Source organism: Thermobia domestica, chromosome 7 (genome assembly GCF_964235325.1).
Source record: "Thermobia domestica chromosome 7, izTheDome1.hap1.1, whole genome shotgun sequence".
Lineage (NCBI taxonomy): Eukaryota > Metazoa > Arthropoda > Insecta > Zygentoma > Lepismatidae > Thermobia > Thermobia domestica.
Genome location: NC_137460.1, coordinates 284,968,191 through 285,040,279, shown reverse-complemented (window position 1 = coordinate 285,040,279; position 72,089 = coordinate 284,968,191). Strand labels below are relative to the sequence as shown.

The following is a 72,089-nucleotide window of genomic DNA, read 5'->3' as shown; positions in this document are numbered from 1 at the left end:
ATTATTGTCGCATGTCTATAAATATGTTGTTCTAGGAATAAAATTTGATAACAAATCCGCCCAGTATTTCTTACAATGTTAGTATGTGTATATGTGGCAAATTTCAAATGACATGTGGCAAATTTCATGTCAAAAGAGCAGTAAATAGGAACAGTGAAACGAAAATAAAATTGCCTTGACCATTTAGTAACATTTTATTTTACTCATAATTCTCGTATTTATAATTCTTTTCCTATGAAATTTACCACAAACATACATTTCCCGATTATACACATAGTATCAGTATTTAAAGCAACCTGCAAAATCATTATAAAATTATATTCTTACAAGAAGACAATTATAGATATATGCGACAATAATTTTGGACATGATGTACATAGACCCCCTTTGCTTGGCACAAGAATATAAAGCAGTTCTAGAGATGTTAATTTGATACTATTCAAGGTAACAGTCTACTAGAGATTAATTTGATTTTAAGGTCTTCTACTTGGTCTAGTATCTAGCACACTTGCTTTCGGAGCTCGCTATCCAAGGTTCAATTCCGGTAAGAGATAGGATACAGTAGAACAAAAAAATGTTCAGATACCACTAAAGGCAGTAGATCTCCTGCAGCCACCATGGAATAAGAGTAAAGCGTTAAAATAAAAAAAAATACTGATTTTCTTGATTTTTAATTTAAAAAAGATTATCCCAACTGGTCTTGTAGAATCTTATGCCTTAGCCACTAAGCTTATTTCTGAGCACGAGCGCACCACGGGTTACTCCGCTTACACCAGACCCTTAAAAACAATAACTCAAACGATTCCGTACACTTCCGTAATAAAACCACACTTCCTTTGCACATAAATTTCATCTGTACTATAAATCCTATTTTTTAAGTAATCTAATTCTATCATAGGGAAGTTTGATAAAATTTTAAATGTGTATAGTTTTTTTCAAGTGCAGAATCGTTTCAATATTACATACAAGCACTGTCTTGTAGTACTGGACACCTCTCAATACAAAAAAATTCTGGCTGCGCGTCTGTGTCCGAGTAAGTCTGAAGGTAAATATTTTTTAGATGTATAAAGTATTATTTATAAATGAATTCAGGGAAAGGGTTGTTCTCCTCCCCCTTTCCTACCACACAACAGTGTACCTAAGTAGCAATTTGTACGAACTACAGATCACCAGTGGAATATTTTACCGCCACAAACCCGACTGTTCCCCTCTCGCCCCTCCCGTTAAAGTCCGTCCTGGATTCACCCCGGCCCTATTTTACAGGATGTTTTAAAACAATACGGACAACGTTTCAGAGATGACCAAAATAAAAGTTATATACCAACCGACGGTCAAAAGTGCACAGTTTTGGAGTTACAAGCTGCCCAAAACTTGAAATAAAAATAAATTTAAAGGTCAATATCAATCCCTCCACTGCTTTGGGACCGATTGGAGTCGGGCCAAAACATCACTTAGAAAGTAGCACGTGTTTTATACAAATATCCATTTTCAGAATATCCCGGAATTTGCACAAGAATTTTTGGAGAAGCAGCTGAACAGTACTCAAAAGGTTTGAAGTACTTTCCAACTACCTCTGTAAAAACTGTTGCGCAAGTACCGGGGAATTCTACCCAACTCCGATCAGTCTCATAGCAGTTTAGCAATGGACCTTTTAAGTTAATTTTATCACGTTTTCAGCAGCCTGTAACTCCCAAACTATGCACTTTTGACCATAGGCTGGTCAATACTTTTTGTCTTATTTTGGTGTTAGGAATCACCTCTCAAACGTTGCCGGTCTTGTTCTAAAACACCCTGTATAACACAGTTACTCCTTACCAAAGCATTTGGTAAAATCTGAAAATTGGTTTATTTCTTCATGATCTTTCGCAAAAATTTTAGAGTGGGAGAAATATCCATTTCATTCCGCACACAAATTTGTACATTGGTAGGACTAACATAAGTTAAATATAAAGTGCAAATAATTAGGCAAAATGACTATAAAGTGGAAATAATTAGGCAAATATAAAGTGCAAAATGACTATTTGGTAAGTACCAACAACTAGTCATTTTCCGGTTCTCATTAAAAGATAAATAAATAAATACATTCTGATTTTACTATGTCTGAATAGACTTCCTTTCAGGAAAAAAATATTTGTTCATGAATATATATATATATATATATATATATATATATATATATATATATATATATATATATATATATATATACAGGGCCGGATTTAGCATTTTGGCGCCCCTAGGCCCAATACTTTTTTCCGCCCTCTAGTCTAGTTAAAGTTATTTTCCTAAAAATCTTTATTAACAAATTATATCAGGCCTATATGTTAATTGCTTAAACACCACTCCAGGATGCAATTTTATCATTGCAAGTTTTTTGAGGAATTTACTTGGTTCTGGGCTTAACAAAATACCGTTAATGTATTAACAAAAGATTGGTGAACTTTACCAAACATTATTTGTTCTAATGAACTTCAAAATCAGAATGCTTTATTAGTCTAATTTTTAAAATCAATTCAAAAAAATATGTTAAGTTATGGCTAATTATTTTTATTTATAGATATTTTTTAATTTTTTCTCTCGGCCGTGCGCCCCCTGGGAGCTTGCGCCCATAGGCCCGGGCCTATTGGGAAATCCGGCCCTGTATATATATATATATATATATATATATATATATATATATATATGAAACTCGATTTTCTCTCTCTCTCTTGTGTGTGTGTATGTGTGTGTGTGTGTGTATGTGTGCGAAGGGAACATGTGTAGCATTGTTCTTTCCTGTACCTCTGCACAAGTGTAGTACTGTATGTTGTGACTGCTAGGAGTAAGATTGTAATTCCTGGAATAAACTAGACGATGGAACATGACAGCTATTGTCACGGTCGAGGTGTAAGAATATAAAAATAGTTCGTGCCGGCAGGGTCAGAAACAAGATAATGTCATTTCCCCACCCCCCACCAATCCCAGTTGGGAAGGAGACTGAGGTGTTTGGAATCTTGGCTAAGATAATTGCCGCTAGTCTAAATTGTGAATCAGCTAGTACAAAAAATGTACTGGAAAAGGTATTGTGGTTATAAAATTTCATCCCTTCACTTCAGCTATTGCTTTTGGCAATGAGATAATATCGAGTTCGCAGAAGGAAGTCTGCACATGTGAACAGCTCTTCAATCTTCTCTTCCGTGGTCAATAAACCCCCACCCCCATTTGCAGTGACCTTCACAAAAGACTATTTCTGCTTCAGAAGAAAAATAATATTGGTTGCTTTGTCCATTCATCTGTGAAAGCTTTCAGGAGCTCATTTGGGTGTCTCATATGAACATATTTCGCGAAAAATTCACACAGCCAGGAGTGGAAGCGGAAACTATTGAAAGCCCTGTTGTTGGCGGGAAGTGTTCCCAATCTCCACAGAATGTATACTAACAAAAATTATATTACTTGTGCTCATAAAAGAATGCCAAGTTGAACTTTTGATTTTATGTTTAGCGTCCCTTTGAGCAGCGAGGCTACATGAGACGTTATCGTTCACTGCACTCCCACCCTGAATCGAACACGGGATCCCGTTCACGTCGCGCATAATAGCCATTAGACCAGCAGGGAGGGTCACCCCAAATAGAACGTGGATAGCAAACAAAACGATTCATTTCCCATCTTTACAATGATTAGTAGGGTGAAATAACAACTTACAAACATTATTTTAAAAAGAATGTGGTTAGTTGAATATATAGATAAAGTATTCGTCGGCTTCACCCCTAGATCTCTCAGTTTGCTCGGTTTACGGCCTCTCAGTTCATGAACCTAGAACCATATTAATTTCATTTGGGGCTTTCCTTTGGGGCTTCGCCCTCGGGCGGCGGTAATTTTGTAACCGGAAACTTCGTCACCGGAAAGTTTATCACAGTAATTTCGTCAACAAAATATTACCATATAGGTAATTTCGTCACCCAAAATTTTGTCATGATAATTTTACCACCAGTGTCTTTTAGAACATAATAAAAGTACAATGAATGAATCGAAAAAGTTTTTGAAATTGCTTTCTTTAAACTTCAACTGAAGCAAATCAAAATATAATAATAATAATAATAATATTAATAATAATAATAATAATAATAATAATAATAATAATAATAATAATAATAAGTTTCCAGTAATTCTGTCAGAAATAATATCGTATAGGAAATTTTGTTATACGTTGTTGTTGCATGTTTGTTATATGTTTTGCAATTTTGTTTTATATGTTTGAAATTTTGTTATATGTTTGTTGCACAATTCCTCACTGCAGCTCCGGAGTAGAGAAAGGATTTTTACATAAGCCAGACATAGATCACACACTTCTGGTAGGTCAGGTTTTTGGCTGGATCCCAGCTCACGCCAAGTGAGCTTTGTGGTGAGCAAACCATGAGTGGAGTTTCTTCCGGGTCCCTCCCTTTCTTTCATTCAACCATTTCATTCGTTGTCATCATCACCTTCTATCTTTCCTTCGAAGCACAATGATAGGACGTTACAGAAAAAAACATTCATGTCTCTCGGTTATGCCATATAGGTTAAACGAGACTGTGATGATAAGAATGAATTAAATGGTAGAATGAGACAGTAGGAGCACAAAGAGAAACTCTGAGAAAATCCACACACACACATGGTGTGTGTCTACCAAAAAGCTCACCTGGCTAAGCTGGGGTCGAACCAGTGACCCCGCATACAAAATGGCAATGCTCTACCATAGTCACTGCAGCTCCGAAGTAGAAAAAGTATTTCTACATGAGTGATTACGTTTCTCAAGTGAATCTATAGGGTCTGAATACTTTCTTTCCATTATAGAAAAAAATTCAAGCTTTACGGTTTTATGAATTTTTAAGTACTAACTAGAGAAGGTCGCGGGATATTACTCTGACTTCGTTTCGATATTATGCTCAGTCGACGCCTTTTTACATATGAAACAGTTAGGCAACCGGAGAAATCCTCGATCGCAAGCGTGTTCGAATTGTGAGCGTTAAAAGTACAAAATTGAACAGATTTTGCAGAATGTTTGAAGAACCATTTCTTGAGATAAACGCTTCAGTTTTCGTAGCAGGGGATTTTCTTGGGCGTCCAACACAGTAGTAAGTTCAAAACGTATGTATTTTGCAAGGTAAGGGCAATTATTTGGAATGGTGTGAAGGGTAATGGCGTCTTACACCATGCAAATTGCCTCCCATTTGATATACTGGGCCAACCAGTGGTAAAAGTGAATCTGAAAGGATGGGAGGACGGTAGGTAATGGCATGACGACACGCCGTTCCCCTGCCTATCTATAACCATTATAGTTTTTTTCGGAACTGGGGACGCCTTAACTTTTTTTCCAGGTGGGGTTACAGCGTCCGCGCATTCTCATTCACTTTTACCTCTGTGGCTAATAGGCTAATAAAATATATATGATACTCCTATTCGACTATGTTGTTATTCAAATATCACTATCCTGTATGGCCACCTTCAAATTGAACAATCACATTTGTCTTGGGAACGGTTTACCAGGCGTGCAAAATTCAATGAAGAAAGACGTGGTATTCATAATAAATCTTGTGATGATCTATATTGTTGTTCTTCCCAGGCCCGTATCCCTGGGGGTATAGGGGGCCGGGCTCCCCTAAATTTTTACTTCTCCCCTAAAATTTTCACGATAAGCTTGCAAATGAACAAAAATATAATATGCTGATGAACTATAATATGGTGATGAACTATAATGTGGTGATGAACTATAATATGGTTGGATCGGCCCCCCTAACTTCTACCGCTCCCTCACATTTTTGGACTGACTACTGGTCTGGTTCTTTCCCTTCTGTAGCTAGGTCCAAACAGCTCGAGCAGCGCCAGACAGGCTTGCCCTGTCGCGGTACTCCGAATCCTGTCGGCCTATGCTTATGCATCGCAGAATACGGTGTTCTAATACATCATCGCTAGCCATGTGCTTAGTTTTCAGCAATTGGAATGTCGATTATGGGGAAATATTGGTCACACTCCAGGAAATATTTTAAGATATTCAACGAGAAAATAGACCAAAAAATTTAAATAAGAAGAAATGATTAGCGGGAATGTGCGCTCAAAGTTGTGAACTAGATGACTTTTATTCTCGAGTAAACCGCTGTTTCAATACAGCGCCTCTAGCCGATTGTTTATTTTTCTGTCACATTTCTCACGAAATACCGTAAAATATTGTCTGAAGTTTGGCCACTATTTTCAAACAATCGCCATTGAAATCCGTTGAAATTTTTAAAAAATAGCTAACGATGAAATATTGAAACACCGTCTTCCACAATGGATACCATCATGTCCATGGGTTTTCTCGGGGTGCTCCTGTTTCCTCCCTTCTTCTCATTCCATCAATTCTTCCATCATCATTCACTTGCCTTAATCATCGTCCTCCTTAGCCTAAGGGGTATAATCATCGGATGTTAAACTGAAATATTTCATTTTTTCCACAATGCACAGAGGCCGTATGGGTTGAGTGTCGCGTTGAAGTTAGTCCCGCGGCAAAGCGTTTCGGAGACACATGCTATTGTTTAATGTTTAGATGGCCACAGAGAATGTGACATTTGAATGACAATACAGTTGGTTTCAAATAAATTTTATTAGCCTATTTATCCGGTGTACCAAATAGGATGCAATTTGTAAGTTGTAAGATGCCATTACCCATCATCCCTTCCCCAATAACTTCAATTATCTTGCACAATGCGTACGTTTTGACCTCACCATTCCGTCGAGTACCCAAGAAAACACCCCAGTACCAAAAATGAAGCTTGTATCTTAAAAAATGGTTTCTTCAAACTTTTTTCAAAATCTCTTCAATTTTGAAATTTTAACGTCCATAATTCGAACAAGCTCACGATCGAGGATTTCTCCGGTTGTCTAATTGTTCCATATGTAAAAAGGGGTCGAATGAGCATAGTATCAAAATGAAGTCAGAGTAACACCCCACGACCTTCCTTAGTAAGTGGAATTAATTACTATTTTCCACTAACGGGTTCAGACACTACGGGTATGTATGAAAACTCAAAAACATATATAAGTTATTTTCAAGAAGATATAATATTTTACCTAAGCAAAATGAGTTTCGGAAAAAATAAAAAAAGAAAAGAAAAGAAGAAAAAGAAAGAACACATATTACATATTTAACGTTCAAAATGATCGTCGAAATAAACTATCTTCGCATTACACGTGTGTATAATATTTACGTGGAAACAAACAGTTAAAAATTGAAAAGCGCTTAGCTGTTTCTTCGAATTATTCTCCCTTTCTCTTTGCTTCCCTTGGCTCTTCGATCTTTTACTTTGAGTTGGATTCTTCTTTTTTGTGTATGATTCCTTCCGTTTCCCCATTTTCCTCTTTTATTATTTGTAACAGTTTTGTCACAGTTCACAGGATCCGCCTCTGGACTTGAAACGCTAACAAGGAATTGCCCTACTACTGTGACTGCAATAGTACACATGTAAGTTTGGGAACGAAGCATTATGGCGTCCTGCGTAAGCATGAGATTCAGCCGCTAAAACTATTTCCGTAAACACAAAATAATATTTGGATAAAATTTAAAACATAACACGAGAAACGGTAATTTAATATCCAAATTCCGTAATGAGACAACTACTTCTAAAATAATTTATGCTTGTAAGTAAAAATTTCATAAAACTGAGCACAGGAGTAGCAAAATCTAACAGCAAGCGCCATCTTGCGTACTCATCTTAAAACTGATCAAGTTTTCCTCTTATATTTTACTTTTTTAGCTAACAGAATACATAAGCACAGAAAATAGTATCTCATGTTGTAGCTGACGCATAACTCTATTTTATAGTGAAATACTTATGATATGTACCGTTTCTTTACGCGTTGGTTAAGGCAGTAAACTAATGCTTATACTGACTTCCGGGTGATGATCCACCTTAAAAATAGTTCATAATACTATTTGGTTGTAATTCCCTGCTATTTGCACTATATACATGTTATAAATTATTTAGTGAAAAGGTATGGAGCACTGACGTAAGCTGTATGTTTCACGCATGTAATTGTTGCTCTGAGTCCGGGGTTCAATTACCTTTAAAGTATACTATAGGATTACCTATAGTATTGCACATTCTACAGGAGTAGTCGATGGTTTTATGAATGTCTGTATGATACCTCGCACAATTTCAGCAATAAGTTGGACGAAATACGAAAAGTAAATAGACCTAATGACTGTAATGACTTACATGTTAAAAAAAATCTTCGATCAGCTGTGGTTAGTTAGATATTAGTTTACTAACTAACCACAGGGTACCATTAGCGGCGTTGTACCGTACTATTGGTTCGCGTACCTGAGTACGAATGGCAAGCGCCAGAATGGTTAAGTATTGTCAACTGGGAACATCAGAAATAACTGTGGCACAACTGTTAAAATCTTGTTCGTGAAACCTGGTCGTACTTTCGACTCTACGTCTTCTCTAAGAGATATATAGAAATGGAAAGTTAAATATCTATATATGGAATGAGTGAAAAAGTTAAGTGTAATTGTTATTTCGATTATGTTGCCCCCTTCTAAAAGATGAAACTGTCTTATTTTATATATAAATAAAACCTATCCCAGAGTTTGGCGCTCTTAAAAATAGCTCAAAGTAGCGTCCGTCCTGGATCTGCCCCTCACTCCCCATATGATAGGTTTGAAAAAAAATTTTCAGTCATCGAGGATCGAAAAGATGTCCATGTTATAATGTTATCTAACATATCCGTTCAATAATCCGAAGGGGGAAATGATAATCAAAAAAGGCGTTGCGATAGCTGTTTGTATTTCAAACATCAACACAAGTCATTGGAACATGCTTAATGTTCAGTACGCCTTCCCCACTGGTGACCTCATTGTAGACATTTCACTTTTGGCGCGTATTTACAGTCTACTAACGAGGAAGACGCAAGCATAATCTTGCATGCATAAAATAAATATATTTTTGTTTCTTGGTTATGGCTACACTGTGTAATTTTCCCTCTCTATGTCCCTTTGTCCGTTCTTAAACGTTGCCAAGTTTCGGATGCTGGGTTGTCAGTAAACCTGTTCGGGTAAAATTGCAATATACACTGAAAAGTATACACGAGCGACACTAGAGCACCTAGCGTGAAAATCTTGAGCTACGTATTTGAATTGTTTTTCACATTTCCACACTTCTAGCCTCCAGTCGTTTTTTTTTGAACGTGCTCTAAAATTTTACACATAACATTAGTCGTTGTTTTCTATTTTGTTCTCATCTAGGAGTATTAAATGAACCGCAATCAGGAAAAAAAATATATATTTGCAAAGATTTTATAAGGCTTTGGCATCCGATATGCGTTAGTTGAAAGCTGTTGGAGGTCCAATGTAATAATGCTGGATTGTAGCAAATATATATTGTGGCAGAGCCCATATTTCATGGTCATTTTTAAGTATATTTAATTAAGTTCATTTTTATTAAAGATTTTTATTTTTGGTTAAGGTTTGTAGAATAATAAAAGAATACGGAAACGATTATTATCAGCATAGCATATTACATAAATGTAACAGTCATTAATTTCATAATTTTATGTAACCAGTTATTTAGATCACCATTTTAGCAAATTGTTTCTTGTCTGGGAATTAAGGAATAGAATCTCATAAATGTTTGAATGAGAAGAATTAATAAAATCTAATGTAAGTGCATTTGTAAAACGATTGTCAATATCAGACACATTCACGGGTATGTTGGAATTGCCAAGAATCGTGAGACGAATCATTCCAAGGATTGCCAGTTGTTGATCACAATGAGGAAACATCCTCGTTTCCGGGAGAAAAGAGAACACACACCTCTGACGTCGTGCAGCAGCGGCGAATTCCGACCAAGAGGAAATTGAACAAAACGTGACGGACGAGAGGTCTCGGGGGTGAATGAGAGTTGGAGAAGTCGAGAAATAGAGAGTTGGAGAGAGAATTCCAAAGAGTGTTTGGAGAGAGTTCTCGGAAGGAGGAGTTCGATGGTCATCATTGGTTTAGTGTGACTAGTCTTGTGTCACATGAATTCTTCGTATAACAGACGAACATTATAAGTTAAAAACGACACGTAACTTAGTGGTTAGGCTCGCCTATAGTAGAATCACAGATGTATACGGCATAGTGTTTCTCGTTCGAGATTCGAACCATCAACCCCCATCGTAGAGATACCAACATCGGCGATACTTCAAAGCCTGCAGCCTGTCAAGGAGAGAGACCATTGAGGACCAGCATCGGAAGATAAGCAGACCTGAATCCAAGAGGAATGTGTTGCTTTCAATTCATTGATCAACAGCTCAATGCTTGGTATGCGATGCGTGGTCTGACAAAACTTCTAATTACCCGTTTTTATACCCTCCTTTACACTTACTGCCCTCTTTGCATACACAATTAAAACAGTTATTGAATTCTCTAAAAAGTATAGTAGTAGAGTTTGTCATGCTGGAGATGCTAGAGGTTCGTTCCCGGTCTATCAATAAATTGCATACACGTAGTTAGCATATAGAGTATGTCATGGCGGAGATGTTCTGGGTTCGATTCTAGTAGCCCAACATTATCATGGTTGGAGATTGCTGGTTTGCTAAGACCTCAGATTCTAGTTTTAGTTGGTTAATGCATTGTCGTGGTTGAGAAATTTATTTCGAAGTAGTTTTATTATTAATAATTATAGTTCCCGTCCCACCCACCCTTGTTGTTGTAATTAAGTAATAATTACGTATAAAAGTAGCATACATAATAGTTTCATTAATATACGTAATAAGAACGCAAAGAAGTTGTTTTGTTTCAAGCACAGACAGCTGTTGGGAGCAAGTTATGTTACATTATCACGGGTGACTCCGAGCGTTTCCAAGCGCAACCGAATGTTCACGAAATCAGGGATAATGCGGCTCTCTGTTTCCATCCTAGCGACCAAGCGCAGTCAAGCGTATAGCAGTGGAAAATAGTAAGGAGACTAAATTATTGTTATTTGTAGTCATAATTTACTTGAATTAGACCATAGTTTTTACATTAACTCTAGTTTATTTCTAAAGTAAGAAATTAAAAACCACCCACCCACCCTTACTTCTAAGTTTCATTGTTTAGGTTCATATTTAGTATACAGAATTCTTTCATTAAAGAACAATCATAGAGTTCACTAGCCGGTAATGAAGAGTAGTGGTAAGCCAGACCCAATGTTCTCCAAGTCGAGGTTTTATCACTTAGACTTGGGGGTATTGAAACATTTTGTCGAATATAGTCCGACTTACGGCGAAGATAAGGAATCCATGTTTAGAAGTAATATATTAGGGTTGAAATATAAGCGTTATTATATGGTTCAAGTTACGGATAAGAATTTTAGTCTTGAAGATTTAGTTGAACTTGGTTTTAGAAGACACTTTTTGTCGGTTATAACAGGTATTGCGGAAACTAACACGATATTGCGAGAATCAATATTCTTTGCATTAAAGTCAGATCAGTTTAATTATAAGATATGCGCTCTGTATACGTCTAGAGCTGATCAAGAGACTGTAAACAAATGGTTGGATAGATTTAGAAACAGGTTGTACTCAAGCTATTAGAATAGCTGATTTTATCACTACAGTCTCGCAGTTTGAGAAACAGGCGAAGCTTGTTGTCGCCAGCGATAAACTGTCTTTAGATCTAGTTGCTTTCGCTACCTTATTTAAACAGAGAAATCCATGGATATCTAAGTAAAAGAAGCAGTGAAACGGAGCAATGTTGTGCATAGTTGTGTTTAGGATATTGTTTTACGTGTAAATATTATTGGTAGTAGTTAAGTTTCATTAGATTAAAACTAGATAAGAAAGTGTTAGTGATATAAGGATTGAATTCAAAAACTCAATTCATTGGTCAACAGCTCAATGCTTGGTATGCGATGCGTGTTCTGTCAAAACATCTAATTACCCGTTTTTCAACACACGACATTTACACGTGCACACATTTTACTATGAAAATACACACATCATTCATTATCGAATTACTGAGTTGTTATTTCAATACTTGAATCCCCATAAGGTTATGTATCGTAAGTTTACCTTTCCCTTATTAGTCAGACACATTCCCACTCATTTCAGATAGTGAGTGGAAGGTGACTTCTTCAGTTCACTTCAACATCCCCGAGTTTCAGACACGAACTGAACAGGTTGCCAATATATATATATATATATATATATATATATATGTGTGTGTGTGTGTGTGTGTGTGTGTGTGTGTGTTTATGGAGGGGCTTGAAAATTCGTGAGTGCCAGGCCACCAGGCAAATAGAAATTCACTTTTGGGGTCTTGCTAATTTAAGGCCAAATCATGAACGCCCATGTATCAAATTAGTCTCCAGATCGGAATTTCGCTCCAACAATATTTTAGTTTGGCTATAGATATTCGCACAAATTAGATCTTGCGATATCTTGCAACAAAACTTTATAATGTTGCTACTGTATTCAGATTTCTTTTTCCGTGTCGTGCAAAACATATTATACCAAAACATATTATATAAGTCATTATACCATCATGGGAAAGTCAGAAATATGACGTTTGAAGCGAACAACTGACCTCGCATAAGGTCAATTTAACACATTCTCACACCCAAAGCTATACTTCATCCCTCCCTCTTATCAGTGTTTGCGCCGCTGTACACTGAAAGGAAATTAATTAGTGATGGGTAAATTCCCGGGAAGATATTTTTTGGGAATATTCCCTGGGAATATTCCTGGGAAGATTCCCAAAATGGGAATTTATTCGGGAATTTATGTGTAATCAGAAAGAAAATTGCATTCTATTACTATATTATGATTTCAAAGTGGAATTAATTTTTATATCACAGCATATTATTACTGTTGTCCACAGAGGATTCTTTAAAATGTATATTCTAAACCGTACTATGTTAATTTATTAACACTTTATTATATTTAGAGAGTACGCATAAATGTATATTTATTTACAATATGTTCTTTCAATTAAATATGTGTGGAAAACTTATATGGTAAGTCCTAATACTTTTAAACCGCTAAACAGTTTAAATTTATATGTAAGTGGATTTGCTAAACTTGACTCTACTACTGATATTATAAACATATTAAATTTTTAAGTGCTATAAACAATTTTGTCAACATTTGCGCATAAATATCACAATATTTGCATGATACTTTCTTATCTTTATAGTTTTGCTTGTTACATTACCACACACGACCTTTCATCCTGCCCATTTCTGGAAATTTCGTGCGTTAATTCACATGTAAGAGAAGTCCGAGTACCTCTTCAGAAATTCGAGTCAGAGAGAGGAGACAGACCGACGTCTATTACTAACGGTGGTTCAGGGTTTAATAATAGTACCTCATCTCTATTTCTACATAAGTTTACTTAATTCTAAGTTTACTTAATGGTTCCTTTTCATCATTTGTAAATTAGTACTTTGCTAATTTTGGTTATTGTTTAGCATTGGGGGCCAGCTTTTGCACCTACTTTTTTTTAGATATTCTATTCCGATGATGTTATTTTATGGTTTCGTACGTTAAATTACGTTACCAACATTAAATTCAGACGGCATTACAGAGCGAGCATTAGCGAATGAAGGCATTTTAGAGCTCCGCACAGCATGTTGTTTTATATCTTCGTTACCAACAATTCACTTTCCTTTCTTACATAAATCACTTGCACTTATCTTTACGGTTTGTACCATTTGCTAGTTTTGGCCCCACAATATATACAATTAGCTTACTGTTTAGTGCAAATTCAAATGAACTTAAAAAATCATATTATTAGTTATATAAAGTACAGTCAAAGAATGTTAAATTTTTATCCTACAAATTCTTTAAAACCTAGAAGTAAATAATCATATAGTAAAGTAATTAGTCATATGGTTCTTATAATTTGGAAGATAAAGTAAACAGTACGCAATAAATTCCTTCCCGGGAATTTATAGGTCAAGGAAAAAACCCTAGAATATTCCCATTTCTAAATTCCTCCCCACCAGAAATATTCCCACTGCCCATCACTAAAATTAATATAAACTGAGAAACCGTAAATAAAGAAAGAAAACAAAGGCTTTTACATTTTAATAAAACAGTAAAATACATTCCTAGTTGAGACAGAAATAAAATTTTACAATAATGAAATTAATGGGCCCATTCTCTCCTGGTGTTCCATTATTTTAACATTGTAATTTAGATTACAATGTGCAAGTTATAATTATTACTTTCCTTATAGCTTTCAATATGACTGGAAGCAACTATTAATCAAGTTATTTAAGGCAACAAACAGACAAAAATATAAAAATAATGAATATTTTATTTATTTCCTTCATGGTCCATTAAAATTTTCTTTGAGAATGACGTCACCACCGCCAAATGCAAAAAATAATAGAGCAGGAAACAATTACATCACCTCTTCATTATATCCCTTGTGAATGCAGCTGGCGCTTTCCCGATACGGTGTGTAGCGCTCCTTACAGCCGTTAATCAAACAGTCGGAATTTAACTTCCAGAAATGCAGAAAAAATCCCGTCGTGAAAATCCGGTATTGCAGGGCGCAATTAATCAAGATCCCTTGAAGATCATACAATTAAAGTCAGTAAATAATCTTATTCTAAAAACTAATTCTAACTTCCAGAAAAACGATTTTCAATAAATATATGTCAAAATTGGAAAGGCTAATAATTCCAATCAGTAAACAATTTATTTAACAATTTTATAAAAAAATCAATTACCATGTAGATAACACGACGTTAACAGCAACAATAATTAGTTCAAACTCGAATAGTAAAATGACTAGCAAAGTTCTACTAATCGAGGTTAAATAACTCCAACATTTTACTTTAAATTTTCTAACTTTTCATACACCAATAGTCATTATCAAGGTAAATAAAGATTTTACTCAATACTTAATTTAGTTTAATACCTTCAAATGAAGTACTGGTGTTCGGATCTCAGCACGCAACCACAATTCTTTTCGGTCAAAATCCCGTAAATCACACATTTATCGATACTCCCGAGCAAAGTATAATTATTCCAAAATTTAAATTGTTGGCCGAATCAGTTTCCACAGTATCTAATGGTCCTACTCCATATGGCTTCAATTTTGAAGATTTAAGCTTACAAAAAAATATATACAGTAATTGAATAGCAAAGCGAGAATTAACAGAAAACTTCTAATGAAAGAATGATAAATAGGACCACCTAAAATTATCGGCAACCTACGTCGAATCCTATGGATAAATTAACTAACAAATTGAATTTGAAATCAAATCCCAACGAATTCAACAAACCCGAAGAAAAAACAGGTACTCACCAAAGAAATTCACAGCTGGGCTAAAATAACAGCAATCCCTGCTCCACTCATCCAACCTTGGCTCGAAAGGAATCAACCCAAGTTCCAACCAAAAGTAAATTTCCAGACTAATTCTTCAAAGGTAAGTAAATTTGATCCAATTCCTATAATTCTCGGAATACTCCAGGTTCAGTAGAAAAACGAACGAAAGCGTATATAACTTAAAAATAATACGCTTAACCCGGCCTTTAACAACGAAAATTCAGTACTCCATTTCTTTTTTCTTCAATTAGATCTTGACCGTTTCACTCGTTGCTTCCTAGCACACGAAAGTAGAGAAAAAAAGAACAAAATATTTTTGTTAAACACAGGTTTCGAATACAATACAATAAACCATACACTTTTTATTATTTTCTTTTCTTGCTAATTTCTTTCTTTTTAATAATGTCCTTTTGGTTTTGTTTTTTCAACACTCTTAATAACATTTTTTTAGTTTCTTTTCCAATTTTAGTTGATCTTCACAATCCACTAGTCCTCTGGCAATCAACAGTATACACTGCTGGAAGCGCATTTCAGTGGCGGTTCGGAAATTGTCACCTTCGCCACAGATCTCCCAACCTTGATGGAAAAATTCCTGCAGAATTTTTCTGTCACAAACTTGGACTGGGCAACATGTAAGCTGGAAAACTCATAAAAAATATAATATAAAGACGCGTGAGTGATTATTTATAATTATTGCACATATATATTATATTTTTTTCAATTTCGTTTTTCCAGTCTTCAATTATTTTTTTGTACAAATGAATTTGGCATAACAATTTAAAATTTTTACACTTTAAAACTTTAAATTTCTCTTAATTTTATTTGTTTTCCATTAAGTTGAAATTTTATTTAAAGTTTCTTTATTGTTTTGCGCAAAACAAATTAAAATTCTTCTTATATTACATTTAATCTTAACTTTTTCACAAATTTAAAGGTAAAAAAATTGAAACACATTAAAAAAAATTTACAAAGAACTTTACAAATCATACAAATAGACTTTAAAATCAATTATAATTGAAGCATAATACTTAATTTATCTTACATCACAATAATTCTACTACAAATCAATAGCTTTCCGGAAGTCAGTTGTTACCTGTGTTTTCATTTCTTCTAGGAAAATATTTCATAAGTTCAGAAACATGAACTCTTCTGAAGGAGTCCCTCGAATTCTCCAAATCAGAGACCAGCACAGTGTTTGGAGTTAAAAATTTTCTGATAATAAACGGACCTTCCCACTTCACGCTCAATGACCTAGTTATCTTCTCAGACAAAGAAGATTTAATGTAAGATTTGATCAAAATCTGATCATCAACCTTTACAACAACTGGACCTCTTAATTTTAAAAAAAATTTCCTTCTATTCATCCGAGACTTTTCCATATTGACTAGAGCTCGATTCCAAATTTCGGTATTATTAAAATTCATAATTTCTGGATTATTAATCTTCCATCGAGATTCAAGTGGGGTGTTAATTGGACGTCCATAAAAGAGCTCGTATGGTATTGACTTTAACCCAGAATGTTCACATAGGTTAAGAGTGAACTCCAGCTCGGGAATAAGCCGCGACCAGCCGATTTGCTTATCAGAACAATAAGCACGAAGCGAATATTTTAAGGTTTTCACAAGTCTCTCCGAAATGTTTGCCTCAGAATGGTATGGGCTTATTCTAATATGCTCAACGGAAGCATTATCAGTAGAAATTGACTCTGGTAGGCCAAGTCTACTGAAAACTTCAAGAAGGTGATTACAAATTGATTGAGAACTTAATTTCCTTAACTTTTCAAGAAAAACATACCGTGAAGCATTATCCACTCCAATTAGGATAAAACTATATCCTTTGGAAGCAGGGAGAGGACCAATTATGTAGGTGGCCAAAAACGAGAAAATTGAAATGCAATTCTTAGGCACAATTTGTGCTACAGTGTTTCTTTATTATATACCTGAATAATTCTGTACATTTTTAAGTTTTCTTCTCTTCGCCGCATGGCGCCACTGTCGCTGAAAGAGCAACGGATGACGCGTTCGCTTAGTCATGATTTTCATAGTTGTTGTGACTATGGCTTGTCGTTTACAAGTCGAATGTAAGCCTTTTGCGATTTTCTTTAGTTAATAAGTTCCTAAAGCTTATGATTTTTGTAATCAGTTTGCTTTTTGTCAAGTTGCTTTAAAGGATGGATGAGTGATGTAAACATATAGTGTTTTTGTTTACATTTCGTAATTATTAGACTGAGAAAAAAGTGCCTATTACTGCCAAAAGATTTCGATATTTTCATATTGTTTTGTCAATATTAAGTGCAGTGAAGTGGGTTTCGTTGCCGCCGTGCGCCGCCGGTGTCAGATAAATGGACACAATGCAGCTATAGGTGAAAACCGTTGAAGAAAATTATATGTAATCGACTTTGTATGATTATTGTTCAAAACTGTGTGACTTAAATCTTTTTTTTTATTTGATCATGGAAGAAGTTATTACTTTTAAGACTCTTTTTGAGCAGTGGAGGAACCAAATTAACCCACAGGGGTCTGCTACAAGAGCCACAAGGGATTATCTTGTCGCCTATATACAAAATTTGAACACAGGTGTAATTTACGAAGAACTTTTAACATCAAAAGTAGCTAACTTTTGTGCAACACTACACAAATATTCGAAAGCAGCAGATCACAGCTGAAACAAATTTTTAGTGAAACATTCGGAGTGGCTAGAAACAAAATTCGAGATAAAACCGAACATTCCAGCGTGTCCTGGAAAATGTTCAAAGAGTTTCGAGGAAAGTAGTGAGCGTTGGAAAAGGCGAAAAATACAAAAATTGAAAGGTGATGTGTCAGTGGAAGAGGCGACTACTTTGTCAATGTCTTATCTACGAGACGAGGGAAAGTGAACAGCCGTCGATTTGTTAAAAGATGTGTTGCAAGGTTCGCCTACGAGACCTATAAAAATCAGAAGAGCATAAAAACAAAGCATGGATAGGTCAACCGAAGTGACTCAATACACAGATGGCCAAGCCCTGGCATTGGTGATGGATGGTAAGTTGTTAAAGCATAGCTACATCACATTACGAAAAGGGGCCATAGAACATAATTTGAAAAACTTTTACCCTCCGTACAACAAAATAGTGGAAGCAAAAAATCGCTGCTATCCTGAAGGGATTTCAGTGAGTCTAGAAGGAGCCAGAATTCCTCTTCAAAAGTTATTAGATCACACTGCCGTAAGGCTTATAAAAATAGCAGACTGGACAACAGTAGAAGCGCTCCCACATTTAGAATTAAAGAAAGTGGTTTTAACTGTAGAATATGGCTGCGACGGTAGCTCAGAACACAGCGAATACATGTATGTACCTCCAAAAAATTTACATTCTAATGAACTCCCGCCAGACGATAAAGGCAAACCTCTGGCAGCCGACACGATGGGACAAAAGGAGAAAGGAAAAGGGGGAAAAACGACCACATGCACCAGAAGAAACTCCGGATGGTAGCACAAGACCAAGATGAAGCACTGGATATCGACGATGAACAAGAAGAAGGTGACTCTCATACTTCAAGTCTGCAAAGTGGAAATCTGTTTTTATTTTCTATCGTCCCTTTAAAACTTGAGGGTACTTTAAGTAATGAAGAACAGCAGGTCATCTGGATCAATGATAGGCCATCGTCAACAAAATTGTGCCGTCCTATAAAATTTATATATGTTAAAGAAACTGCCGAAGTGATTAAAAACCAAGTGAATCAAATGAAAGCAGAAGTAAATGATTTGGTTCCTTTTCAAGTGTATGTAGAATTCCAAAATAATCCTATTTTAGTTGAATATAAGGTCCTTTCTACTATGATAGACGGAAAAATTATAAATGCATTGACAAACACTGGAAGTCAAATATGTTATATGTGTAAATGCACACCGAAAGAGATGAATGGTTTACAAAATTTAAAAAAGTTTAATATTAATCCTGAAACCTTAGAATATGGTTTATCTCCTCTTCACAGTTGGATTAAATTTTTAGATTTAGTGTTAAAAGTTTCGTATAAAAAAAACTTAAAAGCTCCGACAATAAGAGGAGCTACTGAAGCTCAGCGACAGCAAATGAAGATGATCAAAAAAGAAATTCAGACCCGATTCCGGAATGAAACAGGTCTACACATAGATAAGGTGCTAGCAGGAAAAGTCGGGACTTCTAATACCGGCAACGTTGCCCGACGTTTTTTTCATAATGCTCAACAGTCTTCAGATATAACAGGATTTGATGAAGACTTGATTCGAAAATTTGGAAACAATGATTGCAATTTCAAGTGGAGAGGTTATCAATGGAGAAGCCGTCGCTAAATATACAGAGGAAACGGCAAGAAGATTTGTCAATCTATACGGGTGGTACAGAATGCCTGTTAGCGTTCACAAGATTTTAATGCACGGAGCAGAACTTATTAAAAGCGCCATCTTTCCAATAGGTATGTTATCGGAAGAAGCTCAGGAGTCTTGCAATAAAAATTACAAACAGTTTCGTATGCATCATACTCGAAAAGATTCATGAATGCATACCACGACAGATTTAGTTCATCAGTTACTCGTGGATTCAGATCCAGTAACAACCACTCTTAGGAGAGCAACAAGAAATTAGCGTACAACTCTACCGGAGGAGGTAAAAGCTCTGCTATTGCTCCCGAAAGAGTCAGACACGAGAACAGAAGGAGATAGCAGTGAGGGTGAAGAACTATGAACAATCCGAGGACGAAGAAAATACTTTGGACAGCTGAATAGACGATGATTTATGTGATATATTTTTTCTTAGTTAAAATTCTTTAGTGATCTTTATTATCTCATTTTAGAATAAATTACATACTTCAAATTGTTTGTTTACTTTCTAAAACTTATTGTTGCAGTTTCCAGTAGCATTTATTTATTTTCAATAACCTTAACTCATATTCAAGGAGCCATATAGTTAATTTTACGAATAGTCCGCCATCTTGTATCCGCTATTTTGAATTTTAAACAAAAAAAACTGTTATCAGATTTGAAATCAGCGACCCCGAAAACCCCCCGACACTCACTCTTGAGCGATAGAAGGAAATGTTTCAATTGTCCGCCATTTGGGTCCACCATCTTGAATCCGACATCTTGATTCTTTAACAAAACTTTACCAGATTTGAAATCAGCAACCCTGAAAACCACACTGTAGCAATTTTTAGCCAACAGCTATTTGAAATGAATTTTGGCCCCTAGAATTTTATTCTGGACCAATGTGGTCTACTGAAAACTTCAAGAAGGTGATTACAAATTGATTGAGAACTTAATTTCTTTAACTTTTCAAGAAAAACATACCGTGAAGCATTATCCACTCTATTAGGATAAAACTATATCCATTGGAAGCAGGGAGAGGACCAATTATGTCTATCATTATGTTCTCAAATACTCTCGTTGCAAATTTAGAAATTAAAGGTCTCATTTTCTTTTGATTATTATATTTCACTAGCTGACATTTAGGACACGTTTTTACGTATTCTTTCACATCTTCTACAATAGTCCCCCATGTATAACGACGCATCACCTTTTTTAGCGTCCGGAAAATCCCTGAATGTCCCCCGGTCAAATGTTGGTCATGAAAATATTCAATAATCAATTTCTGCAAATTTTGTGGTATTACTATTTTAAATGGAAAAGTTAAAGCTTTACTTTCCTTCATCAAAATTTCTTTATTCATAATATAATTTCTAAATATCTCTCCGTTTTCAATCCTTTCCATAATATTTCTTTATTCTTCGTCTTCTCTCTCTGCAAAACCTCAATTGGTTACGAGAGGAAGATTCCAACTATTTGCTATTTTTAAATTTTTCCTCATAATAGCAAGACCAACTGGACCGTCTATTTCCACAAACTCATAGCGATCATAGCAACGTGTAAGAAAATCGGCAACTATGTTGTCATGGGATCTAATATGTTTAACCGTGAAATTAAATTTGCAAAGAGTTTCAACTAAAGGTCCATATTTAAGGAGTCTCTTCGAATTTCCGAGTATCCAGGAAAGAGCCTTATTATCTGTGAACACCACGAAGTCATTGACAAGATAGTGGCGGAATCTATAAATCGTTTTTACCAAACTAATAAATTATATTTCATAGGTACTTCTATGACGGTCCGCTTCCGTTAATTTTTTACTATAGAACGCGATTGGGGCCAAGTTATTATGCTGATCTAATTGTGACACTAGGCCTCCAATCGCTTTCCCTGACCCATCAATATGGACAAGAAACTTCGATAAATCAGGAGTCTTCAAGACGACATTTTCAATGAATAACTCCTTCAATTTATTCAATATTTTCTGGTGTTCATGTGTCCAAACAAAAGGTTTTTTAGGCGATTTCAAATCACTAATAGGTGCCATAATTTCTTGCAACCCACTAGCAAACCTCGCGTAATATGAAAAAAGGCCACAAATTTTCTGAACTCCACGTCTATTACGAGGAGGGATATTCTTAATTGCTGTAATTCTAGATGGATCGAGCTCAATTGTTTTCCCATCTGCAATGAATCCCAGATATTTAATCTTTTTCCTAAAGAAAAAACTTTTATCTGGTGAAATAGTAACTCCATGTTTCCTTAATCTTTCTAGTACTAATTTAAGTACCCTCGTATGTTCTTCTAAGGTATCTGTTGTTACCAGAAGATCATCAAAATAAATCCTTACGCCTTGATCTTTTAAATCACCCAATATTTTCTCCACTGCTCGAGCTAAAATACAACTACCGGTCTTTATACCAACTGGTACTCGAGTATATTGATAACTTCCACGAGGAGTAACAATCGTAGTTATCTATCTAGAGCTTTTAAGAAGGGGTATTTAGAAATACGCCTTGGTCCAGTCGATCGAGGAAAACTAACGCTTCCCCGCTAAACTAGCCAAGCATTCCTCCAAATTAGGCGAAGGAAACACATCGTCATATATCAGCTTGTTAGCATTACAAAAATTCCCTACAATACGATGTGTACCATTTTTATTTTTTACCAGGAAACAGCTGCTACCATAATTTGAGTGATCCACTTCTACTAGAATACCCTGTGATTCAAGATCTTCTATACAATCATAAAAAAAATTTGGTAACCGGAAAAGGAGATTCTTTAAAAGGTTTTTCTCTTTGAGGTATAATTTGGCTTCAAATTCTTAAATACAACCGATTTTATAATTTATAACATCTGAAAAGCTCGAGCGCAATTCACTGACGAACTCCAAAATTTCTGGATCATCGCAACAATCCAAATCATGTGAATTCCTTAAAGAACTATTATTATTATCCCCGGAATCATCTTTCGAAACTTCAATATTATCCGGAACCGAAAACTGTTTTTCATTTTTCTTTATTAAATCCAGAAAGTTCTTTGATTGTTCTAAATGAATGTCTGAAGTAGTAGAGTCACTATCAACTACATCCTTTTGGACCGCCGCAATACATTCCATCATTTGCGAACCATCTTCCTTTATTGTCTGCTTTGACTTCTTTTTCTTCTTTTTTCTCATCTTTTTCTTAATTGATGTTTGAACACAATCTCCTATAATAGAATACTCATGAAAAGAGACAACTTCTTTTTCCTCAACTTTCGAATTTTACTTAATATCCTGCCTATCATCAACCAAATATCCCATATCAACTACTGGATTAACTACTGATCGATCTTCCTCATTTCCATTTTATGGCATTGCACTCGCAACACCTTGTTCCCAAAAGGTTCTTGGATCAGCCGTCGAAAAACTCGGACTATCTAAATGACACAGTTCTTTAGTACCCTCAGAAATCTTTGGTACATCTACATGGTCCGTACATTTGAAGAATTGTCTAAGTCCCCTTAACTGATCTTGAGATGGCATAGTAATCTCCAAAATTTGTCGTTCAATTTCCGCTAATTCGATCTCGCACTGAACACCAATCTCGCATTTCATGTTAACTGGTCTTAGATCACGACTAATTACTTCAAATAAATCATCGAAATTGGCCTGCACGACTTCCTGATGTAATCCTTTTCATGCCAGAAATGTCTCGAAAAAATAACAAAGTATTTTTCCTAAAATAATTTACACCATTTACTTTAATCTCCTTTCGATGGCCAGCACTATGTCCTGATTTAAATCCCGTAGAGGTTGACGAAGATCTTTCACTTTCTTTCAAAGGAAAATCACCAAATTGCGATAGAACTGATTTCCTACCATTGCGTAATAGTGATCTCTTTTTAGCGGAATCAACGACGAAGTATTTTTCAAAAAAGGTGTACCCAGTAAGCAGTTACATGGTAACTCCGAAACCACTAAAAATCTTACACAAACCATCCTGATAAATTAATGTTAACAGTTATTTCACTTTCACTTATATAAGTCAATCCAAGAGGTGCACGAATATTTAATGGTTTGGTTTCCACACGATAGTGCGCCAGCCTACAACGTTCGACTAATCCTTTGGCAATAAGATTATATGAAGATCCACTATCAATGCAAATAGTAAAGGGTTTATTATTAATTAAAGCCTTAACGAAGGTCGCCACCACATTATCCATCTTTGCCGAAACAACTCCCGATCGATTAAAACTATCATACCGAGTATTGGATTTCGTCAGTGAATCAGATTCTTTCCTTTGAGAATTATAATAACCCTTTACATTATTTTCAAATTTCTTTCCGTTATAAGTCCCCGTTACAATTTTCGATGGAGCAGCTGAAGCTAAACTAGCATTAAACGTATTGGCTTTTATTCCTATTTTCATATTATATTCAAGTTGATTTCGAAATATCTTTGAATATTCTTCAGCTCGCTCTCTAAGTTCTATAATACTTCCAGGAATATGAAAGTTAAGCATTTTAAATCTGACAGCTGGATTCATCCCGTCAAGAATAATATTAATAAGCTGTAAGTCTTCACGATTACAATCTAATACTAATGAAGTGAAGTAAATATCATTAACAAAGTGTTCAACCGCCTCATTTAATCTCTGTTTTCTATATAATTTATCAGCAATCAAAGAATGTTTAACTGTTTTTGAAATAAATTTATCAAAAATCCTAGCTCTAAAAAACTCCCAAGGAACGTTTAGTTGAATTGTCCGCTGAACTTCAATCAAAAATTATCCCTCACATTTACTCAATAAGGAACAATACACTAAACTCATTGAATAATTCGAGTTTTCATTAAATTCTTCAAATGCAAACAAAATTTCAAAAACTATTAAACTGTTCTTACTGTCTATATTTTTATTTTTTTTAAATTTAGAAACTAACAGCTCAGTTGTTTTTGTAAAAAGATATTGATCACACAAATGCTTCGGAAAAATTCTGGGAAAATACTCATTGGAGCTCGATTGCTCTTTCCTCGTTAGACTACCTTCACCTCGAGGGTTTTCACACACATTTCCAATTAATCCCAAACGACAATTTCCAACTGGAGTATAATTCTTTATTGCAGCTACTCATTTATAATAATTTCCTATTCTCTGAGAGTTTGTAACCTTTGATGGACTCGCACCCTCAGTACTACTAACATTTGACAAGTCAAAACCAACTTGTCTAGATGGTATATTATTTTCCAAACATTCTACTCCCGAAATGTTTTTATAGGATAATTGCTTCTATGTTCGATTCCCGCCTGAGGATTTAATCCTGCAGACTCTCTCGGCTCAATTATATTAGTCCTTAATATCCCTCTCATTGAAGGCATCTCGGGTTCAAACCTGATTCCATTAAACAAACTATTAATTGGGGTAGGAGGTTGAGCCATCCTGCTAATATTATTTACTGGAGGATTCTCTAAACTCGAACTACCAATATTTGAATAATAATTAAATCAAAATCCTGATCCATTTCTGAAATCTCTATTACTTTCTGAACTAAAGCTATTTCGATTAACAAAAAGCAAAGAATCACGATTCGGAAGCGTTAAACTCATATTCATCACACTTCTGTTAATGACAACCAATCCGGTTTGATCTAACGTAATTAAGTTTTCGCTTATATTTTCTTCATAATTAGAGGACTGAATCTGAACGAAACCAAACCACTTCCTTTTGGAAAAGGGACAGACAGATTATTATATTACTTTTTAAAAAAAAAATCTATTTTCATTCTTGTCTATCAATTAATTCTCTTCTAATCATATTTCAGGATATGTAGTAGAAGATGATGCGTCAGTGGAAGTAAAGTGTGTTCCCTCACTCAGAAATAAGGATGTCACTGAAGAGAAAGAAAAAGACAAGGGCATTTTTTCTTAGAGCTCTTCCAGACGGAACTATAGGACTAAATACTAACAGCGACTACTACTACCAAATTCAAAGCAGTTGAATATTACCAAATTAGACAAATGCTTTTTAGTTGTATACATTAATGATAACTCACCTTTACACATTGTGGAAGTAAGAAGAGATGAAGAATTATGGGAAAATGTTATGCTACCGAAATTTATACGGTTTTTTAAAGAGTGTATGCTTCCTGAGATAGTAGATTCTATGGTACAACGTGGGATGCCCTGCAGAGACCCGGAATATATCCTAAGTGCTCAAAGCAAGATCGCCAAGAAAAAAGACAATGATCGAGCAAAGATGAAATAGGTGTAATAATGTATATACTTACTGCAACGAATTTGTGTTCTAAATAATCGTGTTTAGCATATGTATATAATAATTGTTACTATTATTGTATATTTGCAGTTCGTTAATTACTCTTGTAATGTTTTATAATACTGCTTCTATCGTGTTATTCGAAATGCTGGAAAATGCCATGATTTACTGGATCATGGTTAGGAAATATACAAATAATGTAAATATTTTCTTAATAATGTAAACTTGTATTGTGTTTATTTGTTGCTCTTTGTTTTATAGTTGCGCTGTGTATGTATTTGAATTTGTTCATGTTGATGTACTTGTTAATATTGAATAAACTAACTTAGGGTATTATTATATGATATAAAGACTCAAAATAGAGAACTAAGAATGATCTAAATAGTGTAAATAATTTATAAAAGGAAAATTATCATTGCAACACTTTATTTTTATTCAAATATTCTGTTACATATTTTTTATTCACATACACTCTTATGTACTTGTGTTACTAAGAGTCTCACACAAATAACTACTTAACATTACTTAAATTTCCAAGTTCCAAGTTTATAAATGTAGTAACAGTATTCTTGCGCTGAATAACCAAACAATCATACCATTATTTGTATTTTAGCATAAATAAAGAAATCGATAGTCTGACTACCCCAGGTAACTGGGAAAGCAACCAAGAAGACATTGTACCAGTGTTTCTCAAACTGTTTGGTAACAACTCCCAAAATCGGTAAAATATCAAGGAGTTTGTAAGTTTAAAAATATTCATTCGTAAATGACTTTGTTATATTAGTATTATACAAAGAGGAGGCGTCGTAACTTTTACTCATTTCTAAAGAGGATCTAGAGGTAAATTGTTTGAGAATCACTGTGTTACACATTCTTGACGGTCACAAGCCCGGTGAATGCTGAGTGACTGTTGCCGATTGCTTTTCCTGTTATTTGTATTTTGTGTATATCTTTGTGTAGAGAGGATAGATGGGTAGTAGTGAGCGCGAAGTACGTCAAGGAAGAATGAACATCTCCGCTCAATAGGACGAGTTTTCTGGAATGAGTGACAGCTTCTACACGGGGAGGGACCGCGAGTTGTACAGAAGGATGGGTGAATCACCATTGAAAGAACTCCCGCGCAGGAGTTAGTGCTATAGATATAGACTGCTGCTACCAAACATGTTCTTCTAATTACTTGGTTCTCAAGACAAGTTTTTGGGCCATTCTTTTTCCTTGAAATCCCATCCTTTCAATTCGTATTTGATGTTTTTGTATTTCAAGGCGACAGAACAGGTTTCTGTGGCTTTTTTTTATATATTGTCGTTTTAAAATTTTATTAAATTTGATAAATAATAACAAATGATATATATAAAACCGGAGTAACCAGACGACGGTGTATGGCCAGCACCGGCCCCAACCATGGGTTTTCCCAGAATTTTGTCTGGGGTTCTGTATTTTTGCTGGGGGAGTTTGGATATTGATGCATGGAGGAAAAACATAACATAAACGAAATTACATGTGTGATAAAATAAGGCAGAAAAAACATTCTTCTGTACACCTTCTCCTTCTGTACATAACAAGTACACCTTCCCCAAAAAATACTTTTCATGGCTTGATCGAGGGCTATTTCAGAATTTACTATCTCTACAGGGTACCCCTGGAATTTTCAATTAAAGTTCATACATTTACCCAGGGACATTTCTTCAAACATTTACCCAGGGACGTACGCAGAGGGTGGGTCCTAGGGATCCGGACCCCCCGAAATTCCGACATTTTTCTAAATTTAGTTTAACTTTAGGGGTAATTTTACACATTTTAATATAATTTAACCTCGAACCTTCCGAAATGATTTGGACCCCTCCCAAAATAAATTCCTGCGTACGTATCTGAGGCCAAGACATTAGCAAATACAGATACTTTATCTTTAAGGGTGATATGAAAGGCTATATATTTTTCTCTGTATCCATCGATGAATTATGGCAACAACCGTTCAAACTATTGAAACAGATCAACGTGAAGCTTCAACCACAGCAAGCATATATAGTAGGTACGTATCCAAGGGGGACCTGGGGGCTCATGTCCCCTCCGAAACTGAAGCACGTTTTTAATAAACATACTTTTACGCTTGTGAGATTCTTTTGTTTCAAATTACTTCGAGTCTGTCAAAATTTTGGGCAATGTGATTCGTCTTCTTTTAAGTCTAAGAACATACCATGATGCCATTGCCCCTTGGTGGAATAAAAAAACACTTTTAAATAGGATTAAAATTTCGTTTCTGTTCTGTTTACAACTGAAAATGTAATGGAACTATACACTCAGTGTTTTATTGTTATTCTTGTTATATGCTATCGCAGACATTTTCCTTAGTTACGTATCTCTCGAAAATATTTGTTTGACTTTCTTTGTGCCACAATACAGTTCCTACAAACTAAACTGGTTCTTATAATGAAAAGTAAGGAAAAGTTTAAGCAAGAATAGAACTCTTGCATTATATTATTATTATTATTATTATATTTGAAAACAAATTGATATTTTAAAACATTAGAATTAGGTGCTTACGAGACTTCCCCTTGTCATCCCCCACCCCCCGCGAAAAGAAAACCTGGATAAGTGCTTAATATATAGTGATTAAATTCCCATCAAATCAAATAAGTTCTCATGTATCTGACCTTGATACATGGATACATGTATTCAAACTACAGACCAGGAGAGCATAACGTGTTCTACAAGATAAAATTTTGAGATGACCAATTTCACATCACATGACAAACTCAGAATTGTGAAGACAAGGGGCGTACGCAGGGAGTGGGTCCTGGGGGTCCGGACCCCCCAATATCCCGACATTTTTGTAAATTTAGTCTAATTTTAGGGGCAAATTTACAAAGTTTAATATAATTATTATCCGTTAATATAATTATTATATTATCCGTACGGTAATCGGGTTTAGATGTACATCTGCGGACAGCCAAATTACTGTACAATTTCCATCTCTAAATCGAACAAAATCTGTTTTTAAATACTTTAGTATTTTATTTCGTAACAGAAGAAAAGACTTGATGGGTTGAAAATATATAAATATTTGAAACAGAAGGAAGAAGTTACAGGCTTACTTACAAAAATAAAAAAATAACGTAAGTGTATTAGCGCGATATTTCGCTCATTGGTACGCGTTTTCGTGCACAGAGAAATAATAATAATAAAAACGTATCAGATACTCCATACAAACACATTATATACCAAGCAATACAGAACAAGTAATCATTTCATTTCTTCCTTTTCTCTGCAGGCATTTATTAAATGTATTTAATTTACTGGTATTTCGTATTCTGAAAATGTACAAGAATGAAGATAAAACAAGAAATTCCCATTTATCGCCAACTTTCAATACTTTTTTCCTTTTTGTGAAACTACAAGGGTGTCCAAACCCTCCCCTTGGCTACGTGCCTATGAACAATATAGCCTACAAAGAGATTGATTATTCGGAATAATGATGAGAATCTTGAAAATATTTTCATTATTTAAGTCACTGGTTTTTAACAATGGCTTAACGCCCCCACAGGTGTTTTCTTTCTAAACTAGGCTTGGAACAAAAAGGGGCGATTGGAGAGCGTTTGAGATTTCATGACATGTTATAGACTGTTTTCTTATTATTAGACGTAAACCATGACTTATTTTACCAATACACACAAACACACACGTATAAATATACAAAAGAATTATATATATAAAACAATTATGTTCTTTATGTTCATTATTCGTCAACTGATTTGACTGTATTTAACACTTTTTCATTATTAAGATGGCAACATCAAATGAAACAACAAACATTTTCACAGATGTTTCTGCGAGCGAAGGCAAGACCGACTGCGATGCTAACTCCATCTCTGGACGGAGAAATAAAACTCGTGCAAATCCTTGGCTGTTAAATAACTCCAACATTTAACTTCAAATTTTCTAATTTTTCATACACCAATAGTGGGTTTAGTTTACCTGAATGGGAGACATGTTATCATACATTTCAATCTTCAACAAGAGAGCAAAAAGTCTTCCCTGTGCTCATCCAACCGAGAAATGTCTTTGGAAGAAATCAGATAAGGAATTTTGCAGGTGTCCACTCAGCCGTGGACTCAACACCTCTCGTTATCTTTCAATCAGAGTTTTCCTAAGTGATTTCTGGGCCCCCTTACAAATAACAGGAAATCACTAACTAGTTCGTTTTTAAAATACTGGTTCCATCTCGCAGGTAATGAGGTATATAAAGGCACAATTATACGTGTTATATTCCTTCTTTAATTTTCTTAATACTGACCATTGGGAATAGTTTATACAAGTATACAAATGTATTACCGTTCAAGTTAGATTTTTTGTTCTGTTTCTTAGTCCGATTGAAAGTTTAACTTCTGTTTTCAGCACTGACGTTATATATATATATATATATATATATATATATATATATATATATATATATATATATCCAAACTATACTATGCATAAATATCAAAAGTCGTATAAAAAGGTTATGTCCATCCGTCTGTCCTTTCAACGTTGATCGGCATTGGAACAAAACCGATAATATATAGCAGTGATCGAAACGATAATACGTATTTATTAGTAGCTCCCGGGGACATTTTCAGTAGATCGCGTTAACGCTCTGGTTGCTAATCTTGATTTTATTTATTTATTTATTTATTTATTTTTCCTGTTTTGACTTGCAATATGGAGAGTATCTCCTATAAGTTCTATAGTTGTCATATGTATATAAATGCAAATTGTAATTACAACTTATTACACCATTTGAAGTACTAAATTATAAGAAACATCGCATGTTAAATTTGTTACATCATTACATCATATTCATACATCGTTATCATTTGCAAATTCCTGAACTGAATAATATTCTTCCTTCACTGAGCTGACGCAACAAAGGTAAGAGGCTTTTTTTTTTTCAAAAGAAAAGTCGGTAGTTCTTTTGGTTATAGCTCACAGTAGGATTTAAAAACGGTAGGTCAGAAGCTTCATATCCTTGGCGACCACTGGTATATAGCGACAAGCTTTTTTTTATTTAAAGAATTGATTTAGGTTTTCAAGAAAATATGTCATTTTCGCTTTCAACATTCCACTAAAACCAAAAATGGTTGAAGTTTACTAGTACTTCTGGTTTCAATATTGATTTTCATATATTTCATATATATTTCAATATCGACGGTAAGAGATATCGAGAATCGTTTTCCTGTAATCGATTAAGCATACCAGAAATATGTTCCGTCTACTCCGTTAACTCTATTAAAATCTGAAGTGGTTAAAATCAACAATTTCTAATTTCGACGTTGATAGCCATAGAATTTGCATTTATATACATATGACAACTGTAGAACTTATAAGAGATACTCTCCATATTGCAAGTCAAAACAGGAAAAATAAATAAATAAATAAATAAATAAATAAAATCAAGATTAGCAACCAGAGCGTTAACGCGATCTACTGAAAATGTCCCCGGGAGCTACTAATAAATACGTATTATCGTTTCGATCACTGCTATATATTATCGTTTTTGTTCCAATGCCGATCAACGTTGAAAGGACAGACGGACGGACATTACCTTTTTATACGACTTTTGATATTTATGCATAGTATAGTTTGGATATATATATATATATATATATATATATATATATATATATATATATATATATATATATATATATATATATATATATATATATATATATCGTCAGTGCTGAAAACAGAAGTTAAACTTTCAATCGGACTAAGAAACAGAACAAAAAATCTAACTTGAACGGTAATACATTTGTATACTTGTATAAACTATTTCCAATGGTCAGTATTAAGAAAATTAAAGAAGGAATATAACACGTATAATTGTGCCTTTATATACCTCATTACCTGCGAGATGGAACCAGTATTTTAAAAACGAACTAGTTAGTGATTTCCTGTTATTTTTAATGCGTGACAAGGAATCACTTAGGAAAACTCTGATTGAAAGATAACGAGAGGTGTTGGGTCCACGGCTGAGTGGACACCTGCAAAATTCCTTATCTGATTTCTTCCAAAGACATTTCTCAGTTGGATGAGCACAGGGAAGACTTTTTGCTCTCTTGTTGAAGATTGAAATGTATGATAACATGTCTCCCATTCAGGTAAACTAAACCCCCAATAGTCTTTATCAAGGTAAATAAAGATTTTACTCAATACTTAATTTAGTTTAATACCTTCAAATGAAGTACTGGTGTTCGGATCTCAGCACGCAACCACAATTCTTTTCGGTCAAAATCCCGTAAATCACACATTTATCGATTCTCCCGAGCAAAGTATAGTTATTAGAAAAATTAAATTGTTGGCCGAATCAGTTTCCACAGTATCTAATGGTCCTACTCGATATGGCTTCAATTTTGAAGATTTAAGCTTACAAAAAAATATATACAGTAATTGAATAGCAAAGCGAGAATTAACAGAAAACTTCTAATGAAAGAATGATAAATAGGACCACCTAAAATTATGGGCAACCTACGTCGAATCCTATGGATAAATTAACTAACAAATTGAATTTGAAATCAAATCTCAACGAATCCAACAAACCCGAAGAAAAAAAACAGGTACTCACCAAAGAAATTCACAGCTGGGCTAAAATAACAGCAACCCCTGCTTCACTCATCCAACCTTGGCTCGAAAGGAATCAACCCAAGTTCCAACCAAAAGTAAATTTCCAGACTAATTCTTCAAAGGTAAGTAAATTTGATCCAATTCCTATAATCCTCGGAATACTCCAGGTTCAGTAGAAAAACGAACGAAAGCGTATATAACTTAAAAATAATACGCTTAACCCGGCCTTTAACAACGAAAATTCAGTACTCCATTTCTTTTTTCTTCAATTAGATCTTGACGGTTTCACTCGTTGCTTCCTAGCACACGAAAGTAGAGAAAAAAAGAACAAAATATTTTTGTTAAACACAGGTTTCGAATACAATACAATAAACCATACATTTTTTATTCTTTTCTTTTCTTGCTAATTTCTTTCTTTTTAATAATGTCCTTTCTGTTTTGTTTTTTTTTCAACACTCTTAATAACCTTTCTTTTTATTAGTTTCTTTTCCAATTTTAGTTGATCTTCACAATCCACTAGTCCTCTGGCAATCAACAGTATACACTGCTGGAAGCGGATTTCAGTGGCGGTTCGGAAATTGTCACCTTCGCCACGGGTGTAGCCAGATTAGCCGGTATTTGCGTCATACTTAAAATTGTTCCAATATAGGACACCGGGAAAAAACGGGTAGGTCCGACCAACATCTCGGAAGGGAGGGAAATAAAATTAATAGGCCTTATGCAGAGTCGTTCTCACGCGTGATTAGTGCCATACTAAAGAGTTTGTCTACGTTTTCCGCAGTAGTCAGGCATTTAGTATGATGCTAATTATATGTCCAAATGACTCTGCATAAGGCTCAATATGTCTAAATTGACTTAGATTAGGTCGAATGATAGTTTTCGGGGACGCTGAGATGAATAGTGACAATCTCGATGCTGTTGAAGTTCAAATTCAGCCCACACCAAATGAAAAGTGAAATATCTAAATTAACCGATATTATTGTTCAATTCATACAGGGTAGTCCGGAAGTGGGCGTACCCCCCTTTAGTTTCAACAGTATAGTTTTAGTTATGGTAGAACGTCTGTACAGTTACCATTAGTCTTAATCTTCTTAAGAGTCATAAACAATGGTATGATCACCATCCATGTCGTAACACACCTGAATTCTGCGGCAAGTTCTCGGAGATGTTTTACGGAAATACTCCGTTGTCACGAGGTTGAAGGCGTGTTCAAGAGCTACTCGTAATTCCTGTGCTGGGTGATATCGAATGTTTCTTACTTGTTGTTTTATGAAACCCCAGAGAGCATAGTCTGTCGTCAGATCGGTTCTTCTTGGAGGCCAGGCAAAGGGAGTTGGTGTACAGATGCAAAACCTCTTCCAATCCAGCGGCCAGGAAACGTCTGATACAGGTAATTGCGCACGTGAATCACGAAGTGCGCCGGTGCTCACATGGATAGCAATATTGCCTGCCAATGCCAAGCAATGTTGCCAGACAATGCCAAGCAATGTTAACGAACAAATGTGGGTAAATCCTAAAACTATTACAAAACACCAATTAGGGATACGCCCGCCTCCGGGCCACGCAGTAGTTTTTATAGTTCCTAAAATGAATAGTGTCAGTCCCGAATTTCAGTAGCGGTTCGTGGTCTCTAAAACCAGCAGTTGCAATATCAAAAGATACATGTTTACGCGCGACTTCCACTCCACCCCCAACCTTCCTTCTCTTGTGTCTTTGCCTCCAAGCTCTACTGCTATGTTTATTGATTTAAGTACAGGGTGGCCCAAAAGTAGTTACACAGACCCGTACTGAATTTTATTACATTTCTTATTGTTATCAAACAGGTAGACTTAGTTTCCTTTATTATTTGTTCTTAACGTCTTTTTACTTATAACTTAAGCCCAGAATAGTCGAAGAAAATAAATCCATAAACTGGAATGTTACACTTGATCAATGCAGGGGTGTATACGTACTTTAGGGCCAACCTGTATATTAACAATTACTGAACTAACCTATCTTTTCTGTTTCCTTCCGAACAAGGTAAACAATTACTGTCATTGCACATTTATACGTTATGCATATACGACACTTTTAAACAAGAGATAAATATAATGTAGCATGTGTTGTAAGGCACGGAAATATAAACAGCATGAAAGCATTACGGAAACATTGAAGAAAAAAATAAGAATATATATAAAGCTAAACAAAATTATTTAATTAAATAAATCGTACCTTACTTGAAAAGGAAGTCCATCCTTCGTTCTTTTCGAGCTGCAAATTTTTCTATTACTTGTTGGTTAAAATCTGGAATGCTGTTCACCAAGTCTCTCTCAATAGATAACATTGTTAGGGCAGATAGTCTCTCTTGTGTCATGGTATTCCGTAGAAAAGTTCTTATTCTCTTTAAGGTAAAGAAGCATCTCTCTGCCTCCGATGAAGTCATTGGAATAACGAGCAAAACCTTCAGAAGTTTGCTTATTTCAGAAAAGGTTCTCTCAATGTTATTGTGCTGGAAAAATTCTAATAAACTAACTGGTCCAGATATTGATGAAAACTCGGCAGTGTTATATATTATGGAAAGTTCGAAATGAAGCTGCTTTGCGTTGACAAATGGATAGAAGTTGCAAACGTTTTGAACAATTTCTTCTGGAAATTCCTTCCTGCATTCTCCAAACTTTTCATTACAGAATAAAGTGCCCGCCACAAGATGGCCAGTAAAACTAAATCTTTGTTTAACGTTACTAATAATCCCATCACACACTTCCTTCGCTTCCATGTTTAGTTGTGTGTTATCAGTTTTTCTTCTTTTCGATGTCTCCGACGAAACTAAAGGCTCAATATCTATTTCTTCGTTTCTTATTTTTTCAACACTTTCTACAAAAACTGACACATACTTTTGAGCACCTATCACATCAATGTCCTTTCTTTGGAACTGTCTATACAAGATGTCAACATGAGGTAAAATTTTGTGGAACAGAGTTAGCCAAAACACAAAGCTGTGTCTAGTAAGCGTGTCAATGTGCGCTCTTGCCTTCTCGATTGTGCTCGAATTTTTAATATCTTCATTATTTAGAATATGTTTCAAACATTGAATTATTTCTTTTCTGTACAGATAAATTGTATTAACGCCGCGTGATTGGAAATTCCATCTCGTTGGAACAGACCGGGGAAGTCTTTCTTTACGATATCATCAAGTAATTTTGTACGCTGTGGACTTGTTGAGAAGAAGAAACAAACTCCCTGCAAAGTGTCAAAAAATACTCTAACATTTCTTACCACTGAAGTAGCATTGAGCATAATTAGATTCAGCTGGTGGGCATAACAATAAACGTACTCGGCGTTTGGAAACTGTTGTTTAATAATTGCTTGTACTCCTCCAGACGTTCCGTACATTACTGACGCGCCATCGTACGTCTGCGCGATTAATTTCTGTGGGGTCTCCTCTAACATATGTTTTTTAAGTTATTTTAACAGGCATGACACCAAAGTTTTTGCAACGTGTTTAGGAGGTTCGAGGAAAGTCCAAAATCTTTCAACTGGTTTTCCATTCACTAAATGTCGATAAATGACGGCCATTTGAAAAGTATTAGCCACATCACTAGTTTCGTCTGCAATCACAGCTAAAAATTCTGATTCTTTTACTTCTTGTGAGATTTTGTTCTGGCAAACTTCTAACATTATATTTAAAAGTTCATTTTGAATCGTTTTAGATGTTCCCTTAAAGACAGTAGGTTTCTCCAAATGAGTTTTCATGGCTGTGTCAAGTTCTGCACTGAAATCAATGAGGCCACGGAAAACACCTGGGTTTGAAGATCCTTCTGTCTCGTCATGACCCCGCAACGCTAATTCAAATGCACCACAAAAACGTACACAATTAATTATAATATTTAGAATATAACGATTATGTCTAACTCTTTCGTTATGCAAAGCTATATTTCGCCTATACTCACTGTCTAACTGCTGAGCTATATTGGCAGTACCAAATAAAGCTAACTGTAATACATTTTTCATATGGATATTTGTAGCTTTGTGTCCCTTAATTCGTTCACTCAAATGATTAATATCTTTTATGCCTATTTCAGTCCAAGCACGTTCACCCCCAAAAAGTAAACAAGGAAAACAAAATAAAGCATTTTTTCCCTCACAACCACAAAGCCAATCTGTGTTGTTATAATACTCGATTTTAAAAGAGCGCTGAAACTGTCTCTTACCTGTTTTGACTGTTTGATTGATTGTTAAAATTGGTGTTGGACGCCCTAACCTTTTTATTTCAACCTTCTCCTCCATCGGCCTCCGAGAAAACGGGGTCCTGAGAAGACTGCAAACTGAATTCATTTTGAGTTTTGTGTTACTAGCGTTATATTTTAATATTAATAATATCACTCACAGGCTAAGAACAAAAACACCACATTCTTCAAACACACACTTACAATAAAACAGCACAATAGGATTTTCGGTAGGAGGGAAGATAAACGGGCCCTCGGATTTTCGGTTCAAAATTGATCACAACGTCTTCCTTAGGTCCCAAATAGTGTTTCCTGAAAATTTCAGACCGCGGAAACTTCAAAAAGGTGCCCAAAATTACTATAAAATTTACCATATATGGGCAGGGAAGATAAACGGTCCCTGGGATTTTCGGTTCAAAATTGATCACAACGTCTTCCTTAGGTGTCAAATAGTGTTTCCTGAAAATTTCAGACCGCGGAAACTTCAAAAAGGTGCCCAAAATTACTATAAAATTTACCATATATGGGCAGGGAAGATAAACGGGCCCTCCGATTTTCGGTTCAAAATTGATCACAATGTCTTCCTTAGGTCCAAAATAGTGTTTTCTGAAAATTTCAGACCGCGGAAACTTCAAAAAGGTGCCCAAAATTACGACAGAATTTACTATACATGGGCAAGGAAGATAAACGTGCCCTCCGATTTTCGGTTCAAAATTGATCACAACGTCTCCCTTAGGTCCCAAATAGTGTTTTCTGAAAATTTCAGACCGCGGAAACTTCAAAAAGATGCCCAAAATTACTATAGAATTTACCATATATGGGCAGGGAAGATAAACGGGCCCTGGGATTTTCGGTTCAAAATTGATCACAACGTCTTCCTTAGGTCTCAAATAGTGTTTCCTGAAAATTTCAGACCGCGGAAACTTCAAAAAGGTGCCCAAAATTACTATAGAATTTACCATATATGGGCAGGGAAGATAAACGGGCCCTCGGATTTTCGGTTGTAAATTTATCATAACGCCTTTCTTACGTCTCATAGTGTTTCCTGAAAACTTTAGACCGGGTTAAGTTCATACAGATGCCGAAAATTACTATAGAATTTACCGTGTATGGGCAAGGGAGATAAACCGGCCCTCGGATTGTCTGTTCAAATGTGACCACAACATGTTACTTAGATCCCAAATAGTGTTTCCTGAAAATTTCAGACCGCAGAATCTTCAAAAAGTTCCCCAAAGTCACGATAGAGTTTACCAAATATGGGTAGGGAAGATAAACGGGCTCTCGGATTTTCGGCTCAAATTTGATCAGAATGTAATCTTGAGGTCCCAAAAAGCATTCCCTGAACATTTCAACCTGCGGAAACTTCAAAAAGTGCCCAAAATTAGGATAAAAGGGCTCGCAGCTTTTGGGTTCAAATTTGATCTCAATATGTTGTTGAAGTGCCAAATAGTGTTTGTAGAAAATGTCAGAACGCGGAAACCCCGTTTGAGACCTAAGGAGAACATTGTGATCAGTATCGAACCAAAAATCCGAGGGTCCGTTTATCTACACACCCCATATATGGTAAATTCTGTCGTAATTTTGGGCACCTTTTTGAAGTTTCCGCGGTCTTAAATTTTCTGGAGATACTATTTAGGACCTAAGAATGACGTCGTGATCAATTTTGAACCTAAAATCTGAGGGCCCGTTTATCTTCTTTGCCCATATCTGGTAAATTCTGTCGTAATTTTGTTCACCTTTTTGAAGTTTCCGCACTCTTAAATTTTTAGGAAACATTCTTTGGGACCTAAGGAAGACGTTGTGATCAATTTTGAACCTAAAATCGGAGGGCCCGTTTATCTTCCTTGCCCATTTATGGTAAATTCTATCCTAATTTTGGGCTCCTTTTTAAAGTTTCCGCGGTCTAAAATTTTTAGGAAACCCAATTAGGGGTCAAGGAAGACGTTGTGATCAATTTTGAACCAAAAATCCGAGGGCCCGTTTATCTTCCCTGCCCATATATGGTAAATTCTATAGTAATTTTGGGCAGCTTTTTGAAGTTTCCGCGGTCTGAAATTTTCAGGAAACACTATTTGGGACCTAGGGAAGATGCTGTGATCAATTATGAACCTAAATTCTGAGTGCCCGTTTACCTTCCTTGCCCATATATGGTAAATTCTATCCTAATTTTGGGCTCCTTTTTGAAGTTTCCGCTGTCTAAAATTTTTAGGAAACCCAATTAGGGGTCTAAGGAAGACGTTGTGATCAATTTTGAACCAAAAATCGGAGGGCCCGTTTATTTTCCCTGTCCATATATGGTAAATTCTATAGTAATTTTGGGCACCTTTTTGAAGTTTCCGCGGTCTGAAGTTTTCAGGAAACACTATTTGGGACCTAAGGAAGACGTTGTGATCAATTTTGAACCGAAAATCGGAGGGCCCGTTTATCTTCCCTGCCCATGTATGGTAAATTCTATAGTAATTTTGGGCACCTTTTTGAAGTTTCCGCGGTCTGAAATTTTCAGGAAACACTATTTGGGACATAAGGAAGACGTTGTAATCAATTTTGAACCGAAAATCGGAGGGCCCGTTTATCTTCCCTGCCCATATATGTTAAATTCTGTCGTAATTTTGGGCACCTTTTTGAAGTTTCCGCGGTCTGAAATTTTCAGGAAACACTATTTGGGACCTAAGGAAGACTGGTGATCAATTTTGAACCGAAAATCGGAGGGCCCGTTTATCTTCCCTGCCCATATATAGTAAATTCTATATTAATTTTGGGCATCTTTTTGAAGTTTCCGCGGTCTGAAATTTTCAGGAAACACTATTTGGGACCTAAGAAAGACGTTGTGATCAATTTTGAACCGAAAATCCGAGGGCCCGTTTATCTTCCCTCCTACCGGATTTTCAATTGTAACAATATTATGAGCAAAACCTCGGACACACTCTACATATCACTCCCTCTATTCTATTATTATTATTATTATTATTATTATTATTATTATTATTATTATTATTATTATTATTATTATTATTATTTTATTATTATTATTATTATTATTATTATTATTATTATTATTATTATTATTATTATTATTATTATTGTGGTTGTTGTTCTTTGGTTTGTTCTTCCAAACTGCCTCGACCCACGCAACACCCACGCCTTCATTGCTGGTGAGTGAAGGAATTGATAACTATTACAGAAGCTGAGTGGCAGTTGCCAAGGTCTCCGCAACTGGATGGAGATCGTACAACAGGATAGGAGCGATGCAAGAATAAATATGCTTTCCAATGTTAAGAAATAGGAACTCTGCCGTATGCTCAATGCTAATGGATCCAGTGGCAACGCTATTTGCCACTGGATGTGTGTTTCTCTTTCTTTCTTTCAGTTTTTTGACATGATTTTTTAAGAGATGCATCAATACTGTGTTGTGCTAAAAAGCAAGGGATTATTTTTACGAAAACATTATTTTAAAATTAAAAAAAAATCTTTGGAGGTAAAAATCATATACAGTTGCACAACCGTGCAACATATAGTACCAGCTGCCACTGCCGAATTTGTTCAGTCGTTTAGCTCTCATACTGTTTCGTTTAATTTAGTGTTCTTTATTTGTCTTTAAAAGCAGTGGTCGAAGGGAGAAGGTATGCGATGGTATGCCATATCGCCTCTGGTTTTTCAGTAATTAGGACATACCGTCTCTGGTTTTTCAGTTATCAAGTGACAAATTTTCTGATTTACTAACAGCGTTAAATAACGGGTTAAGTTCGTGATCCCTGGATCTACTACATATTAATTTAATTGAAGGTCAGAAATATTTTTCGAGATCATCTAGTATTAGTATTTTCAACATGGTAGGGAGTTAGTATTTTTATCTAATTCCTACTTTTTTTAGCTATCTTGAGTTACCCTTAGTGTTTTGCAACAAACATCCTGATTGAATTATGGAACATTTTTGTATCACTCTTAAAAGATTGGTCAGAATTTAAAGAATTTATTGACGAAAACTTTCAGTTTTATTTGCTGATCTGAAATATCATCTACCAATTAAATAGATAACTAGGTTGGGTTGTCTGGATCAGCCACAATTGAAATAGAATTAATTAAGAAACTGAAACTACAGTGCATCGCATTTTATCCACTAAATTCTTTTATAATTGCTGAAGCTTGTGTTTATTACATGGAACGTTCAGAGCACAAAGCATCAAGCCATAGAGTTCGTAGAAAATAGGAATATAATTTGTACTGTAAGCTTCAATACTTAGAAATTTTAAGTTTATTCGTTTCGTTTAATGAAATGAATATTTTTACAGTTTTCTTAACTTTATGTTGGGATAGTTTACGTTGATTTGGAACTTTCAAACTTCATCCTACTTTCCACTGAAAAGTATTTGCAATTCAACAGAGAAATAATTATGTGTGATAACTAAATTGAATAATTTGGTCCGTGACAACCACTTTACCATTTTTTTAACGTAAATTTCACATCCACCGGTATTGTAACAAAGGGTGTTTGAACGACTGACCGCAGAAATTCAAACTCCGTCAAATGATAATTTCATAGCCATGTTTTATTAAAGCATAAACTCTTTAGTCAGTGGAGAGAATTGCTTGAATCTTAGGTCAGAGTTGATGACGTTGGATTTTGGTGGGTAGTCATTGGATAGTCAAGGTGGCGGACAGTGTGTTGGACAGTATAAATGGGTCCCATATGTCAGGTAATTTTACAGTTAATACTAAATATAGTAAATGAAAAAGAGTATTGAAAAACGGCATAAATTGTGAAAGATGCAAGGAGTTCTTTCATTTTGGCAAGTGCAGTTCAGTTGACAAAAATATTGTAAGCTGGTCTTGCATGTCGTGTGGTAGCTGTAAAAAAAACAAATGACAATCAACTTAGTGAGGTATCAATTTCAGCTGAGTTTGTTTCAAATCTTCTTGAGGAACTACATTCATTACGTAAAGTTGTCGAACTCTTAGTGCAAGATATCCAGCAACTGCAACGCCAAGATCAATTTCAACAATTGGGTCAAGAATCGTTTAGTACAAGGCAAAATAGAGAGACCTGGAGCGACATCGTAAGGATTACGGCCGAAGTCCCAAATGCTACTAGTGAACCTAATAACAGCGCGAAGATACCATCTTCTTCCAGTTGGAAATCACAATATAGTGGAAATACTTGCCCTCCGAAAATCATTTGTAGCCCTATCCACAACGCAAGTGCAAGAGCAAATTGCCAATGGAGTGCAGAAAGACACGACACTGTGTGCAACTCAAATACTAAGGGTAAACTACTGGGTAATAAAGTGTCAGGTCTTCAATACGATTATAATATTGAAACAAAAAACAGATTCAGTGAGTTAAGTGGCCAGTGTGATAGTGTAAAGCAAGTTAGCCTAGGAAATAGGCCTATTCAAGTGCGACGTGTAGATCGTTTAAACCAGCAGGATCGCCCAAGATTTCCGTCACAGGATTCAAGCAGTAAGCCATGTTATGGTGTTGAAAATGGAAACTCAATTTCAGTAAATCGGGTAAAAAAAAGTGCAAGGGAAGGTGTTCATTGTCGGAGATAGTCACGGTCGTGGTCTTGCTTCCAGATTAATGCAGAAGTGTGATGATATGAGCGTAGTAGGTATTGTTAAGCCTGGTGCAAAACTAAAAATGAAATGAAATCTTTGAGTTTTTACGTCCCACGATTATGCCGGTTAGGCTAAAGGAGACGGTGATGATGAGAGATGAGTGGAATGGTGGAATGAAGAAAGTGGGAGGAAACGGGAGAACCCCGAGAAAACCCACGAGCACGGTGTTTGTCCACCACAAAGTTGACTTGGCGGGGGCTGGGATCGAACCCGGGACCCCAAGCACCAGAGGTGAACGCTCTACCACTGAGCCACCGCGCCCCCATGGTGCAAAACTAAATAACGTTGTAAATTCATCTGTGGACCAGAAATCATTCTCAGATACTGATACTGTTGTACTTATAGGAGGCACTAATGATGTGTCAAAAAATGAGTCTGAAGATGCTGTCCGTGTTTTGAAGACTACACTCAGCACTCTTACTCATAATGTAATAGTAGTTAATCTACCATACCGGCATGATATATCGAAGAGTTCTTGTGTTAACTCAGAAGTACATAAAAAAAATAGCATCATTAGTAAAGTTTGTAGTCGATTTAAAAATGTACAGTTATGTGTAAGTAGTCTTCCACGAGAATTTCATACCCATCATGGTTTACATTTGAATAATCTAGGAAACCGTCATGTATGTGAAAATTTAAGTAATATGATTAAGGCTCAGAACAGGAACAGGGATCCCATTCCTCTTACTTTCCCCCGTACAGGTCTTAGCAATGATAATACAGTATCGTTTGCAGCCGGACAAAATAACGAAAAATATATAACTTTTAGCACACCAGATGAAAAATCCGAACCCAAGATAGCTAATACAATAAGTATTTTTCATCGGAATGTACAAGGGATCCAAAATAAACTCGAATACTTTGATGTGATTTTAGCTGATGATTTGAAAGAATGTAAGGTTATTTGTCTTGGTGAACATTGGCTAAACGATACACTTATTAAGGAGGTCAATTTTGAAAACTTTAATCTTATCACTAAATTCTCTCGCGTTTCACACGAACGTGGAGGTGTATGCATCTTTGTTCACAATAGTCTAAAAGCTTCTGAAATACATATTACAAAATTCACCTGTGAATTTGACTTTGAAGCTGTAGCCATTAAATTACCAAGTGTTAACATTTGTATTATATGCATTTATAGGTCACCATCCGGCATATTTACTATTTTCTTAAAGAAACTCGAAAGTCTTTTGCACTTCATACTAAAAGACTTTGAAAAAATGATCATCTGTGGTGATATTAATGTAAATTGGATAGTGGAAGCGAAAAAGAAGTCCGATCTACGAGATCTGCTGAATGTGTACAATCTCCAAGCGCTAGTGGATGTACCGACACGTCATAATAAAAGTGCGCTAGATCAGTTCATCATTAGTAAAAACCAATTTGCCTATAACCTTGAAGTATTTGATCCCGGTTTCTCTGATCATGATGCGATTATTTTAAAAATCACTTTAAACAATACCACTGTTCTTAAGTCTAAAGTATACATAGTTACAAAGAGAATTTTCTCCAGTCATAATATGGAATATCTAAATTTCTTGCTTTCTCACGAGTCTTGGAATGGCATATATAACACGTCTGACACTGAATGTAAGTTTAAATACTTCTTTGAAACTTTCTTACATTACTTCAATATGGCGTTTCCAAAAGTTACTCGTAAAATCCGGACGTCTTCCACTAAATCGTGGTTAACTAAAGGCATTAAAATTTCTAAAAGTAACCTATTTAGATATAATAGATTACTCAAAATAAATACATCACTTCCTCACACGTTTCGAAATTATATTTTTAAGTACAGGAAAATATACATAAGAGTAATTAAAACAGCTCAATTACTATCAAATAGCTCCACAATACTTAATTCTACTAATAAAGCTAAAACTATGTGGAAAATCTTAAATGGTGGAACAAACAACAAAAAGAGCGACTTTGAGTATGTTAAAGTTGGGGACGAAATTATTAAAGAACCTAAGCGGATTGCAGATGTCTTCCATGATTATTTTCTAGATAGTGTACCATTACCTGACCCCATACAAGCGACTTATACGACTCGATGAAATTTCCAATGCATTCACATACGAGTTTTTTAATTCCAGCAACAGTAGAGGAGTTATGGAAAATATTGAGTAGGATGTCTAATTCGGGATCTTCAGGTTTTGATGAAGTTCCAGTGACTGTTATTAAATTTTGTTTTCCTTTCATTGTAAATCATCTCTGTTATTTAGTAAACCTATCTCTTGAGAAAGGATATTTTCCGTCCGTGTTAAAAGTGGCAAAAGTGATTCCTCTCCATAAAAAGGGGAGTATGCATGATGTAAGAAATTATCGCCCAGTCTCCATTCTTTCCACGTTTTCAAAAATTTTTGAATATGTGATAAGTCAGGACTCTGCAATTTTTTTGAAGTCATGTAGCTTACTATCACCATCACAACAAGGCTTCCAAAATAAGAAAAGTATTGAAACAGCCTTGTTTGATTACATGTCCAATATAGCTCTTGAATTAAAAAACAGTAAATATGTTGTTGGTCTATTCATCGACTTATCCAAAGCTTTTGATACAATTGATCATGCTATTCTTTAGGGAAGTTGTATGCTTATGGTATTAGAGGAGTACCTCACAACTGGTTTCTCTCTTATTTATCCAGTAGGCAACAAGCGGTACAAATATCAAAATTAGCTGCAGATGGTTTTCAAACAACTTGTTCGTCTTTATCGACTGTAATCAGAGGTGTTCCTCAAGGTTCCATTTTGGGTCCTATTCTCTTCCTGATATATAGAAATGACTTGTTAGAATTTATGCATCCAGCAAAATGTATTCTATATGCTGATGAGATCAGTATGATAATATCAGGAAAATCAATAGAAGAAGTTGAGAGGAAATCTGACATTTTTACAGACAAATTAGTAAAATGGTTAACAGCGAATAAGTTAATTATAAATCATGATAAGTCGATTCTCTTACATTTTCATTTTCCAGGAAAACTGCGTATATCACTTAGAATAAAAATATCTTCTAACTTACTCCAATATTCTTGCATAACAAAGCTTTTAGGTGTAATCATAAGTGATGATCTTTCATGGTCTGCCCATATCTCCACTTTAAACAAGAAACTAAGTAGCGTGTGTTTTGCCTTATACAAACTTCAAAATACTGTATCGAGAGAAGCACTTCTTAGCTTTTACTACGCCAAGTTTAATTCATTAATTAACTTCTGCATAATACACTGGGGATCTGCTGAAAATAGTTTAAGCACTTTCCGATTGCAAAAAAAAGCGATTAGAATAAATTTTGGGTTACTCACAAAATCGACATGTAAAAAGGTTTTAAGAGAAGCAAAAATTTTAACACTCCCCAGCTTATACATCTATAAATCTATTCTTTTTACTGTGAAAAACAAGCATCATTTTATCTTTAACAAAAATGTTCATAGCCATAATAGAAGACAAGGTAGTGACATATTTGGGATGCATCAAAAATATGCTCATATAAGCAAAACCGTGTACATGAATTGTGTCAGATTGTATAATAAACTTCCTCTGTACTTGTATGACCAATGTTTCCATTCTTGGTAAGACTTTATATAATCTACTCACTGAAAAGTGCTATTATACAATTAAAGAATATTTAAATGACTCATTAACTGAAGAGTTGGTAACAGATACCCGTGAGTACCCGTGAGTACATGCCTGGTGTGGTACAAACAGTTACCTAATTAGATGTAAATTGTCATGTTTTTATACTTAATATATTCTATTATGTGGTTTTGTATTTTAGAAAGATGCACGATGTATACCTGTGGTACTTGACAATATTGTATGTTTTTTTTTCTTTCTTTCTTACAACTGTAATGCTTACATGAGAATTTCTCATGCTTCGTAAGCTAATGAAACAGGCAAATAAATGAAATCAAATGAAATGAAATTGGGTCATGGTGGGTGCTGGGTCATAGTAGGTGATGGTGATCAGAGTGGGTCACGGTTGGTGGGGTCAGTGGGTCACGGTGGGTCGTGGATTACAAAGAGTGGTTGCTCAGTGAGTCGTGGGCCAATGTTTCATTGATCTACGCATCTCTGAGTCTGATTTGTATTTACGTCTTTTGTCACTAACGATGATATCTAACACGAGACTTTAAAGTTAAAGTGAAGTCTGAATCACCATAATGCTTTACGTGCTGGAATCGAACTGGGACCTTGTGTACCAAGAGCACATATCTTATTTTATATATTAACGAGGATCTCATTTATCTTTCGTGAAAGAGTTGCAGTGATTTTTCTTGATATCCGATTCCAAAAACTTTAAAGGAATTGCAAGATTCTGAGAGATTGTTCCACTTATAGACCATGCATTTAATTCAAAAGAGACGAATTTCCTTTTCTATTTTCCTCTTGATTTAATTGTATTTCGAAACTTTAACCTTCATTTCATCTTATACAGAAGTAATTAATACTCAATGACTAGCTTCAAAATTCCTGTCCTTAATTTTTCAGCTATCTTTTTCGCATTATTGATTCATAGAATTTACTTAATTCACATAGCATAAATTCTAAGTTTTTGTGCCTTCCAACCTCTCGCCTTACACTTTTCTAATCTCGTCCCATACCACCTCTTCTTTCTTCTCGAAACCGCAATTCTAGCTACAGTCATTGCCTTTATTCATAGTAGAGGTCTTAATTAAAAGGATAAGATATTTTTTTAATCCCCATCATATTAATATGTTTACTTAAACAACATTCATAATGATTAAGTTAATAATTATATTTATTGAGAATTAGCCTTCGGCTAGCTGGGGCCTTCACCCCCAGACAGGCCCGTATCGAAGGGGTGTCTTGGAGCCCGGACTCCCCTACATTTTTGCTGCCCCCCTAAAATTTTCACGGTAGACTTGTAATTGAACTATAACATGGTGATAAACTGTAATAAAGTTGTATCGGCCCCCTAACTTCTACCGCCCCCCAACATTTTTGGGCTGGCTACCGGACTGTCCCCAGATCTCCGCATTTGCTCGGCGTATGGCCTAGTGATGGGTAAATTCCCGGGAAGATATTTTTCGGGAAAATTATCGGAAAAATTCGGAAGATTCCCAAAATGGGAATGTTCTGGGAATTTATTACTACATTATAATTTCAAAGTTGAATTCGTTTTTATATAACAGTATATTATTAGTGTTGTCCCCAGAGGAGCCTTTAAAATGTATATTCTGAACGAAGTTATGCTATTTTATTAATATTTTATTACATTTATATAGTACTCATATATGGATATTTATTTACAATATGTTCTATGAAGGTAATTTTGTTTCAAAAATGGTATAGTAAGTTCACATACTTTTAACCCACTAAAAGGTTTAAATTTATATGTAAGTGGATTTTCTATACTTGACTCTATTAATGATATTATAAACATATTAAATTTTTAAATGTTATAAACAAATTAGGTTGGGTAACTGCCAGAATACACATGTCCCACCATTTTGTCAACATTTACGTTTAGCTTTGGGGCTCTAGATTTTGCACCGACTTTTTTGCGATATTCTTTTCCGATGTGGTTGTATGGTTTCATACGTTAAATTACGTCACCAACATTAAATTCAGACAGCGAGCGTAAGAAAGTGAAGGCGGGTTAGAGCCCCACAGGGCACGTTAGCAACAATCCACGTTCTTTTCTCACATAAATCATTTCCACTTACCTTTATGGTTTGTACAAATTCCCTACTGCCCTAAAAATAATTGTGTTCGATATTTTCTTCACTACTTGGACACTACTCTCGATTCATTTCTTCCGTAAATCATCCTACTTTTTGCTAGTTGCCCCCTCCCCAATACTAAACAATTACCCTAGTTTAGTGCAAATGGAAATGGAATTTAAAAAAATCTTATTATTAGTTATATAAGTATACTCAAAGAATTATAAATTTTTTAACCTCCAAATTCTTTAAAGCCTAGAAGTAAATCATAATATATTAAAACAAGATAATTAGTCATATGGTTCTTATAGTTTGGAAGATAACATGAAGAAATGGAAATAAATACCTTCCCGGGAATTTATAGGCCAGGAAAAAACACAGGAATATTCTCATTTTTTAAATTCTTCATCCCATCGGGAATATTTCCAATGCCCATCACTAATATGGCCTAGCTCCTATTAACTCTATCATTTCTCTAATCTTAAAGGAATTTGAAACAAGGCCATATTGCATATTGTTATTACAATATCAATCTCGACCCATATTTCTTCTGTTCAAATAGAAACCAAAAAAAAAAAAAAAAAAAACGCTGAAACACACTTTTGACTAACATGTCTCTACCCTTAAGTGTTTTCGAGATATGGCCGGGTTATTTTGATAATTACAACTCTCATCTTTCTTCTACCCGCCTTTTTCTTCCCTTGTAAGGGAAATGATGGAACACGTCTTTAATTATTTCAGCCTTAATACCTGCACCATATTATACTAATTAATAGTAATTTTAGCTGCTTTAATTGCTACTTAACTATTAAAAAGCTATAATTGCATTGTGAACTTAAATTTGTTTATTAGTCAATCTATCGTCCATTTATACAGCCACCCACCTTTTCAGACTCAATCAGAAATGGTCTCATTTTTTTTTACATCGTTTGTACAGAAATATGAAGGCAAAAGTTTCGTTTGTACACAATTACGGGCGCTGCCAGAACGAAAACAAAGTGGGTGGCTGTCTGAATGGTGGCCCCCCAAATCCCAATTCAGTCACAAATTGTCGCAATCGTTTGTACACCGTTTGTACAGAAATGTGCAGGCGAAAGTTTCGGTTGTACACAATTAGGGGCGCCGCCACGACGAAAACAAAGTGGGGGCTGTCTGAATCGTAGAACCTCCATCATGTCCAATTAAATCACAAATTGTCGCAATCGCTTGTACGTCATTTGTACAGAAATGTGCAGGCGAAAAATTCGTTTGTACACAATTAGGAGCGGCGCCAGAATGAAAACAATCCGGGGACTGTTTAAATGGTAGAAACATTAAAAAAATGTGTCACATTCTTTGGAGTATTTACTAACAAGACTTTGTACACACTATTGTGTCGATTGGTATGTTCACACTATCGTGTGATTCACTAAATGGATCTTATTTTAACGATGGTGGAATCTAAAGTTTTTTTCTTTTTATATTTATATTTATTCTTATAATCATTATTTGTGAATTAGTTTATCACTGCTCAGCTCTTATTATTAAACTTATTCATTATTTCTTACGTGAGCTGAATCCTTATGAGAAAAATGCATTTTTTTCTTTCTAACTTGAGCAGAAACCTCTATCCTCATCTCGTGCAGAAAACTGGTAATTGGAAGATATAACAAATTCACAAAGTAGACTTTTAAATATAAAATTATAAGACAGTATCTTGTTTTATTTGAACATCTTGATTAAACTCATTTTGCAAAAACTATAGAATGCATGGTGAAGTATTTTGGTGCATTCAACATTTTGATTTACGAGTACATTTGCCAACTGGCCGGTATTTCACCCGCCTAGCCGGGAATATTGCTGTGATTTTGATTAAGGGCGTTGGCACTCTACTCAGAATTACTAAAGAACGCAATTTAACGAAATGGTTTGAGTATATAACATTATAGCAATATATTTAGTAGCAGTAATGATAAATTTTATGTTTATATAATCAATATGCGCTTATATAATTAATTAAAGTTTGTTCTAATTTAGTGAAATAATTAATAAAAATTTCGTTCCGAAACTTGAATGTGTTATTCCCTTATTATTATTGATTAGAATCAAATGGTATTAAATTTTTCTTGAAGCTTGATTTGTTTATAATTATCTTAAGAACTAGAATTTGGAATGCTAAATTCCACTAAACTGCACACCACAGCGCAAATCCGTTTTTTGATTACTTATATTTGTCGAAAGACGCCAGCGATCTTCAGCATCTATATATCATTCTAAACACTGAAATGTCTTCTTCCTTTCGATATTATACATCATCATGTATTACGAACGTACTTTATGTATTTCGAGAATAAATGCGCAAAGTGTTAACATTTTAAAAGAAACATCTGTACGCTAGCGCCACTCGCATTTTCGACGGGATGTTCTACAACTACAAGGTCCTATTATCACCTATTTCGCAGTGTAGCTAACGAGTTGAAGGTGTTACCAATCAGGCATGAGCTAATATACTGCAAATACATAATGGCTCGTAAATGACCTTTATCAAAAAAACAGAAAACGAAATAAGCGCTCAAAATCTGTTGGAGGCACCGCTAAACGTCGCAAAACTGAAATTGTTGTTTTCTGTTGATGATTCTTCTCCATGCTATCAAGAACAAGGAACTGCTGAAGATTCAAGACAGCATGATGAAAGGTAAGATTATGTATGTATATAAGCTTCGTGTTACTGGAGTATGTTAGTAGATAGCTCTTTATATTCGTTTCACTTATTATTTAATGTACGTATATTTACATTATTTTTGTCTCTCTTGTTTTTTAATTATGTTTTGTTTTCGTTGTTTAGCATCTGTTCTCAGTACCTACCAGTTTCTATATACAATCTGTAATATATTGACTCACTATTTAGACTGGGACGGAATATTGTACTACATTTAATACTCTCTCACTGTAAACCAAACAAGGGTATCAGTGTATTCTAAGTTATTTCAATAAATTAGAGTGCTAAGAACAGTGGCTCGCAAGGATACCCGTGAACCGTAAGTCTTACCAGGGGGGTCTATGGTTTATCTTCGAAATCTTGGTTTACGTAGGTACAATATTTGTCAATTGGGATCGGACAGTAAGCAAGATATAAATAATGTTGACGATTAAATAATATAATAATATTCACATGTGAGAATCATTTTCGTTCTAAAATATTCCATGGTACGTATAAAATTTGTGTGTGTCATTTTGTTCGATCTTTAGCACAATATAATAATAATTTAATGTTAATGGACTATAGATTATGTGGAATTAATTATGATGATGATACATATCATGGCAAAGAGCGATGTATACGCATATGATGTTGATTAAAGAGAAGAAGTACGATTATAATTACTAGACACTTGGTCCTCAAACATATTTGTCAAATAAAATATTTACTTTTGCAAAACTGAGATAGGCAGCTTCAGAACTGCGTAAACTGACGAGCAACTAGTTATATAATGCAGTATAAGTGTATGGATATTGTTCATGGGTGAACAACTTGACACTATCCCTCCTCTCCCTAATTTATTTCTAGTATAAAAGAACTCTTTCGAAAATAATAATTTTAACAAATAACCTAAACTAATGGTTTGAGGTGAAAAATCTTAAAATCGGACGGGTAAGTGTGAAGTTGTCCCGCCCCTTATTCCATTAGTTTGCATAATTAAAAGTATGTTTATTAGAAGCAAACAGCAATACAGCCACAAGTGCCCCTTACAAGAAAGAAAAAAAATACATAGGGCGCATGGAAATAGGATAACATAATACAACTGATTGTACAAAAATGAATAAAAAAGAAAATATTTATTGAAAACAAAACATAAAACATGCAGTATCTGTTACAAACTGGAAATACAAAAAAAAAAAAAACAGTAATGAAAAAAGAAGCATGATTAACATGCATATATATAAAAAAGGTATAGCATATAGGATTATACAAAGTAAAATTCAAAATTGGATTATTATTAACCATGTAGTTGTAGCTGTTTACAAAATAATAAAAGAAAAAATAAAAATACACTTTGTAGCTGTTAATACAATATGAAAATAAATATTTCTAAATTAAACGCTTCGGTAAAATAGATAGATTAACAAGGCTAATAATAATAATAATGACGAAAAATAAGCATAAAAATCATATGACACAAATACAAAATCCATGATCAAGTTTCTTTATTATTATTATTTCATATAGTATACGTAGTAAAGAAGGAATTAAACATAGAAGAAAAGAAAAGATGATAGGGAAATGAAAACGAGAAAACAAAAAAACTTACAAAAATAAATAAAAAAATATTTCAAATGGCACCTACAAACTTACTGAATGACATCCAGAAATATAAAAAATACGAATCGTGTGTATCTGTTTATAATTAAAAAATTCTTACAATTTGGCTTTAAAAAATACAATATATATATATATATATATATATATATATATATATATATATATATATATATATATATATATATATATATATATATATATATAAAGCAAATCCATACAATATTTAAAAGAATACAAAACCGAATTAACCCTTTCACAGAGGAAGTCGAATTTTGTCGACAGAACCAGATTTCCTTAACATGCGAATGTCGACTATAGTCGACGTGTTAAAATTCGTTTGTCCGTATCTTGGCTTTGTCGAGAGTAGTCGCCAAGGTTGTACCGTTCATTTTTGTTTGTGTTCTATTGTTTTCGATAAACAATAGAAATCACACAGAAATCCTTTGACGACTACAATCGACAAACCCAAGATACAGACAAATTTTAACACGTCGACTATAATCGACTTTCGCAGGTTAGGGAATTTTTTTCCGTCACCTTCCACAGTGAAAGGGTTAAGAGAATTAGTTGCAAGCCTAAAGACGTTAAGACATTTCATAATTTATTTAAAAAATTAAAAAATAATTCGCGCACCTTCTTGGATTTCTTATGAAACAAATCTAGAACTGGATAAAAGTTATTAGCTGTTTCTATACTTTTATATATAGAAGACCTAGTTAGATATTTACTAGTAAACGGAACAAATTTCCTAATATTTCTGTGAGCAGGGCCGCTCACAGGGGGGATGTATGGCGCAAGCTGCGCCATTGAGAAAAATTTTTTGGGGGGGATTTTACTCTACTTTCGAACTAGCAATTTTACTGTCGGAATAGCATTAAAACATGATTTTGAGAAGCTAATTTTCAAAAATTTTCCGGGGTAAACCCCCGTACCCCCTGCTTCGATACTCGATGAATGAAGTACCGCGAAAGTAGCCGTATGAAAGGAAAGGTTGGTTCGTTTTAAGAGAGAAGGGCCGCCCACAGGTTTGTTGAATATGTCTGGTTTTCCATACCTAACAATATTATACCAGATACTTCTGTCATTACCAGCAACGAGTTGCTCAGCAGAGAGGATTATGAGTAAAGTAAAGATTGTAAAAAAAAACACTAAGAAGCAGCATGGGAGATGTATGGCTCTCCGACATGCTTGTCCTTTCTTCCGAAAAAGACATTTTAGAATGCATTCCCAACAGCGATATTATAGACAAATTTGCTTTGTCGAGTGAGGAAAGAAAAAAAAATATTACTCTATAAAGGACATCAGGGGTAGGTTAATGTCACCACCACGACCAGTAATAATTTAATTTAACAAAATCATTCCTGTAAAAAAAACAAGTATGAGCGGCCTCAAAAAGAAGTGAAATTACAAAAATGAGCGCGAAGTTCTGGTGAAATACAGTTACAAACACTCAAGGAATCACTTTAAAATTTAGATTTGAAACTTGCCTATGTTGTCTGTTGAAAATTATAAAGTAGTTTGACATAATTGTGAGCTAGTGGTAACCATACAGACAACAACCAAGTTTCAAATCTAAATTTGAAGTGAGCCAATGAGTGTTTGTAACTGTTGTCCACCAGAACTTGGCGCCTATTTTTGTGATTTCAATTCTTTTTAAGGCCACTCGTACTTGGCTCTTTTACAGGAATGCTTTTTGTGGGATATCACTTCTTTTTGTAGGCTAATTTCGAGGATAATATTTTCTTTTGGTATCAAACTCAATAACTTGTAACTTGCGTCTTACTTTTCATGTACAAGGCAATTATATCAATATTTTGTAAAGAAAAAAATAATACTACTAATTGTAAAAAAAATATCTGTGCCATACACAGTGTGTAGAAGTTTTTATACCCTTCAATATCCTTATAGAACATATTTAGTATTGTACACTACCGACACTACTAATGAAAGTAATGCCATTTTTATAATTACTACTACCCCTACTACTACTACAAGCATTTTATAATACTACTACAGGAAATAAAAACAACAACAAAATTAACAATTACTATAACACAACCAGCGAACGAGTGCGGGCGGCCGGTTTTGGAACTAAAATGCAAGCAGCAGTGTTTCTAACCGGACTACTTGTAATCAATCTATCACAGTTCTGTAATCAATCTATCACAGTTATGTAATCAATCTATCACAGTTCTTTCTGTCTCGTTCGTAATAAACCACTTCACGCATATGCTCAAGTCAGGGGCGGAGCGATCGGGGTCTTGAGTAAGAAAGTTCTTTTGCATTGACATCATATTCGGATGTACTTCAAAAATTAGGTGAGAGAGAGAACTGATAATCTTTCACCGCCACCCTCCTAACCGTCTCCCCAGGGATCCTGGGTCCACCCCCTGATTGAGATGGTACCGGTACATAAAGATAATTTTGTCTAATCTCTGTCATTATTTAGCATGGTTTAGTAATTTAAAAAAATATATTTCTGCCACATTTTGAAAACTTTCAAATAAAGTTTTCAAAATGTGGCAGAAATATCGTTTTTTTTTAAAAAAAATTACTAAACCATGCTAAATAATGACAATGGACCCAGGACCCCTGGGGAGACGGTTAGAAGTGTTGCATTGACGGCGGAGGGGGAGCGATTAAAATGGGGTGCCTGATAATTGAAGGTTCCTTATAACCAGTAAAATTCAGACAAAATATCTGAATTACGTAAAAAAGAAAACATACAAAATACATTTTCAGGGTAACTCTTACAGCCATTACCTTATTCTAAGATTAATGTTACTTCTGAAATTGATTAGAGCGAATATGTATTTGAATAACAAAACCACTTTCATAAGTTTTTCAAAGTATCAAGTTTCAAAAGAACGAAGTTTGTCTTCCATTGTTATCTCATTGCTCAAAGATACGGTACCGGTGATGAAGTAATTGGCTGGAAATCAATTGGCCGTTTCTTACATTAATTTATATAGAAGATGAGTGCCAATGATAGATATGTCAGTTCAGTATTTTTAAAAAAGCCACCCAACCTCTTGCAACCATGCGTAGCGCATTTTAATACTTACACTTGAAATAAAAATACAACTGAATAAAGACGATTGACTTTGCCTTTGAATTTCATATGTGAATAACAATATAGGACTTTTCAGATAGAGGACAGGGAGGAGCAGGTTTTATTAAACAAGACCGTACATCTGATATGTTTGAACTATAGGCAACTTGTGTTTACGGACTAAACTCAGTCCTCTGAAGTCAATCGACAAATACCTTTAAGAAGTTCAACAGAATAACGTATCAGCATTATTATATACTACAGACACAAATATAACACTAGGCTCCCAAGTTTCAAAATTATATTATGTGTGAAAACAGTTAGTAGATTTAATTCTTTGTGACCTGATAGCTAAAACCTGAGAGAAATTCAGAGTTAGTCCAGAGGTAATTTCTTTCCTCATAAATAAAATTTATTGTGTGCTGAAGCAATGATACTTACTCTTACACTACCCATACGCTGATGTTTTATCAATACTTTTATTCGAACTCTACCAAAGGGCTGGATTTCTATAATGATCCTAAAAGAAGGGTGCACTGAACCAAATTGTACAAATCAATCCCTAAAGGCAAGCTATCTAATCCCATAAATCTATAAAAAATGAAGGAAAAATTTCTTCACCTCCTTTTCCCCCAAAGGGTTCACATTTCTCGAACAAAAAAAAAAAAAGAAATTTCTTTATTTTAACGTCCCATGATTATGTTGTTTATGCTAGAGGAGACAGATGATTAATGAAAGTGAAGGATTGCAAAATTAAATTTTGTTCTCTCAATTGGAATCAAACCCAGAACCACATCCAATAAAAACACATGCGCTGGCCAATAGACCAGCGGAAAGGACTTTCACAGTTCTCGAGAGGAAACGTTTTGAGATTCCTCCCTGGCTAAAACTCGAAAAAATAATTTATTTGTCAATCGATAAACACACTTAAACAGCAGCATCATGAGCCTTAATCTTAACTTGATTTAAACTTACAGTTACAAGATATTGCGGAAAACTCTAAGCTATCAACCCAAAATTAATCTTTTAGTCACTGACATTGTCATTCCTGCGTTTTACAGGCTGCTACTGTTTTATAATGAAATCGAATAAAACGTAATCAATTTTTATACAATCTGCTTAATACACGGTAGAAGCTCACTGAATTGTCAACTGTGCTATGTTGTTCTTAAATTGGTAATTTCCATTCATAAAGCACTATTCACTATACATCTGCATTACTTCAGGGATGGTTCACTACAATACATACATAAGTTACGGCGTTTTTTTATTAAGCGTAAAGAGATTAGACTATGCACAACATCTAAACTGCAACTTTAAAAAACCGTTGGATACACTGCAAAGTGAAACTCTCCGCTCCCCTGTCCCACCGCGCTTGCCAAGAAACTGATGTAAACACAACAGCAGCGCCATCCTCCCAAAACCGCACAGCTATTCTGGTCATGTTATAGTACTATAAAAACTACTGCTACACTGGGCAATTGTTTTTAGAGGACTTGAGTTTTAAGGAGGGAAGAGATTATTAGTTTTGGGGGGAGTGCGCCATTAACTTTGGGGGGGATGGGCACCCCTGTCTATGAGAAATTTTTAAAGAAAAAATTCTCCAGAACAAAATCTCCATGCAGAATTACATGAATATAATAATAATAATAATAATAATAATAATAATAATAATAATAATAATAATAATAATAATAATAATAATAATAATCTCATCTATCAGTTATGAGTACATCCTATCTCGCAAAACGGTGGGGCAAGCAGATGAACCAAGAATTTCTCTGCTTTGCACATCACGTGACTGACTAGCTTCGGGTTAGGATTCCAAGAATTGAGAAGAAGCAAGCAAACGAGGGAATCTGATAAGACTTTCTTTTATTTGTGTTTCACAGAGGGTTTTCACATTGAAATTGGCATGTCATTTCAACTCCCCCTCCTGCCGGATTGGTTTTCCTCATTCTTGCTCCGCCAAAATGTTTCTAAGTATTGACTCAGCCGCGGGCATTTCAGGTGCCATAGTAGGGTATATGTTTCGCTTTCTTTCTTTCTTTTAAAGCATGCTAAAAACGCCAGAGTCACCACGAAAAGTAGTGCATTTCATATATTGTAGCTACAAATGAGTGTATTCTCCATGTTAGCATGCGTCTCTATCCTCTCATCTGTTTTATAGTTTTAGTCGTCTTGATCCACCATTTTATTTTCAACGTCGACCAAGTGTTCACATCGGGAATCATATTCACAAGACCCCGCATCGTAGGCTATGACTTGAATGATTTTTTTTTTCCTAAAATTTATTTACATGTTGTACTATAGCAAGCAATTTATGCAGCTATTTAATTCACTTGGGTACTTTCTAGCGGAAAAAAGTTGTGAAGAAGCCAAGGATGTAGCTAGGGGGAACACGGGGTCCAAATCTTGACTTGCCTTCCAAATATTTAAACTAGTACATAAATACTAGTTTGCTAATTATACTACTAGTTTAGTATATATGCCCCCCACCCAAATCAGAACTCTGGCTTCGTTCCTGGTAGAAACTAAAAAAAATGTAATTGTTGAGCATTTTGAACGTCCGAAAACGTGATTCACAAAAAAAAAAACTTTTGACGCGCAGTTACCAGCTCTGATGATAATTGTATCACAAAAGTGGTATCATATAATAGAAGAAAAAATTCATTTCTCAGTGGGATCCAACTTTTCCAACTTCTAAAACGTGGAATTTGCTAATTATTTTTCCATATGAGTATTTTTTTTCATTTGCTCAGAATTTTCTGGGATTGGTTGTGTATGAACCCAAAGACCCCCGTCCATCTGCACGTCTCTATATATATCACGTAGCTATCATTGTATCACAGTGATGCCTCTGAAACTTCTGGATTAATTTTAGACTTCCAAACTATGTTATGCATAAGAAATTGAAGTCCTTTAGAATGGCTGTGTTCGTCCGTCTGTCTATCTGTCTGTCTGTCAACAGGTATCATAGCAAAAACGGTAAGAGCTATTTTCATACTATTTAAGCGGTAAAATCTATCGATAAGTGGTTTTCGGGAATCGATTCAGCATCCCATGAACAGATTCCATCTCCTTCAACAACCTCCTACTTAATCCGGAAGTGGTCGATTTTTACCACTTCCTGTTTCAACAGTAATAGTCATAACCCAGAAACGATAATAGCTAGCGTCAAATGGTTCTCAGAAATCGATTCAAGATGTAAAGGAAACAAAACACTTCGGCTTCTGTATTTCCACTAAAACCGGAAGTGGTAGAAATTCACTACTACTTCCAGTTTCAATATTGATTTTCATTGACTAAACTGTAAGAGTTATCGACAAGCAGTTTTAAGAAATCGATTCAGCATCCTAAGAATATGTCCTATCTCCTTCACCAATCTTCAAGTTACACCGGAAGCTATACAAATCGGTCACTTCCGGTTTCAACAATATTTGTCATAACTCAAAAACGGTAAGAGATATCGACAAGAGGTTTCTGAGAATCGATTCATCGTTCCAAGAATAGGTACAATCTCCTTCGACAATCTTCTATTTAAACCAGAAGTGGTAGAAATTAACTACTTCCGGTCTCTACTATTTCCAGTTTTACTATGTAATTTGTATAGTTTGGAAGTCTACCGTAGTTTCACACTGTGGAACGATACTCACTTGTTTCTTCTTTTTCAGAGACGATCATGAATCGCAGAATTGATATGTCATGTTCCACTAATTGAAATCAAGCTAAATTCTTTTAAAATTCTTATAATTTATGTGTGGTTGGATACATATTGAGTAAGTAGAGAAAATTACGAGAATTTCTGGGAGGCTATCAGTTCTGTGGATTCATGTAATTATAAAATATGTTTCAACTCTACGATTCCAGGTTGTCTCGAAACTTCGTTTTTACATATTTCGGAAACATATACCTCGACAAAGATAATTTTGAAGGATATGTTTAATGAACATTCCTTTTAATATTTGTAGGAAAAGTAGCTATTTGTGTTTACAAATTTCAGTTCACCCTGTCCTGTTTCAAGAATTCTTTACATTATTTTTCGTATTAGGTCAGTTCAGATGAAAGAACTTTAATTGAAGTATCCTCCCGCGGACAACATGGAAATTCGACTTATGAAGAACATCGCCGCAACCGTCTAACGCCATCCATCTTCCATAAAGTTGTGAAATGTAAAGATCACACTTCGTGCCATGTGTTGGTGTAAGACATTTTTCACAAGAGAAATTTATCGACACCATCAATAGAATACGGAAGAAATCATGAAGATGTTGCTCCACGAAAGTTTGCGGAGGAGAAGAATGTGACAGTAGAGAAATGAGGATTATATATTGATTCTAAGTATAGTTTCTTAGCTTCTAGTCCAGATGGTAAGAAATATTTTCCAACTTCTTTGTTGATATAATATAATAAGTGTTTAAGTCTAATAAGTGCTGTTTGTTCAGTGTGCTATAGAGGTATAATTAGAGGTATAATTAGAGGACTGAATCTGAACGAAACCAAACCACTTCCTTTTGGAAAAGGGACAGACAGATTATTATATTACTTTTTTTAAAAAAAAAATCTATTTTCATTCTTGTCTATCAATTAATTCTCTTCTAATCATTATTCAGGATATGTAGTAGAAGATGATGCGTCAGTGGAAGTAAAGTGTGTTCCTTCACTCAGAAATAAGGATGTCACTGAAGAGAAAGAAAAAGACAGGGGCATTTTTTCTTAGAGCCATTCCAGACGGAACTATAGGACTAAATACTAACAGCGACTACTACTATCAAATTCAGGGCTAGTTAAATATTACCAAATTAGACAAATGCTTTTTAGTTGTATACATTGATGATAAATCACCTTTACACATTGTGGAAGTAAGAAGAGATGAAGAATTATGGGGAAATGTTATGCTACCAAAATTTATACGGTTTTTTAAAGAGGATATGCTTCCTGAGATAGTAGATTCTATGGTACAACGTGGGATGCCCTATAGAGACCCGGAATATATCCTAAGTGCTCAAAGCAAGATCGCCAAGAAAAAAGACAATGATCAAGCAAAGATGAAATAGGTGTAATAATGTATATACTTACTGCAACGAATTTGTGTTCTAAATAATCGTGTTTAGCATGTGTATATGATTATTGTTACTATTATTGTATATTTGCAGTTCGTTAATTACTGTTGTAATGTTTTATATTACTGCTTCTATCGTGTTATTCGAAATGCTGGAAAATGCCATGATTTATTGGATCATGGTTAGGAAATATATAAATATTGTAAATATTTTCTTAATAATGTAAACTTGTATTGTGTTTATTTGTTGTTCTTTGTATTATAGTTGCGCTGTGTATGTATTTGAATTTGTTCATGTTGATGTACTTGTTAATATTGAATAAAGTAACTTAGGGTATTATTATATGATATAAAGACTCAAAATAGAGAACTAAGAATGATCTAAATAGTGTAAATAATTTATAAAATGAAAATTACCATTGCAATACTTTATTTTTACTCAAATATTCTGTTACATATTTTTTATTCATATAGACTCTTATGTACTTATGTTACACTCAAATAACTACTTCACATTACTTAAATTTCCAAGTTCCAAGTTTTTAAATGTAGTTTATAATGTAGTAACAGTATTCTTGCGCTGAATAACCAAACAATCATAACATTATTTGTATTTTAGCATAAATAAAGAAATCGCTAGTCTGACCAGCCCCAAGCAAGTCTGGAAAAGCAGCCAAGAAGACATTGTACCAGTGTTTCTCAAACTGTGTGGTAACAACTCAAAAAATCGGTAAAATATCAAGGAGTTTGTAAGTTTAAAAATATTCATTCGTAAATGACTTTGTGACATTAGTGTTATACAAAGAGGAGACGTCGTAACTTTTACTGACTTCTAAAGAGGATCTAGAGGTAAATTGTTTGAGAATCACTGTGTTACACATTCTTGACGGTCACAAGCCCGGTGAATGCTGAGTGACAGTTGCCGATTGCTTTTCCTGTCATTTGTATTTTGTGTATATCTTTATGTAGAGAGGATAGAAGGGTAGTAGTGAGCGCGAGGTACGTACGTCAAGGAAGAATGAACATCTCCGCTCTATAGGACGAGTTTTCTGGAGTGAGTGACAGCTTCTACACGGGGAGGTACCGCGTGTTGAACAGAAGGATGGGTAGATCACCATTGAAAGAACTCTCCGCAGGAGTTAGTGATATAGATATAGACTGCTGCTGCTACAAAACGTATTCTTCTAATTTCTTGGTTCTCAAGACAAGTTTTTGGGCCATTCTTTTTCCTTGAAATCCCATCCTTTCAATTCGTATTTGATGCTTTTGTATTTCAAGGCGACAGAAGAGGTTTCTATGGCTTTTTTTTTATATTGTCGTTTTAAAATTTTATTAAATTTGATAAATAATAACAAATGATATATATAAAACCGGAGTAACCAGACGACGGTGTATGGCCAGCACCGGCCCCAACCATGGGTTTTCCCAGAATTTTGTCTGGGGTTCTGTATTTTTGCTGGGGGAGTTTGGATATTGATGCATGTAGCAACAACATAACGTAAACGAAATTACATGCGTGATAAAATAAGGCCAAAAAAATCTCTAACAAGTAAACCCTCTCCAAAAAATACTTTTCATGGCGTGATCGAGGGCTATTTCAGAATTGACTATCTCTACAGGGTACCCCTGTAGTTTTCAATTAAAGTTTCTAACATTTCTTCATACATTTACCCAGGGACGTACGCAGAGGGTGGGTTCTGGGGGTCCGGACCCCCCCGAAATTCTGTCTTTTTTCTAAATTTAATCTAACTTTAGGGGCAATTTTACACATTTTAATATAATTTAACCTCGGACCTCAAGAAACGGTTTGGACCCCTCCGAAAATAAATTCCTGCGTACGTCTCTGAGGCCAAAACATTAGCAAATACAGATACTTTATCTTTAAGGGTGATATAAAAGGTTATATATTTTTCTCTGTATCCATCGATGAATTATGGCAACAACCGTTGAAACTATTAAAAGAGATCAACGTGAAGCTTCCACCACAGCAAGCATATATAGGAGGCACGTATCCAGGGGGGGCCTGGGGGCTCATGTCCTGTCCGAAACTGAAACACGTTTTTAATAAACATACTTTTACGCTTTTGAGATTCTTTTGTTTCAAATTACTTCGAGTCTGTCAAAATTTTGGGCAATGTGTTTCGGCTTCTTTTAAGTCTAAGAACATACCGTGATGCCATTGCCCCTTGGTGGAATAAAAAAACACTTTTAAATAGGATAAAAATTTCGTTTCTGTTCTGTTTACAAATTTAAATGTAATGGAACTATACACTCAGTGTTTTCTTATTATTGTTATATGCTAGAGCAGACATTTTCCTTAGTTACATATCTCTCGGAAATATTTGTTTGACTTTCTTTGTGCCACAATACAGTTCCTTCAAACTAAACTGGTTCTTATAATGAAAAGTAAGGAAAAGTTTAAGCAAGAATAGAACTCTTGCATTATATTATTATTATTATTATTATTATTATTATTATTATTATTATTATTATTATTATTATTATTATTATTTTGAAAACAAATTGATATTTCAAAACATTAGAATTACGTGCTTACGAGACTTCCCCTTGTCACCCCCCACCCCCCGCGAAAAGAAAACCTGGATAAGTTCTTAATATATAGTGATTAAGTTCCCATCAAATCAAATAATTTCTCATGTATCTGACCTTGATACATGGATACATGTATTCAAACTACAGACCAGGAGAGCATAACGTGTTTTACAAGATAAAATTTTGAGATGACCAATTTCACATCACATCACAAACTCAGGATTGTGAAGACAAGGGACGTACGCAGGGAGTGGGTGCTGGGGGTTCGGACCCCCAATATCCCGACATTTTTGTAAATTTAGTCTAATTTTAGGGGCAAATTTACAAAGTTTAATATAATTATTATCCGTTTACATAATTATTATTTTTTCCGTACGGTAATCGGGTTTGGATGAACATCTGCGGACAGCCAAATTAATGTACAATTTCCATCTCTAAATCGAACAAAATCTGTTTTTAAATACTTTAGTATTTTATTTCGTAACAGAAGAAAAGACTTGATGGGTTGAAAATATATAAATATGGGAAACAGAAGGATGAAGTTAAAGGGTTACTTACAAAAATAAAAATAACGTATTACGCTCATTGGTACGCGTTTTCGTGCACACAGAAATAATAATAATAATAATAATAATAATAATAATAATAATAATAATAATAATAATAATAATAATAATAAAACGTATCAGATACTCCATAGAAACACATTATATACCAAGCAATGCAGAACAAGTAATCATTACAAGACTTCAGTGTCTTTTAAGGCAAGTTCTGTATACAGAGGCCAATTAACCAGAATAAACACCTTTGTTCAGGCTTTTGATTCAAATGAAGGGAGAAGCCGCGGGTGCTCAGAGATAGAGCGTTCACCTCTGGTGAATGGGATCCCCTGTTCGATCCCAACTCGCGCCATGTGAACTTTGTGGTGGGCAAACACCGTGTGCATGTTTTTCTCGGGGTTTTTCCACTTTCTTCATTCCACCATTTCATTCATTTCTCATCATCATCGTCTCCTTTAGCCTAACTGGCATAACCGTAGGACGTAAAACTCAAAGATTTCCAAATGAAGGCACTATCGAAGAAATGTGTGCACGCTTAAAACATCTAAATAACATCTGGTCAAAGCAGGAGGAGGTGCAAGATACTATTGAGACTAATCAAATTGAACCCGGAGCAGAAGAAAACGTCCGTGCAGTGATTGAAAATACTGTATATATTGTATTTTTCTTTAGAGACCTCAATACAAGCACAGTAGTATAGCACGTACTTCTCACGAACTTGTTCCGAAAATATCACGAAAAACGCCCTAAAATCCGCCATTTTGTACCAAAATTTACCCATGTTCCCAAAATCTCACGAAAATCGCCCTAAAATCCGCCATTTTCTACCAAAATTTATCCATGTTCCCAAAATCTCACGAAAATGAGGCTAAAATCCGCCATTTTGTACCAAAAAATTTACCCATGTTCCCAAAATCTCACGAAAATAGTTGCAAATTTCCTCTTGAATGTTTTATCATATATTTTAATACAATTTTATATTAATTTATACAATTTATACTGATTACTTACTGTTTTTCCCCAAGCCTTTAAGAAACTTGTTTCTTCCTTGGTTATTCCTCCTTCAAATGCTGAAAATACCTAAAGGAACTTCAGAACATGTCCACACAAGTCTTTTTGTTAATCTTGAACGCAGTTGGTCTTGGTATTCAAGAAACTAATTCTAAAGAAAGAAGGCACCTATAATAAAAGAATGGGATGTTCTAAGGTGACGTAACTAAAGGAGAAAGGCAGAAAACAAAAGGATAAAAAGGTAGTCATATCGAAATTTGTCCACATACCTTCGCCGCATGTATCCTTTGTTTAGTGAATAGCAACGAGTTAAATGTATAGCAGATGGTTCTTTTGAAGCTGTCTCGTAATTTCATCATTGTGTCAATTAAGGAAGTAAGAAAGTGTCAATTTAATGTGACATATGGATGTTTCAAAATAGTCTAACCGTAGGAGGTGAGAAAAAACATGTGAAATGACTTTTAGAAACATGGGAAACTCTGGATAAAGAACAAATGTTAAAAGATATTGACTGTCTAAGATGGAAGGCGTAGGAGGGAGGGAGCCCTTTGATAGGGAGTAACGAACGTAACATAGACACCTGCTTGTATGTGTGTGTTCCAAAATGCTGGAGGGGTGAACTGTGCTCTCCTATGGAGTAAAAGACCTTGCTTAATTGGGGACTGTGACTTCTACCGCATGGAAACTGAAAAATATACGAAAAAAAAGAAATAGGAATCATTATTTTAAGGACAGAGAATTGAAGAATGAGATAGTTAAATGTCACTTTTTAAAAGTTAATGTATTGCTTCCCCATACTCAGAGACCGCACATAAGATTGGAGGGGCGAAGTGTGCTCTTGTTTTGTGAGCAAAGGACCAGTTTTTAAATTAGCGTTTGACTTCTTACGCATTTTGTTAAGACCTTGCCATATACGTAGAGGGGAGAGAAAGGGTGGCCCTTCCTACCTGAGTTGCAAAGAGGAAAAAAGATTGAATGAATTGTGTACGCAAGACAACTTTCACTTTTGTGCTTTTTTTGGAAGAAGTTTTGAAACAAGATTTCTTTAGGTATTTCCACATAAATGATTTTATCCTTTTAAAAACTAGATTATTGAATTAATTATTTATGAATATTAATGAAATGATAATGAATATTAATGAGATGGTAATGAATATTAATGAGGGGGTATTTTATGTATTGATATTGTATTTTCAGTAGCTGATATGTGATTTTAGCATAGAATATCATGTTTTGGATATTGTACGGGTCTAATGGTGTACGAAGCTTAGACGAATAACAAATTGCATGTATTTGTGATTAGTTTGTAAGTGGGTACATCTATGTGTAGCTGATATGCGATTTTAACATAGAATATCATGTTTTGGATACTGTATAGGTCTAATGGTGTACGAAGCTTAGACGAATCACAAATTGCATGTATATGTGATTAGTTTGTAAGTGGGTACATCTATGTGTAGGTGATATGAGATTTTAACATAGAATATTATGTTTTGGATACTGTATGGATCTAATGTTGTACGAAGCTTAGACGAATGACAAATTGCATGTATATGTGATTAGTTTGTAAGTGGGTACATGTATGTATGTATGTATGTATATTGGTTTTGATATCGGGACAGGAATATATGTATCATATTGTAGACATATTATCTTTCGTTTACATGTAAGTGTTTTAAGCATGTGGTGTTGGTTGCGTAGCTTTAGGGGCTATACTAGGCTGGATGCAAACACCTAAAGTGTTTCTATTCTATTAATATTGGATTGTAGCCTTATTTTATTGTATTGTAGAGTTGTATATGTTGTTGTGGTGATACGCTATGTGAATGCAAACACATGAACTGATTCCTTATGTATATAGATTACCTTGAATACCATGTTAGAATGTATATAATGTGATTTTTACGTATTTATGCTCTCGTAATATTCATTGGATCGTTTGTTACTCAAACTGTGAGGCTGAACACATCATGTTACCTCAAAATGTGAGCATGCCAAAGATGTTGTACGGATATTTGAAGCACAAAGGATATCACTGTGTTATAACCCATTTACATATAGATATCTTTTCACTACAGTATTCTAATGTCTTATATTGATACCTTTACTTACTTCTAAGATGCTTGTTCATCGTATAGTAGACATTATGCCATCATTATGGTTTCCAACTTGGAATCATTTATTGTAGGAACATAAACTACGTATAAATAACCTTATATGAAGCATACGTATTCTTTCTTTATCTTATATAGAATACAGATACTTCGTATGATATCAATATTTGTTTGGAGAAATAAAACATATTATTATAAATTGTAACGCTTTATTGTATTTATATACTCTACAATATTGTATTTTGCAATATTGGCATATTGATATACATATATAGATATATTTAAATAAGATATTTACTATACTTAGAATATTCTTAATAACTTATTGACATATTTACATTATATATACGTACAAGTACCAACAGATAGCAAAACTTATGGACATATTTGATGATATTATGACCATGTTATGACATTATAGTACCTTTAGACAGTTTACTATTTACATATATACAGAATACCATTCATTTCACGCACTTAATACTTTGATAACCATATGGCAATGTTCTATAGTCAGTAATACTGTTATGATTTAATCGTCGTCTTTTATTTTGAACTTTCTGATGTGTTTTAGTTTCAGACTTGGATACGATGACAAACCCAGGCTTACGAACAATTCTTCCTGGATTGTGTAACTGTTTTTTGTCAGCTTTATCTTGAACTAGTTGATAAAAATGATCAAAGTTAATTTCTTGTCGTGTACGATGATTTAAAGTAATTCCTCTAATTTTAAATACATAATCTACTTTCCCTGTTTGAACTTCTTTCATTCTATAGGCATAATTTTTTGGTCCTAAGCCTATAAAGGCGTCAATTTCCCAGCCATCAGGAACTTCATTAGTTAACTGACCTAAATAGGAACCCAAAGAAAGTGGAGGCTTTTCATTACGTTGCTGCACAAACATAATACTATCAGTGTCGCAGTACAATACACGCTGAGGATCTATAGCTGTTAGTAACTCATAAAGTTTTAGACGCGCCCAAGAGGTGATGAAGGCTGCAAGGACAACATTGGAAAATTTCCATGGTTTGTTTCTGTTTTCAATGTTTTTATATGATACAATGAGATGCCGCTCTCCAATAGGCAATACAGTTTGTACCTCATATTGTGGTGCCCATAGATAACTTAAAAATTTTTCTGGAGTATCTACAATTACAGATTGAGATAAATCTGTTCTTTGTCCCCATTTCCCATACAAGGAATTGAGAAATATTTTGGAAATATATCTTAGACCAGGATTTGATTGAATGTTATTTTCCGTTAACTGAATGCATTCATGTTCATAATAGTCTGCAATATATTTTTCTTGATCTTGTTTACTTTTGCACCAGCTAGGAAATCCTGAAGACTCCTGTTTCATTTTTAAGAAGGAATTGACATAATCTTTAAACAGATTATTTTCTGAATCGGATAATTTGAATTCCCAAATTTCGATAATTTGTAGAATTTTGTATCCGAGATCTAAAGCTACATGAAGTTCAGGAGTACAGTATGTACCAGTAAGGACACGCTCGGCATCATTATGGATGCAATTGTTGTCACTTTGTTCCATACACGTACGACATAACCCAAACAAAAGGCGATCATTACATGTATATGGTAAAATTGGAAAATATAAGTCTTTGGGAGGCAAGATACTACATTTCACTAATCCATGAATACTTTGCACTTGTGGAAAGTCAGGCCCCTTGTATATTATAGGTTTACCTATAGGCAATGGCTTACGTGCCATTACCCACGGATAAAGACTGGTAATATCATAATATGCCACAAACTCTTCGCTGGTACATTCGTACAAGGCATTAAAACATTCTGTACGTCCCCCATGAAAACTATCTTTAGGTACCAGATGGTTGACAAGATCATGACACTGTGTCTGAATAAACTGTTGTAATTTTTTATCATTTTTTACCATGAGGTCCCATTCACATTCCCACATTTCAATGACATTAAGATTTAATTTTTTAAGAAATGCTATTTTTGTGGTGGTGTTTTCATACCGATCTTGTACTGATGTACCTTGCTTAGAGGATGAATCTAGGGACACGTGTCGTAGTGTAGGATAACAGTTTAAACACCCGTGATAGTAACATCCATGAAATTCGTAAACTGTATTTGTTTCAGTTTTAAATCCGTCAACCTTATACCTCCCAAATCGTTTTTCCAAACCATTTCCAGAATGAAGAATTTTATTACCAGTAGTACGTTCTAAGTATCGCAGCCAGTACATTGCCTTCAGACTTTGACGATCACGATGGTCAAACCCATAAGGTGGAATAATTGGAATAATTTCTTTGGGTAAATATAAGGTACGATATGTTAGTATTGCCAAACTAGCAATAGTTGGTGCAGCGATAAAACATTGGATACCATTTGTTTTGTCTTCAATTAAGTTTGAAAATTAAATGACAGCCTCTGCTAAAATTTTAACATCATTCCGACAATATTCAATCATTTCCTTTTGGAGATTATACTCCTCATTACTTGCAACTCGTTCTTTGTGCCATATGATAAGTTGCTCTCGATCTTCAGTGCTCCTTGAATCAGCATCAAAATATTTTAGATCAGGAATTTTGCCTATATAATTTTGGTTTTCTAATGTATTAAACAAGTACGGAAAATCTCCCTTTCGTAAATTTGCAGAAAGACCTAACGTCTTAGGTAATTTAGATAATTTAACTCCCATATACAAATATGTGTCACGAAAGTAAATCTTTTGTCCTAAACGCATTTCAATAATTTTTTGCCCTGACATTATTACTTCAGGTGTAAAATGATGGTTTATGATCAAAGTTTTAGCACAGAATTGCATATCATAATTACTGCCATTATGGGAAAGCACAATGATTTTTTTAAACATTGGGCGAGTTATTAATACATGATTAACAAATTCTTCAATGTTGTGAAAATCAAACGAACGGAATCCATTTTTATCGCCGCATACAAAGCATGTATCATCAAGCTTCATGTCCTTACACTTGTAACAAGCATGAATACAATTTACGAAATTTACGCGATGTTCTTGTTCTCCTTGTTCATTTTTAGGAAGCAACATTGTTTCTACATCAAAGATAATGTACAAAAAGGTATGTACATGCTGCATCATAGCCGTTTGAACAAAACAAATATGATCATCTATTACATATGAGTAACATGTTTTACAATAACGTTCACCACATTCATGTTGAGACCTGCGTGAACGCATGTCAATCATATCACCACATTGGACATAAATTTTCTTTGTTTCGCATAAACTTTTTCCGGAAACATTTATTGTTTTATGATTAGCAAAACATTCTTCTGAAGAAAACAGTCTATGACAATTAATGCATTCACGTTTAATATTATTATCATTATTACAAACATTGTGATACTTTTCACACATTGGGCATTTGAAGTTACACTTATGATTTTCTGTACGATGATAACCTTCCAAACAATACTGACAATAATTTTTCTTGTTTAATAGTGTTGTAATACTAGTAATTAATTCATAGTGTCCCTCAGTATACAAAATTAAAATTTTCTTTGATGCATATATTCCAGGATAAATTACATTGTAGTTTCGAGTTAAACGATTTTTTTCGTAAACAACAATTTGATAATGAGGTGCTAGCTTATTTTGAAACTTTTTTACATCATCAATAGTACATCCATCATGGATTTCAATGTCAACTTTAGCACTAACACACAAATCCTTTGCTTGTTTCATCAATCGTTCAGAATAATTTTTCAATTCATATACGTAATTATAACGATGATCAGCTCTACCCATTCCAAGAATAATACTCTTGGGAAGACAATACACATCCTTTTGTACAGGAATAGTACATTGATGCATGTGTGTTACAAGATCAACATATTTTGATGAACCCATAGTTCGTCCCCTACCTTTACGTAAATCAACAATATGAATTTTGAAATTTACTTTATCACCTAATAAATAATTTTCATTACTATTTAAAACATTTTCAATTTTACGAAATAAAATGTCGGAGCTTAAATTTGACTTTTGACGCCACGAAATGTATATTGGTTTATTAATTGTGGAAGCAGAACTTTCTATTGTTATACCAACATACATATCATCATCGGCATCATTTAAAACATGATCCTTTACAAATTCAAATAACAACTGAATATATTTTTCAGGATCATCTATTCCGCTAGTGTGCATACGTTCAATTGTAACTTCCTTTCCCGTAAGTCCAAAATAAGTATAATGTTTGGTTCTATTATTAACAATACGAAAATATTCATTTGTTTTACCACTCCCATACATGGTAAGTTGTGATACATTATTAGTATTAGGACTTGGAAAGTTTATAAAATTTTCCATGAAAACGCTAAAATCATTTGTAGTTAAACTATTAGCTTTTCCTTCAGACACAAGTTCCATAAAATTTCTCACGAGCTAAATTCTTTATATTATCTTGACGAAAGAAGCCTACATGATATAAATCAATAATATCTTTTGCAGACTTACATTTTTTCAAAACAACATGAGGATCACAACCAAAATGCATAAACAATGCCTGCAATAACTTGGAATAAGTTTCATTGCTTACCCTTGCACCCGTAGCATGACATTGTGTTATCACTTCCCATGTAAATAAAACTTCGTTTGGGTTTTCATATCCACGTGCTTCTTGTGCCGATAACATGGTACAGATGACAGACTGTCCTTCCATTGTGTAATTGACACACTAAATATGTAATTGGAATATGAATTTTTGTCTTATACAGTAAATATTTTACACAATAATGTACACAGAACTTTGATATTTCTTTTCACAGTTTTTAAATGACAAGGTTTCGTAAGTAAACTTTTATGATATAATTCACAATGTGTTGACCAAAGATACACTTTTTTAAGAATTTTTTACACTTAGCAGTAAATATAATAATAAAACTTTCTCGAACTTGATTTAGTTCACAACAGATTTAGTTGTAAGTTTACCGACAGCACACTTAAAAGCTTGTCGGGAATTGCACTAACACTGGCCGTTAACTACAATGATAAAACTTCCCGTAACTTTTTTCAGTTTAGTATCGATGCACTACCACTTGTCACTCACTAAGTATATTTTAGTTTACCGAAGATATACTTTTAAGTTTATCGGTTAATCCTTTAGCACTTTCCGATAATTGTAATTTACAAACTGCCGTAATAAAATTGATTTAGACTAATTACAGCACGCAAAGTACAAACAGGAAGTGTGTTTACTTTTTATTGATTGTTTATTATCAACACTAATAAATGGAAATTCCAAGAACTCCACACGAAAATTCCCGAAGATTGCCGAAGGTTCCCGAAGTTTCCCGAAGTTTTCCGAACAATGCCGAACCTAACCGAAGATGAACATGAGAGTTTATCCACAATTCCTGTACATGTTGGTTAATGTATCACACGAATGGTTCCGAAAATTGCCGAACTTAACCGAAGATGGACATAAGAATGTATG

The 72,089-nt window shown here is 34.7% G+C and overlaps 1 protein-coding gene across 1 annotated transcript; it reads right to left on the bottom strand.

Moving 5' to 3' along the window:
* Nucleotides 1–35,908: 35,908 nt before the first annotated feature.
* Nucleotides 35,909–36,733, bottom strand: LOC145689767 (zinc finger MYM-type protein 1-like). The gene has a single exon (XM_081763972.1). The coding sequence runs from the start codon at nucleotides 36,731–36,733 to the stop codon at nucleotides 35,909–35,911; it is 825 nt and encodes a 274-aa protein (XP_081620098.1).
* Nucleotides 36,734–72,089: the final 35,356 nt, after the last annotated feature.

What these genes read in the sequence shown, in the direction of transcription:
- LOC145689767 (XM_081763972.1), bottom strand. Translation starts at nt 36,733, where the DNA reads ATGGAGGAGAAGGTTGAAATAAAAAGGTTAGGGCGTCCAACACCAATT.